This window comes from Actinia tenebrosa, unplaced genomic scaffold (genome assembly GCF_029948245.1).
Source record: "Actinia tenebrosa isolate PJP-AT-01 unplaced genomic scaffold, QUT_ActTen_1.0 PGA_scaffold0__85_contigs__length_37466705, whole genome shotgun sequence".
Taxonomy (NCBI): Eukaryota; Metazoa; Cnidaria; class Anthozoa; order Actiniaria; family Actiniidae; genus Actinia; species Actinia tenebrosa.
The window spans coordinates 31133137-31204352 of record NW_028292569.1 but is presented as its reverse complement, the minus strand read 5'-3'; the positions used below and the strand labels follow the sequence as shown (position 1 = coordinate 31204352).

The 71216-nt window shown below is 41.4% G+C and overlaps 5 protein-coding genes and 1 pseudogene across 5 annotated transcripts; 2 read left to right on the top strand and 4 right to left on the bottom strand.

Annotated features, from left to right (window-relative positions):
- Positions 1 to 28057: 28057 nt before the first annotated feature.
- Positions 28058 to 28873, bottom strand: LOC116291546 (uncharacterized). The gene has a single exon (XM_031698723.2). The coding sequence runs from the start codon at positions 28871 to 28873 to the stop codon at positions 28058 to 28060; it is 816 nt and encodes a 271-aa protein (XP_031554583.2).
- Positions 28874 to 34684: 5811 nt separating this feature from the next.
- On the bottom strand, positions 34685 to 36985 carry LOC148914071 (uncharacterized; annotated as a pseudogene).
- Positions 36986 to 41696: 4711 nt separating this feature from the next.
- On the bottom strand, positions 41697 to 53522 carry LOC116287788 (sphingosine-1-phosphate lyase 1). Its single transcript, XM_089040652.1, has 23 exons — positions 53369 to 53522; positions 53217 to 53291; positions 51983 to 52076; positions 51829 to 51896; positions 51349 to 51432; positions 51003 to 51026; positions 50731 to 50770; positions 50374 to 50453; positions 50113 to 50167; positions 49823 to 49896; positions 49356 to 49444; positions 49224 to 49260; positions 48963 to 49034; positions 48817 to 48852; positions 48625 to 48687; positions 48317 to 48396; positions 47567 to 47633; positions 47130 to 47195; positions 45117 to 45234; positions 44491 to 44545; positions 44046 to 44192; positions 43592 to 43712; positions 41697 to 43161 (listed from the first exon to the last, which is right to left on the bottom strand). Exons 1-23 carry the CDS (start codon positions 53450 to 53452, stop codon positions 43045 to 43047), a joined length of 1746 nt encoding a protein of 581 aa, XP_088896778.1. The 5' UTR covers positions 53453 to 53522; the 3' UTR covers positions 41697 to 43044.
- Positions 53523 to 53961: 439 nt separating this feature from the next.
- On the top strand, positions 53962 to 57663 carry LOC116287780 (uncharacterized). Its single transcript, XM_031694477.1, has 2 exons — positions 53962 to 54278; positions 56300 to 57663. Exons 1-2 carry the CDS (start codon positions 54040 to 54042, stop codon positions 57099 to 57101), a joined length of 1041 nt encoding a protein of 346 aa, XP_031550337.1. The 5' UTR covers positions 53962 to 54039; the 3' UTR covers positions 57102 to 57663.
- On the bottom strand, positions 57162 to 60766 carry LOC116287774 (putative GTP-binding protein 6). Its single transcript, XM_031694466.2, has 7 exons — positions 60444 to 60766; positions 59915 to 60286; positions 59575 to 59807; positions 59062 to 59270; positions 58640 to 58785; positions 58097 to 58273; positions 57162 to 57406 (listed from the first exon to the last, which is right to left on the bottom strand). Exons 1-7 carry the CDS (start codon positions 60716 to 60718, stop codon positions 57274 to 57276), a joined length of 1545 nt encoding a protein of 514 aa, XP_031550326.1. The 5' UTR covers positions 60719 to 60766; the 3' UTR covers positions 57162 to 57273.
- Positions 60767 to 61217: 451 nt separating this feature from the next.
- Positions 61218 to 69892, top strand: LOC116287742 (uncharacterized protein KIAA2013 homolog). The gene is made up of 15 exons (XM_031694428.2): positions 61218 to 61364; positions 62158 to 62279; positions 62864 to 62992; positions 63216 to 63341; positions 63750 to 63808; positions 63909 to 64001; positions 64676 to 64749; positions 65135 to 65272; positions 65364 to 65472; positions 66214 to 66285; positions 66450 to 66649; positions 67123 to 67235; positions 67649 to 67922; positions 68342 to 68466; positions 68961 to 69892. Exons 1-15 carry the CDS (start codon positions 61291 to 61293, stop codon positions 69119 to 69121), a joined length of 1869 nt encoding a protein of 622 aa, XP_031550288.2. The 5' UTR covers positions 61218 to 61290; the 3' UTR covers positions 69122 to 69892.
- The last annotated feature ends 1324 nt before the right edge of the window (positions 69893 to 71216 follow it).

Below are 71216 nucleotides of genomic sequence, written 5' to 3'. Positions count from 1 at the left end.
CTGCTGGGAAAGCAACCAAACGCTGATATTGTCGTGTCTGCCGCTGAAAGCGAGCTTCACTAATTCGGAGGTGCGTCTTTTTACGTCGTCCCCGCAGGCGATGTCATCCAGTATGAGGAGTGTCTGCGTATCTTTAGGGAATTGCTTGTGCCAGAACTTCAAATGGCTGGATAACTCGTTAGGGTCTAAAATATCTACGAAGAAGTCGTCATCTTTCACTCCTATACCCGCCCAGGTGCGGTTATTCACGTAGGTGGGACAAAGCAGCACTATGTAGTCAAAGCGGTATCTAAAGGGTCCTAATAGCTGCTCTACCACGAACTGGGTCTTTCCGCAGCCGGTGGGTCCTACTATCAGAGCATTGCAGGGAATATGATTCGGATCCATTATATATACAATGGACCCAGTGGACGCAGTAAGAAGGATTACCGCCGACGCAAAGGATAAAAGAGACACCATAGAAATGCAAAGGGAAGAGATAGACCGGTTAAAAGAGCGCGTACAGGAATTGTACGATGAAATGTGTGGTCTGAAGCGTGCAGAACGGTTTGGCGCGCTTTTGACAATGGCGGGCTGGGCTAAGGAGTCCATTAAGGACTTCATTCGATATCCCCCATAGATATATGGACTGCATTACGTGCGAACTACCTGCTGACTGCATCATCGTTACCCCTCCAACGCCTCGTAAGAAACACAGCTGCCGTCACTGTAATAAGGTATTCTCTGAAGAAGACTTCGTTGGACATTGGTGTCCCGCGGATACTAAAGCACAAAGAACTTTAGACGACGTTCGAGAAGAGTAAGAGGTCGCAAAGAAGATCTTACTAAGCCCCAGCAAGAGGAATTAGCATAGGTCTTTCTTTTTTATCGTTATTTTGTTAAATGCTGCAAAGAGGTCTCAAGTAAGGGCCTATCTTTTATTGTTATTTTGTTAAATCGTCACGATCGAAGAATGGTTAACATGATTATCTTTTTGCTGGTTTCAACAATGAGAAAGAATGATACCTCATCTTTTAATGGGGGCTTAACGAGGTGATGATAGAAGATAGATCCTTACTTGAGACCTCTTTGCAGCATTTAACAAAATAACAATAAAAAATAAGGTGTATATAATGGAGTGCATGCGATGTAATAAATCTCTCAGCAGTAAGCAGCGACTGCAATACCATCTTTCCAAGAAAGTCTGTCAGAAGACCGTAAGTACCCTTTGCGGTGACTGCGGTAAGGAACTGTCCACTGTACAGGCCCTACGATATCACCGCGAGAACAGAGTCTGCCTTAAAGACCGTTGTCTCCGTTGCGATGAACCTCACTTCGAGGAGAACTGGCATAAATACCGCTGTCGTCGTTACCACCTCGAAGATGTCGTCTGTGAAACCCACGGAGACTTAGCCGAACGTTGTTGTCCCCACGAAACCTCCCGGGTGCTCACGCGACGTAAGAAGGAAATAGACCAGACCTTCGTATGCTTTGACGACGTCGAGGGCGTGAGATGGGAAGACAGGGAACACTGGGACGGCATTTGCAACCGATGTGGCTGTATACGTAGCGGTCAACATATTTGGTGTTGCCTGTACGACGGACCCAAGCCCTTAGACCATTACCTTGCTGTAAGAAAAGCATGGGAAAATGAATAATATATGATGTTACCTTACATCGCAGCGTTCGCAGGAGGAGCCTTAATTTACCATACTAATTACATGACAGAAAAAATGAGGTCCGACATAGCAGACCAATACTTAACCGCCCATGAGGATGACTAATCACATAATGGATTAGCGTCGGTGCGGCGTTCGATGTCAAACTTCCATCGACCATTCACTTTACCATAGCTGCGTATGTGCGTGTACTCTTCACCTTGGATTACATACCGCACGCAGTCAGGTGCCCATAAAGTGCACTCTTCATTGTCATGCATCAAGATTAACCTCAATCGGTTGATATCTTCAAACATGACATAATTTTTTATTTTGTAAGTTTGACCAACGGTCAGATTACGCCAGTGTGTCTGTTCAATGATCATTATACCTATGAAATATTCTTTGGTGAGTCCTTAACGCCTCCTGCGTCTTAAAAGCCTTAACACACCAAGGACAAGGTACACGAATGCCTTCCGCGTAATGGTCGATCTCCCTACATATAAGGTCGTAATCGTTGCACACCATGGTTAGATAACCATTTGCCTCGTATTGTGTGAGTAACGCCTCTTGTTTTGAGGATAATACGCCGTTACCCTTAGGCGTCTTCAACTCCAGGCATAACCCATTATACTTTTTATGTGCATTAAGGACTAAGATGTCGGGTTGCCCCGCCTGATACCCTTTTTGCCAACATACTATCCTTTTGCTGGCTGAGTCCTGTAGTTCTCCAAGACCTGGTGCGAGCAGTAGGATAGGGTGGAATCGACGTATGTAGTTTACGACCTTCTTATGCAGGTCAAATTCATTTTCTATTTTGAATACCAACTTGTTAGGACCGTCAAAGCGCCGCTCTATTTCATACTTACCTGTTTTCCTGAGGGTAGGGAGAACGTCACCTAACACCCATTTTCTGAACTCCTTAGCTACGGACTTTTCAGATCCGAATATTAACTCGTAAAGACCCATTTCAGTGATGTAAACGGAATGTGGTTGCGCATTAAGGGTGTCAGTCAGATTTACACCCTTTATAGACCTCAAAGTTACCTTGTTTTCCTCTGAGACGTGATCAGACGCCGCTTTTCTGGAATTTACGTAGCCCAAGGCATCAGCCACGGACTTTGCTTTGAAATAAAGTTTATCGCCTTGCACTATGCATTGCAGTTTGGTGTTGTTGTTTTCGAATACGCGAAGCATTATATACGTAAGGGATATTTTATCCTTTCTTGGATGAGGGAGCGCAGCGCGCGAATCAATACGCAACGCTCTTTAGCTGATTCATTTCTACGCTCAACTGGGCGTCAGACACCACGAAGATGTATGCGTTGATCTTGTCTGAGTCGCCTGCGCTAGCGTTTAAGTCACGCTTGATTTCCAGGGTAATGCCGTCCTGGGTATTTACCAGACGCAATCCCTGCCCATGTAAATCCTCGTCGTTGGTGGTTCGCATGTCAATCCACAGTGCATACTTATTGGTAAAGAACTCACCGGGTGCAACTTGATCCCCAAACTTTCTTTTTATTTCCCTGTAGATGTCTGAGGGCTTCATTCCCTGCGAATACACCTTATTTGGAACTCCATTGATGCTAATCCCGACGTTGGTGATGCCGGGGTTATGAAAGGCTTCAGAGTCGCGCTTACCGGCTTCATAAGGCTTAATAAATACCAACATCAGCCCCGTAAGACTACGACGTGGTAAATTAATGCTCTGAGTAATTACCGCGTCTGTCTTATCCAGGAAACTAAAGGTTTTGTACATTACCGCGTGGTCGTACAAGAAAGCCTTTCCAGCACTGTATTCCATGCCAGCGCTACGTGCTAGATCTTCGGAGTGTATGGTTTCATACTGCAATTCCAGGTTGGTAATGGCGTATGGATGAATACTTCCCGACAACGCAGTGCTTAACCCGCCAATGATGTTAGCCATGTTGGCTAAGGTCACTTCAAACTGCAACTCACTCAACTGTCTAGGATAATAAACCCCGTGGCTGGTAATAGCCTCAAAGTCCAATGGTATTACGTATTTAGTACCATAGGCTGTCTTGATGGCCTTTGCATCTGCCACGTCAGTTGCGTCGCCAGAATCGGTAGGTTGTGTCTTGGTGGGAGTCCTAACCTTACGTAATATTGCGCTACCGATACCCTGCTCTATTTTTTGTGCCCTTTCGAATGCAGTCAGCCACAGATCTTTGTAGGTGGTGTACAGGTCATAGTTGTTTAAGTCTAAGAGGGATTCCCCGGCGAACTTTACGCGCATCTTAGAAACAATGTTGCGACCAAGGTTGTTAACGATAATCCTTTCATCTGTGGGGCTTGACTGCACCGCTAGGTCGAACCTTAAAACCAGGGTGCCAGGAACCAATACTAGGTTATCCGTTAGGCGGGGCACGCCTACATACAGCGTCTCACCTGGCTTAGCGCTAGAAGGCGTGAATGTAACCCGGTGAAAGGTGCGTTCTGCTTTCAGTCCGCCAACCTGCTTAGGTAATATGTTGGGGTTTAACTTTGAGCTTATCATATATAATGGAAGTAGAAGGAACGGATTTTGACCCCACCACCGAAGAAGGTCAAGTCGACATTAACGACGATGAATACGAGTCTTTACTACCTAAAACCAACGACCCCACGGAATTCCGAGGTAACATGGTGCGTCGGTTTGGAAAAAGAGCCCGCGCCGGCTGGATGGCTTTCCTAGACAAATACCGCACTAAGAACCCAGGCAAACCCATACCAGAATACATAAAGCTCGATAACATCGACTTTGGTAGTAACACGATGATGAAGCCTCCTAGGAGCAAAACCGCGGAAACCAGCTTTGGTCCGGACGGCAACATCCCCGAAGCCCCCGGCGCTGCATGGCTTAGTAGGGTTCAGGAACAAATGGACGAATCCATGGAAGAAACCCCGGACGATTTTGATAGGATCAAGGAAGAATTCCCAAACTGGGATCCAAACAAAGTCCAAGTAATGTTTGACGCGGATAACGAATGGGGCAGGGAAGTCGTAGTAGCAAGGTTAAATAGGTCTAATGCTCATCCATATGTCATCAGGGACATAAATGGTAAATACTACGCAGATAAAAATATTCCTCCAACCCTTAGAAAGGCATTAGGAGAACCCAACTTACCCGAAAGAATGAGAGAAAATAGTGAGAATATTGACGAAGCCGTCGAAAGAGTTAAGACCATAATGCAGTGGCAACGAAAAGGTCCTGAGGCGATAAGGGAAGTAGAAGAGCTAAAGCAAGCGATGGAGGAAAGGGAAGCAGATTACATGCGGCAAAACCGACTACTCCTTGATGCTCAAAAGAGAGAACTCGACGACAAGAATCAACGCATATTAGAACTTAGAGAACAAAGAGACATTTCTCTTCGCGATAGGAACCAAGCCCAAAAGACCTTCGAGCTCGCCCTGCAAGACCTGGATATAAGCAAGGAAGAAGCCAAGGACTTACGTGCCACCATAGAGGGTTCTTTGGTGGAGCGGCGGCAGTTAGCTGCTGAAATCAACACTAAGGAAGAACAAATCCGGCAAAGAGATCAGGCCATCGAAGACCTGGAGGGGCAAATAGAGCGGCAGCGAGAAGTAGTTGCGGACCAGACTCGTCCAGAAGAGGAAAGGGAAGCAGCTCAAAGAAAACTAGAAGCCCTTCGGGAAAGAGTCGCGGAATTACAGACGCAAAAGGAAAACCTGGAAAGGGAGTTGGGGCTTACTACCAAGGAAAAGGTAAAAAGAGCCCTTTTGAAGTATGGCGTTCCGCTGGCGTTTGCGGTCGCTATTAGCACCGTAGTAGGAGTTATCCTATCCGCGCTTAAGGCTACAGGCGCGGGCGTAAAGAAATTAGGCAATGGGCTGGCGGACTTGGGAAAAAAGATGGCAGCTGGCATTCCTGGGCTGCTGGGTTCGGTTGTTTCCTTGGCACTTAGGGCCGGCGGAGAACTGTTGAAGTTCGTGGGGAATAACATTTGGATCTTGGTTGTCGCTATTGGGGTGGTCCTCCTGAAGAAGATGAAGGGCTAATCTTATCCTCATGTATTACTGGCGGCTTATCGTCGTCGGGTGTCCGAGGCGTCCTCGACTGGGGGTAAGTAAAGATAGTATTCACGCCGCCTTGATAATGCGGAACTAGTGGTATGGCGGTCATAGTGCTAATGGTCTTATGACTCCAAACTTCATTAAGTGCGGGAAGGCCTATGCTATTCATTCGAACCCCAGACCTAGTGCCCTGGCGCGTATCGCTAGGGTAAATTTGTAGCTTTGCGTATTGACAATTGGCTATCATGTGAAAAGTTGCGGGCGATTGGTCTTCCGGGGTTGTCGTTTCCGGCTCAAAGGAATAGTGGGTTGAAAGCCTGCTATCTACTTTTTTCCTATAAGGTAGTAATGGTTGGTCATTTTCATCAACGACTCTAATTCCAACGTTACAGCTATTCCACGTGTTAATGCTAATAGTACAAACGATCAACCCCAACCCCCCAACCTCCACCCACAAATCCGTGTCCCACCATTTTCGGGCTATATAGCTTGGCCCATCTGCCGTATGATAAGAAAACTTATCGTTTCTTACGTGCGGGTTGTTCATATATTTCAGTAAACATAGTTTGCTTCTAAAGGCTAAGCACCGTAAGGGTGCTAATGGTCATGTGATTATAAACCACGTCTGATTGACCCTCTACGCTATTTACGCAAACGCTTCCAGTATCGTCTACGCGTATTTGCAGCTTTACTTTTCCATGACAATTGGCTGCCATGTGAAAAGTCCAAGTCGACAAATTCTCGGTGCTATTCGTTGGTGGCTCTACGGAGAAATGCGCAGGCTCCCTGTTGTTTGTCTTCGCGCGCATAGGCTGCATTATGCCGTTGTCATCCAGGAACCTAAAGCCGACGTTGGCGTGACTACTCGCACCAATGCAAATGCTACAAAGGATTAACTTCTTTCCTGAGTAGTTCAAATTCACGGACATGCCCGTGACATCAACCCAAGATGCCTGGGTGTATTTTTTCTCGCCTGTGTAAGTCGTATAAACACAATCTACTCCAGCTACGTAGGGGTTGTTCATCGCCATATATAATAACTCAGACCAACGCCTGCGGCGGCTAAGCCGGCTTTTAGTAAGTCATGGTCATATTCCTCAGGTATCGCAGGCAAAACCTTCTTCTTTACGTTCTTTGGTGCGGGCTTTTCTACGTGCTCCTTCTTAGGCTTCTCCACGAAATGGGGGGTGCTTCTAAGAGTGTCAGAGTTCACGTCGTTCGCCCCAAACTTCATGTCCTTGGTAGCTCGCTGCAGCTTATTGTTGTAACCCACGACGGAATTGGCGTTGATAACCAAATTACTTGGCATCAACCAACAACCAGGCGACAAAGCGTAATCCAGTCGCACTTTAGACTGCTGCACTGCAAGTTGATATCTCTGCACCGACTTAGAGATCTCATTCTCAATAACAGCGCTTTCGAAGAGGACAAGGAATACTTGTTGCGTTTCCTGTGACGCACCGGAGGCATCTACGATGGGGCTGCGAGTGCTAACCTGTGCTCCTAGAATGCAGTAAACGAAGGCTTCAATGCTGCGGTTAATCCTTGCTAGGTTTTTCAGTCCAATGCCCTTTGCGGCAAAGAAAGGCGCCCAAGGATATTTCTCTTTGCTTTCTATGAAGTAAATCAAGTCACCTTTTGACGCTTTACCCCCTAAGTCGGAGAATTCCCATCTGCTAGGATACCCCATACCCGGAGTTTCTATGCTGGCGCCAACATACGAAGCATAGGTGTAAGTCTCTCCTAAACCATGGGCGGCACCCTCTTTGTTGCGAAAATCAGGGTTGGTAAGCTTAAACTCATTCCTTAATCGCTCCCATGCGACTTTGTCATATTTGTTATCCTTCGGCTTAAAGATAGTGTCACTAGGAAGCGGTGCTCCTAACTCAAACAATATCCTACGAATAGTAAAAGCAACATGAAATCGCAGGAAAGGAATATGGAACATGTCCGCGGCTATACCGCATCCTTTAGTAGCAGCCCAGACAGCAAAGTTTAACTGCTGCGACCAATACCGCATGTTGGGACCTGATAACCATTCTCTGGATTCTTTCCCTGAGGTATGTTTCATGGCAGTTTCTCTAAAGATGTCTCTGACTTTTATTTTGAAAGTCGTAGAACCCACGGGGATTTCTAAGGAGGTAACCATCTTAGCAAAGTCATTTGCGTCGCCTTTGTTATCGTAAAATGGGTAATCCTCCGTTGCCGGTAATAAATTCTCTGGAAAATTAGGCTGCCTTTCTTTATGCTCGGGTTTTGGGTTCTTTGGCTCCAAGTCCGCATTGCTGTACATTCTGGAGCCTTTATAGTAAATCCCATCGGGTCTTCTTTCGAACTTACTAGGGTCTGCATGCGGAAACATCTTCCTAAATGCTCTCCAGTTGGCATAATCCCTGTTGTCGTGATGTGGCTGCTCCTCAATATCATTCCCAAAAGCGTCGTACATTAGTATATATAATGGATGTTATACCATCAGCGCCTCCACTTTATCCTGAACTTCCTAAGGAACCTAACGAATTAAACGCTGAAAACTTTCGTCTGAATAAAGCGAACTTAATCCTGGCTTACTTGGAAGGGCAAACAAAACACTATGAAAAAGTTAGAAAAAAGTACGTTAGAGCCCGGAGTACGCTACATAAGATTGCGATAACTTCAGGATCCATATCCGTTGTGTTAACGGGCTCCGGCGGTGCTACTTCGCTTACTGGGCCGGGAATAATCGTTGGAGTTCCTTTGGCCGGCGTTGGGGCAGCCTGTGGTATTATCTCGGCTGTTGCTACGGGCATTATGAAACAGTTGTCAAGCAAAATATCCAAGCATGACACGACAATAGCTCTGTCAAGGGCTAAAGTAAATACTATTACCGATCTTGTCTCAAAGGCTTTGCGTGACAGAAAGATAGACGACGTAGAATTCTCGCTTATCTTAGCCGAAGAGGAAAAGTACGAGAAATTAAAGTCGGACATAAGGAATAAAAAAACAGTCGTAAAAGATCTTTCCGAGGAATCTCGCAAAAAGATCTACCAGGAGGCAAAAGAAGAGCTTCAAAGAAAGCTTGCTCAGTAAACATCTGCTTTGAAAAGAGCAAAACAGGATTCTATTTACATATCGAACGCCGGCTGTCTGGGTCATATGCGTAATCAAATGTCTGAAGCTATCATTGACGTCGGCACATTCCTGAGCGCCTTAACAACCAGCGATTTTAAAAGTGAATATCGAGTCTACTTTCAAACTTGCTGGTTGTTAAGGCGAAGGGGCATGATCGGAATGTTGTCTATTGTTTTACACGTGAACAACTCATTGTTCTTCCTAGGCACGCCACTTCCGCCACGTGAAAGTAAAAAACCCACGGTCAAAGCTGTTATCATTATTATGTCGATCGCCTTGGAATCCATCCTAACAGGGGGTGGTTGGGGTCTATTTCATTGAATATTTCGTAGATTACGTCAGGGTAATAAGGAATATCCTTATCCAGCCGACAAAACATCCACTCGGCTTTTGTCATATCAGAAACCTCGGGAATAGACTTACCGGTAATTTCAGATAAAAGATAGGGAATAGCTTTGTAATATTTCCCTAGCTTTAATTTTTTCAACGTTTTCCGTAGACTTTGTGGGGTTGGCTCTTCTAAATGGTCTATGATTTTCTTCTTTACTTCGTTGTCTAAATATACCGGTCGATAACCTTGGATATGACTCATCCAGTCCCTAAAGTATTTTATTCTCTTATAAGGTGTTTTCTTACGAACTCCATTGGCGTAATACTGCTCTCTGGTAGCATTTGGTACGGCATTGCGAATGTTCTTACCACACTCGTAACACTGTGCTGACGTGTCGTCTTCTATTTGCATTTTCTTACCACAACAAATATACTTATTTGGCTTAGTAGGTACAAACTTGGGTTTCAAGCACTTTACACAGAAATCATAAACAAACTCTTTACAATCTTCGCACTCCATATATAGACTAACATATTTGCGCTGTTGCCCCCAACCACACTTGGAGTGGGTTGTTTCCGTAGGTGGATTTTTGACACGGGTCTTGCCCGTGTTGAGATTGCGCTGGAACCCCCATTCCCTATACTACTTTTGTTTGCCCTTCCAAGTAAGCCAGGATTAAGTTTGCTTTGTTAAGTCTGAAGTTTTCGGCATCCTTAGGAAGTTCAGGATAAAGTGGAGGTGCTGATGGTATAACATCCATTATATATACTAATGTACGACGCTTTTGGGAATGATATTGAGGAGCAGCCACATCATGACAACAGGGATTACTGGAACTGGAGAGCGTTTAGGAAGATGTTTCCACGCGCAGACGCCAGTAAGTTTGAAAGAAGACCCGATGGGATTTACTTCAACGGCTCCAGAACGTACAGCAATGAGGATTTGAAACCAAAGGAGGTACCACATTATGTGACAAAGAAGGCACCCGAGCATAAAGAAAGGCTACCTAATTTTCCAAAGAATCTATTAATAACCAACCAGGACTATCCATTTTACGATGCTGAAGGTGGCGTAAACAACTTTGATAAGATAGTGACGCATCTAAAGATTCCAGTGGGTAAGCAAACCTTTGACGTAGTAATAAGGGATATCTTTAAGGATTTTAACCTTACGCACACTTCAGGAAAAGAAGCCCACGAATGGTTAAAGGGGCCTAACTTTAAGTACTGGCCGCAGCAGTTAAACTTTGCCGTCTGGGCGGCTACAAAGGGCTGCGGTGTTGCCGCGGAAATGTTCGACATTGCCTTTCTAAGGTTCCACGTTGCCTTTACTATGCGGCGCATATTGAAGGAGCTTAATGTACCATTACCGGGGGAAAAGCCATTCAATAGAATGAATAACCACTACGATTCCGCTGCCCTAGAAAGACTAATGAATGAGTTTAAGCCGCAGCAAAGAGACTTTCGTTATCGGGAGGGCGCCACGCATGGCTTGGGCATTATTTATGCTTGGCATGTTGACGGCGTGCGTCCGGCAGACATGTATCATCAAAAATACCCCGGGGTCCTAAAGTTTTACGACTTGGGTGGTCGCAAGAATGACGTTACGCTGATTGATAGGATTGAGACGATTTACCCCAGTCCTTGGGATCCATTCGTATTATTAAAAGGAAAAGGCCTAAGAAACCTAGCCAGGATCAACCGCAGCATTGAAGCATTCGTCTACTGCACCCTGGGAGCGCAGGTAAATACCCGAAGCCCCATTGTTGGTTCCCAAGGTGCTTCGCGGGAAACGCAAAAAGAATTCCTAACCCTGTTTGAGTCCGCAATAATAGAAAATGACATATCCAAGTCGGTGCAGAGATATCAATTAGCGGTGCAGCAATCTAAAGTGCGGCTGGATTACGCTTTGTCGCCTGGTTGTTGGTTGATGCCAAGTAATTTGGTTATCAACGCCAATTCCGTTGTGGGTTATAACAACAAACTTCAACGAGCAACCAAAGACATGAAGTTTGGGGCGAATGACGTAAACTCTGACACTTTCAAGGGCATTCCTCACTTCGTAGAGGAGCCAAAAAAGTCACACGAAACGAAGCTACCCGTAGTTAAGAAACCATCAAAGAAGGCCCTGCCTACGATACCCAAGGAATATGACCATAACTTATTAAAAGCCGGCTTAGCCACCGCAAGCATTGGTCTGAGCTATTATATATGGCGATGAACAACCCCTACGTAGCTGGAGTGGATTGTGTCTATACTACTTACACAGGCGAGAAAAAATACGCCCAAGCATCTTGGGTGGACGTCACGGGGATGTCCGTGGATTTGAACTACTCAGGAAAGAAGCTGATAATATGCAGTATTTGCATTGGTACGGACAGCCACGCCAACGTGGGCTTCAGGTTCCTAGATGACGACGGTATACTGCAGCCTATGCGTACGAAAACGAATACCAGGGAGCCTGCGCATTTCTCCGTAGAGCCCAACCCCGGCAGCGCCGAGAATCTATCGGTTTGGACTTTTCACATGGTTGCTGATTGCCATGGGAAGGTAAAGCTGCAGATACGCGTAGACGATACGGGGAAGGTTTGCGTAAATAGCATAGAAAATCAAAGAGATACAGCTTATAACCATGCAACCATTAGCACTCTTACAATGCTTAGTCTTTAGGAGCAAACTATGTTTGCTGCCCTTCTAACGAAGGGGACTTGTTCCCTGTAATATATGAATCCGCACGCGAAGGAAGATTGGTTTCTTTATTATTTGGAGGAGAAGGACTACGTAAACGACGAATGGCATGACACGGGATTGTGGGTGGAGGTTGGGGGATTAGGATTGATCATGTGCACTATTAGCATTACTGCGGGGTGGTCATGCAATGCCGGGTTTAGGCTTGTTGATGAGGCCAACCATCCGCTGTCGCCTTACAGGATGAAAAATAATGTCAGGCATTCAGTCCATTTTTCGTGTGAACCATATCCGAGAAGCGCAGAAGATATAACTCCAGTGTCTTTCCATATGATAGCTAGCTGCCAATATGCGAAGCTGCAAATTCGTCCCAGTGATGGAGGTGCGATAGTAGAAAAACGAGGCATGGTGCGAATAAATGCTGCCGGTACATCATATCGATCTACTCCGGATGCCACTTGGAATCATAAGACCATTAGCACCATGAGTGTGTTGCCGCTAGTTTCGTATTATCAAGGCGGAGCGAATACTATCTTTACTTATCCTCAGTCGAGGATGCCTCGGGCGCCTGACGACGATAAGCCTCGAGTAATACACAAGGACAAGGAATCATCTGATCTTCTTTAAGAGGACCGCCCCGATAGCTACTACCAAGATCCAAATGTTATTCCCCACGAACTTCAACAGTTCACCGCCGGCCCTAAGTGCCAGGCCAAGAACACTACCAAGCAGCCCAGGCAAGCCGGCTGCCATCTTTTTTCCCAGGTCCGTTAGTCCATTGCCTAACTTCTTTACGCCTGCGCCCGTAGCCTTAAGCGCGGACAAGATTACCCCTGCTACGCTTGAAATAGCGACCGCAAACGCCAGCGGAATACCATACTTCACCAGAGCTCTTTTTACCTTTTCCTTGGTGGTGAGCCCTAACTCCTTTTCCAGGTTTTCCTTTTGTGCCTGTAATTCCGCAAGGCGTACCTCGAGGGTTTCTACTTCCTTTTGAGCTGCCTCCCTTTCCTCTTCGGGACGAGCCTGGTCGTTGATTACCTCCTGCTGTTGTTCTATTTGCCCCTCCAAGTCTTCGATGGCCTGATCTCTTTGCCGGATTTGCTCTTCTTTAGTATTGATTTCGGCAACCAACTGCCGCCGTTCCTCCAAAGAGCCGGCTATGGTAATATGCAAGTTTTTGGCTTCTTCCTTGCTCATATCCAGGTCTTGCAGGGCGAGATTGAAGGCCTTTTGGGCTTGGTCCCTATCGCGCAGGGCATTGTCTCTTTGTTCTCTCAGCTCTATCATTCTTTGATTCTTGTCGTCAAGTTCTCTCTTTTGAGCATCAAGGAGTAGTTGGTTTTGTCTCATGTATTCTGCTTCCCTTTCTTCCAACGTTTCTCGTAGTTCCTCGGCGCGTTTTTCTAACGCAATTTTTTCATTCAAGGTTTCCAAATTTTCTAAGTCACTCCTGGTAGCCTCTTTGAAGCCTTTTAATCTTGCCACGTCAGCCCTGACTAAGCCAGTATCATCGAAGAGATGTTGTGGTTTGGTCCAACGGTTATCGTTGGGATATCTCATGTTTTTAACGCTTATGAGGACTCTGTTTCCGCGTTCTGTGAGCCTTATGTCCTCGGCCTCGAGATGGGGATAACGCTGCCTTAGCTCTTGCGTTGCCCACTCTACGGTTTCCCGAGTGGCTGCTTCGTCTATGTTTCGAAGTTCCAAGTACTCAGGAACGGGGCCGCGGTTCTTTGATTGCCACATGCGATTCAAGGCTGCCTTGAAGCTTCTCCACCTACTGCCATACTTGCTTGCCAAGGCCATGTCGTACATTAGGGGCTTTGCCTCCGCGTTCTTAGTCCATTCATCAAATTCTTCATCGTTAATATCGACTTGACCTTCTTCGGTAAGGGGGTCAAAATCCGTTCCTTCTACTTCCATTATATATGATAAGCTCAAAGTTAAACCCCAATGTATTACCTAAGCAGGTTGGCGGGCTGAAAGCAGAACGCACCTTTCACCGGGTCACATTCACACCCAGCAGCGCAAAGCCAGGAGAAACCTTATACGTGGGCGTGCCCCGCCTAACGGATAACCTAGTCTTAGTACCCGGCACCTTGGCGTTAAGGTTTGACTTAGCAATACAACCAGGTACGAAAATAGAAACTTACGTCGTTAATAACGCAGGCCGCAACTTGGTCTCTAAGATGAGGATCAAGTTTGCCGGGGAATCCCTTTTGGACTTAAATAGGTACGACTTATACACCACCTATAAGGACCTATGGTTAACGGCCTTTGACCGCGCACAAAGAATAGAGCAGGGAATTGGCAGCGTTATCTTACGTAAGGTTCGCAGCGACACTAAGACACAACCTACGGATTCTGGTGACGCAACGGCAGTAGCAGACGCCACGAGGATAAAGACCGCCTATGGCATTAAGTATGTTATTCCGCTGGACTTCGAGGTGATTACGAACCATGGCGCGTATTATCCCAGACAGCTATCCGAGTTACAGTTTGAAGTAACCCTAGCGGATACCACGAACATCTTACAGATGGATGCGTCCGGAACGGCACTTTCTGCGAGCATTCATCCCTATTCTGTTACCAACTTAGAGCTGCAGTACGAAACGGTATACAGCGAAGAGCTGGCCCGTAGCGCTGGCATGGAATACAGCTCCGGCAAGGCATTCCTTTACGACCACGTAGTGATGTACAAGACGTTCAGCTTCCTGGATAAGACGGACGAGGTTATCAACCAGAGCATTAACCTTCCCCGAAGAAGTCTCACGGGGTTGATGCTGGTGTTTGCCAAGCCCTATGAGGCCGGCAAGCGCGACTCCGAAGCCTTTTACAACCCCAACATCACTAACGTGGGGATAAATGTCAACGGCGTTCCCAACAAAGTTTACTCCCAGGGGATAAAGCCCGCAGACGTGTACAGAGAGGCAATACGCAAGTTTTGCGACCAAATTAGCCCTGAGGAATTCTTTAAGGATAAGTATGCGTTATGGATTGACATGCGCACGACGAACGATGAAGACCTACATGGTCAGCAGGGTCTGCGGCTGGTCAACACCCAGGATGGCATAACATTGGAGATCAAGAGCACAAAGAATGCCTCCGCGAGCGACGGCGATAAAATAAACGCGTACGTCTTTGTCGTGTCTGACGCGCAACTGAGCGTAGAAATGAATCAGCTAAAGAGCGTTGCATATTGATTCATCCTAAAAAAGTTAAAATATTTCTCAGATATACCATGTTACGCGTCTTCGAAAACAAAAACACCAAACTGCAATGTATAGTGCAAGGCGAAACTTTGTACTTTAAGGCGAAGGAAGTGGCTGCTGCGTTGGACTATGAGAACACCAAAAAGGCTATCAAAGACCACGTCTCTGAAAAGCACAAAAAAAGGTTGAGTGAGTTAAGGGTAACGAATCGTTATGCTTCTACTATTCACCCGCATTCTGTGTACGTAACCGAACCTGGGCTGTATCAATTGATATTCAGTTCGAAGATGCCAAAGGCAGAGGCATTCCAGGATTGGGTTTTTGAGGAAGTCCTACCCGCGCTAAGGAAGACTGGTAAGTACGAATTAGACAAGCGCTTTAACAGTCCTAACAAGTTGGTATTCAAAATAGAAAACGAATTCGACCTGCATAAAAAGGTGGTGGATTACATTCGCAAGTATTACCCTCAAATGCTCGTAACGCCCGGCCTAGGCGAACTGCAGGACAGCGACGGCAAGCGCATAAAGTGCTGGCAGAAAGGATATCAACGCGGTCAACCTGATCTGCTCATCCTTAATGCTCACAGGCGATACCGTGGATTCTGCATCGAGCTGAAGACTCCGAAAGGCAACGGGGTATTGTCTGAGGATCAGCGCCGCCTCTTAGACGGCTACGAGGAAAATGGATTTAAGGTGCTGATAAGCAACGACTACGACGACATCTGCAGGAGCATCACGGAGTATGCGCGAGGAATTCGCCTGCCTTGTAGGTGGTGCTGCAAGCGCTTTAGGAACACAGACACTTTAAAGACGCACTTAAAGATATTTCATAGAATATATGGCGTTTAATGCTGTGAGGCAGATACACTGGAGAGACTTAAAGGAGGGTGTTACCTACGAAATAAAAAATTATGTAGCCTTTGACGATATTGACAGGCTACGGTTGTTATTGGCGCACGAGGGTGTCACGTACAGCCTGTGGGCGCCGGATCGCGTTCGTTACGTCATCGAAGGACAGGAGTTTACGCATCTGAGGTCGTATGGTAAGAAGGATGGCCGCTGGGCCTTTGACGTTGCAAAGTGCATCCTTCCTTCGGTCCTATGCGGGTAAGTGCGTCGTTTAAGTGGGGTTCGTCGACAATGAGGGTCGGCGACTCTTTTTTAACGCAGTCAGCAGGGGGTTCGCACGTAATACAGTCCATATATTGAAAGGGTAATTAGTAATCCTCCTAGGAATGCTGCTGCGTAGGCTATCATATATTTTAAGGATGACATACTAGGCTTATTAATCAGTTATTATATAATGGAGTGCGAAGAATGCAGTAGGAATTTCAGTAGCAAGCAGATGCTTAATTACCACGTCTCCCATAAGGTATGCAAAAAAGTGAAGCCCAGCCTCGTCTGCAAACACTGCCGCAGGAAATTCAGCAGTAAGCAGATGCTGGGTTACCATACTTCTCACATGGTGTGTCAGAAACACCTCATCTCGGAAACCGCCTTAGAATGTTAAATGGTGGTTAAGACTTTGTTAAGGACCCCGTCAAACTCCTCCAAAAGATGCCTCAGAATGTTAAGCTGAGGTTAAGTTTTCGTTAAGGGAGGTTGGAAACTTTTTCAAAACATGCCTCAAAATGTTAAGCTGAGGTTAAGTTTTTGTTAAGAGACAGTTGAATACGTGTTCCTCCTCTCTTACGCATCCACATCTCTCACACTGCTGCCTCCAGTATTCCCTGTTAGTCCATGGGACACCTTCTAACGCGTCAAAGCGGGGCAGCGTTCTGCTTATCTTTCTAAAATAGTCTATTCGATTCCTTATGTAATCGTCCTTATGTTCACAACGACTCATAAGATCGCCGCACTGGTAACAATCCACCCCTTCCAGATCGTACCTCTTTGAAAGGTATCGGTAACTCTTCTCATGTCTCTGCTTATGTGTCTGAAGACGTTGGCGGCTACTAAGGATCTTAGCACAGTAACTACACTGCGTAGTTCTACGGCAAACCCCTTTCGTGACATGCTGCTGCAGCTTCTGAAGAGTGCTGAACTCCCTATTGCAGTCATTGCAGGCCTTACTGATCGGCTTCTTTGTGCAAACTCCATGCCAAACATGGTATTGCAGTCTTTACTTGGTACTAAATACTTTCTCACATTTCAAGCAGTCCATATATACTTAACAATAATTTAACCTCCATTTAACATTCTGAGGGGGTTCCTAGGAGGGTTTCCGACCTTCCTTAACAAAATGACAACCATATCTTAACATTAGATTGGGTAGCGCATAAAGTCAGCCACGCTTTCTTTGGCCCAGCTCGCCATGGTTACTAACGCCCCGAAGCGTTCCGCGCGCTTAAGGATGTGCATTTGATCCGTTAATTCTTTGATGCGCTCATTTAAGACGTCTATCTCCTTCTTTTGGGCCTCTACCATCTTATGCAACTCTGTCTTCTCCTCTAAGGTGCTCACTAATGTCTTGATGGCCTCCACGGGTATGTCAACGTCCTCCACATATATCAGGGAACAAGTTCCCTTCGAAAGAAGGGATATAAATGAACCCAGATCACATGCCTTGTAACGCTCTAATAGTAGGACCCACCGGCTGCGGAAAGACCCAATTCGTAGTAGAGCAGCTATTAGGACCCTTTAGATACCGTTTCGACTACATAGTGCTACTTTGCCCCACCTACGTGAATAACCGCACCTGGACGGGCATAGGAGTGAAAGATGATGACTTCTTCGTAGATATCTTAGACCCTAACGAGTTATCTGGGCATCTTAAGTTCTGGCACGAACGATTCTCGTCTCGCGAGGCTCGACGAGCGAGTACGCAAACCCTCCTTATACTGGACGACATGGCCTGCGGGGATGACGTAAAAAGACGCACCTCCGAATTAGTGAAGCTCGCTTTCAGTGGCAGGCATGACAATATTAGCGTTTGGTTGCTCTCGCAGCAGCTTACCAGTGTCTCTAAGCCTTTTAGGGAAAACATAGGATCTCTCGTAGTATTTTATACCCCGAGCAAGTCTGATCTGGAAACCATTTTAAGCGACTATGGCGGTGAAATATCCAAGGAACAGTTGCACGAATACATGCGGCATCTAAAGACGCGCCAACATTCCAAGATGATCTTCTCGTTGAGGTTTCCGTATTCTATTAACATATATGGAGATTGAGCAGTTGATAGATGAAGTTCCCACACAGTTAGACGAAAGTAACCTCAAGGAACAACTTAACATCCTTGTGTCTTCTGGGAAGTGCAAAGAAATGATAGGCAAGGAACTTACCCATGAGCAAGTTAACAAGTTGTCGGAAGAGGAAGTCAAGAAGTTCCATAAGAGGTACGAGGCCGCCCTTGCAAGTAAGACCACGGATGCCGTAGCAGACTCCGCTATCCGACTTGCCACCAAACTCCTCGGACTTGCGCTGCCCATAGACGACGTGGAGCAACTGCGGAAGGACATAAGCGAGGACTATGTCATCGCCCAAGAACTTAAGATAACCTGTGGGTGGTTGTCTTTGAAGTGCGGTAAGTTAATGGCAGTCGCCTCTGCGGCTTTGCACGTAGCTCAGCATATCGACTTGAAGGAGGTACTAGGTTCCTTCGGAACATCTTGGAAGGACTTCAAGAAGGACAAAGAAGTCGAAAAGGTCTTCCAGGCGGCACTTGCCGAGGTACCTAATCAAGTCGCCTCAAGTCCTTCTTAAGTACTTACTTAAGTCATCCTCAAGTACCTAGTTAAGTCATCCCTAAGTACTTGGTCAGGTCGCGCCCAGGTTATTTCCAAGTCGTCCTTAAGTCATTCCCAAGTACTTGTCAAGTCCTTCAAGTCCTTAGTATAAATGAGTGAACCAGAGTCGAAGGTAGAGCAGCCCCAAGAGGAGCAAAAGATTACCAAGGCTAAATCTCCAGGCAGAGTCGCTGCCGGAAAGAAGCTCGCAGAGATGAACAGGAAGAACAAAGCCAAAAAAGAGGAAAAGGTGGAGGAAAGAGAAGAGGAATCCTTTATTAATCCGGGCTACGTTATCGGTGTGTTGGGAGTTGCTATAGCAGCAGGCAGCCTCTACTTACCATGGCGGGCAACGAAGCCAAAAGTACCGCAGGAGCCTAGAAGCAAGATACCCGTGACGGAATAACCTTCTCGCTTTGTGTAATATTCTTCCCCGGGCATTGTTATCCATGAGATGGTAATAAGGAATGGGGATAGCTCTGGCCTTCCCCACGCCAACATCCTTTCCGTACCAATGACTCAGGCAATGAACTGTACTCATTCTGTACCCGGAATATCCTCCAACAGTTTATTATTAGGCAAACTTTGTAGAACTCATAACATCACTCTTTCCCAATCCTTACTCACATATCATTTCCCAACACCTGATATATCTTTAGAGTGGTTTTGTATGAGTGGCAAAGGATTAATTAACAGTAACAGTTACTATATATACAATTAGGGTACTGGGTACTAGGTAACCGCCAAAATTTGAAGTGTTTAATTACAGAACTCATGGTTCTGGACACGGTACGGTCATTGTCCAACCCATGCGAAAACACTCTACTCCCCCAACACTACGTTAAAGCAAAATCTTAGCCTCACTAATCACCACCGAACCAAAGCATTCATTGCCTTTTAGGACCCTCAAAAGCCTGAGAGAAGCCTTCTAATGAATTTGCGCGTCTATACGTTTCGCCGGTATCAATAGGCAAATTCGCTAGTCTTGCTGCCGCTCCCGCTGGATTGATCACCTGTTTTAATTTTATGTAATGCAAAGCGGTCTTGCTACTCTTCCACCCGACGTGGTCCATGATTTCATGAAGGCTTATACCCTCTAAGGCCAAAGAAACCGCTGCACCACTGCGAAAACTATGCAAGGTGAGCTGTTTCCCCGAGAGCCGGCCAGTCAACAGTGAGGTGTAAAACTTAAGGCGCGCTTGGGCCGCGGTAGGCTCCAAACAATATGGACTGACCATATTTTCCTTAGTTATCGACCGAAAAAGGAAACCCGGAGCTAGATTTACCCGTAAGAGGCTGGAAATGTCAAAGTAGACCTCTAACCTCGTACCGGGCAAAGAAACTTGTTCGATCCTCTTTTAAAAGCAAACACATTTGAATCACCTGATCTCAATGATTTAGTCCAAACATGGTTTAGAAGGAAGCCTGAGTTATCCGGAAAACGGAGCACATCCGAAACCTTTAACTGAAGTAGATCCGCTGCCCTATCACCCGCAAAAAATAGCGACTTAAATAAAGCTTGATCTCTAGCATACATAAATAATTGAATTGCCGACAGAGTAGAACTATTATTAAGTACATGTTCTATGTATTCTGAAATTACTGCCAAGTCATTTACTAGGATAGGCTCTGCCTGACGTCGCGTGACCCTGGCTTTGAGTTGTTCCTCCCTCACATCGGCTACATAGGCCTTAACCGAGCGACAAGCAGCGGGGTTTCCTACCCCAAGGAGGGAGTGCCACTCCGAACCCCTGCCATTCTCAGAAAATATTGCACGGAGTTTCCTATCAACCAATCAATCGTTCCATAGGCAAGACGCGTTGGGCAAGAACAGGTCACGCCACGACAGACTAAAGCCGGACACTCTGACTTATGTACTTTTGTCCTTCCAGCACGATCTTTCCATATGAGGAACTCTATCACATCATCAGGTATAGCAGAAGCCAAAGTCTTTTGCGATGCCCGGCTACCCAAAAACTGGCTAAATTCGCACTCCAACGCTGATTTTTGCTTGGTATATCTTGACGAGTCCCGCTGGTTCTTAAGTTCCTGACGTCGTGCCACTATCAGCTCTTCATCAATCGTTAATTTTTCCCCGAGCCGTCGCACCGAGGTGTTTAGGGATGGCCTCTGATAACCATACTGTTGGCAAAACCTGAAGCTTTCATCATTAGGGTAGTTACACCGTGGACACGCCACTGCAGGAGTAAACAACTTGGGCACCCTTGGCAATTCCTAAGCACGTCAATGAAATACGACAATCAGAAGCGCGTTATCCGCAACACCCACATTGTAGCTGGACATGGTATGGGGCTGTAACCAGACTTAGACGGAGCTAGCAGGACATGACTATCTCCCTTTTCTCCTAGACACAATCTCCCTGAACAGCGCGCCATTAGCTCCGGCCACCAATACGGGTGAGGAGTGAGTGCTGGGACGATTATAGAAAAAGGCCTCTTAAAGTTAGTCAACAATCGAAGTACAGGGCCTATCAGGTTAAAAGGAGGAAAGACATACGGATTCATCATGTTTGGTGCAGCATGCAGGTCTTGGGCAAATAGGTTTACACCCCTCGACATAGGGCTTGGGGCTGGGGAAAAATGGGGTAGAAGAATGTTGTTCTTGCCTCTCACTACATTAGAATCTAATGCCATTAGATCAAAGGAGTGGCCCGTCTTACCCCCAAACTCATCATCCACTTGCGCAAACGACTCTAGGGACAACTTTGTGTCGCTCCGCGACAACCTTCGGGAGGGGGCATCCGCTTTGTTAGAACAAGACTGGATAAACTGCAAGTTGAGATGAATATTTCGTGAAGAAACTTCCCAAAACAGCTGCTTCGTGACTCTGACTAATTCGAGAGAGGTTTTACCCCCTTGAGACTTCCACGCTCCAATCATAACCTGACTATCAACAAGAGCGTCCACCCTAGAATTACAAATGTCATCGGGGAAAGCTCTTATAGCGTACACCAGTGCCTTCATCTCCTTGGCAGAAATGTTGAGCGTCTTGTCATTGACGTCCCAATAATCTCCAAAAGAGATGTCTCCGCACCCACGGTGAATGACACAACCCCAGCCATATCCGGAGGCATCCGTGGACAGAGAGAAGGTATGGTGTTTTTCGTCCCTCCAAGGAATGAATTCATCCCAGTTGTCAAGAAAGCGCCAATAAGACACTTCCTCTCTCTGAATCTCGTTCAAGATGACTGCATCCTCACCCGCACGCTCGGGCCGAGCTTTACTGATCTCTCTGATAAACAGCTTTGCTGCTGGAACTGCCAATGACAAGGAAATGCATTTGCCTTGGAAACGCTGAAGCGTTTTTAGTGGTATGGGCTGTTTACCAGTGAGAATGAGTTCCCTTAACGCGGCAAAAGACTCCTTCTTGCGTTGTGGTATCAGGAATGACTGCTTCTCAGAGTCGACAATAAGGCCCAGGTATTCTAATGAAGTTGTAGGAACGAGAACAGACTTCTTTATACCAATTGTATAGCCCAATGCTATCAGCACGGACAGCACCACATAGAGGGCAGCCTCTGCTGCTTCGTAACGAAAAACTTTCTCACGCTCTTGTGGCAACTTAGCCCACCGACCGGTCGCAGTAATGAGCTCACCATTCAACCGATCATCTATGTACAACGAGCAAGGGACCCCTTGCGATCTCAAAAACCCTGTTGCTGCCAGACCGATGGTGTGATATATGTAGGGGGAGATTTTCCATCCAAAGGGTAGCGTTGTGCATACAAACCATAAGCCCCCAAATGAGAAGCCTAAATACGTTTGGGAGTTATCTGTGACCATCACGTGGTCATAGCCGGACTTGTTGTCACACTTTGTAATAAACGACGACTTGTAAACATACCGGGGAACATCCGCTAGACGATCTAATGAGAAGGGAGCATCTTTCATCCAGAGGTTCAGGAACCTCGCGTCCAGACAAAGCCGAGGTTTCGATGGCTCAACTATCAATGGCATCACCAGGTGCGGTGGGTCATCCGAACCCACCTCTCCCCATACTCTAAATGCACCAGATGTGAGACGCCCAAGTATCTCAGAGGAGATGAACTCTGAAAAGTCTTTACAGGATGGGTGATTCGCAAACATCTTGCGCGGGGGTAATTCTGTCTTGTACCTCGACCCTTTGAAGGATCCCTAAAATGGCTGAGAAAATTTGAGAATGTCCACCTTGTTTTTTATCCCCTCCTCAATTCGCTCCTTTTGTGGATGTTCTTGGAGCAGTTCCGCCCAAGCTTGAACATTTTGATGAACACCCCCGACTGAGAAATTTTTGGGGTCCCTAAGTTGGAGAGTATATAGATCCGGGACCACACCCGTTGAAATTACTTCTCTCCAGTAAACTGGAGTCTTTTCTCGCCCCTCCTGACCGGGAACGCCGTCGATATCCACCCACGATCGATTCACTTGGAATTGTCTTGGCTCGATTGCTTTTGCCATTCTACGGAATTCCCACCACTTGTCAACATCAACTGAAGGCTCGAACTTCCTCTTATGTCCCGTTGTCTGGGGAAAAACCGGTTCAAACCAGGATTCAAACACAGACAAGTGGATAAAGCCAAGACACATCGAAATAAGACAAGATATTTATTGACGCGATAGGATACCGACGGGTTCCCGATCAGGAGAGAGCAACTTCAACACGCCTGTACAGGTCGTCTGGTGGTTGGCCGTAGTGGACAACCAGCAGGAGTTGTTCCCCCCGATATGGAAGACCTAAAACAGTAAGTATCCACCTCTCTAAAGACAAGACGTATGCCCGACATGCACGTCATAATAATTTTTTTTTTTTTTTTCTTTCGCATATCACACATCGGATTCCCTTTATTATTGATTGCATCCGGAGTATTTATAAGATGTCGGCCTGTTAAGTAGTATCTCCACTACAATTCCTACACGTCTTGGACGAGTTAAGCTTTCAAAAATAAAGCCAAGAGAAACCCCAAAATCACACAATAAACAATATGAACTATAAATTGATTCAATCTTAAATCTGTTTAAGAATAATCCCAAATTAAAACAAATTAATTGTTAACGTTTTAATCATGCAAACCAAATCATATCAATCAGCTAGTCTATGGTCTAGAGTCAATCCCCACAAATACAAAATAAACCAATCATCTCATTTATTTCAAGTTCTAGACTCAGTTAGTCACCACACATTTGTTTATACAATTCCCTGATCTGTCCATCTATTTTCTCTTGATGCATTGGCCCTTGGTGCCCTCCTGGCCTGGTTGCGTCGCTCTGGGCAAGCCCCCTGGTAATGACCATACCTATGGCACCAATAACACTGGACATTCGCACGGCCAGACCGTCCTGGAGTATTTCTAACATAAGGGCCCGGGCGGGACGTCCCAGGGTTCGAGGCCTTTGACGCTTTGTCCACCTTTGCAATCATCTCCATAACCTTCTCTTGATCTTTATCTCCCAAGAGTACATCAAGATATTTTTTGAATTGGTCCAGGGGCACGGTCGCCTTCTCCCTCATGGTTTTAAGGCAAGCCTCAAAGAAACCCTTCCTGGTATGCTTTGTCTCTCTGGCCACTAGTTTCAAGTCGAGGAGGAGGTCCAGTGCCTTGTCTTTCGTGAAGACGGACGATTTCACAAAATGTCGAATTTCCTCTACTAAGGAGTCCACTGTTGCCTTCTGTGAATCTTCCAACACTTTTATTCTTCTCAACACTTGATCAAGTCCCAGCTCAACCTTCAAATGAAAATTAATACTGAACGCTAAGCGGTGTGTCAACATAATGTTCAAACATGAACCAAGCATGTACATGTTTAAAACAATGCGACGATTGTTTGCTCATTAGTCCATTAAAGAACCACATTATTAACCCCCAGCATTCATCTATTATTACAACCATAGGCATTTCGTTACGTTTTAACTAAGCCATATTTTTTGCTAACAATATTCCCTCTTGCCACACAAACATTAAAGCCCAACATGCAATATTTCTAGCCACACTGTCAATGTTCGAGTCTCACAGACAATATTTCACGCCTCACGGGCAGCATTCGAAACCACATGGCGATCTACAAATGTCACGGGTAAACAATTTCAAGCCTCACAGGCACTATTTCCACTATCGCGCGTACACAATCTTTTAAGGGTCACAGAAAGTATTATTAAAGTTCCACAGGCAATATCTCAAGCCTCACAGGCAATATTTCAAACCTCACAGGCCAGGCAATATTATTCAAGCCTCACAGGCAATATATTAGTCAAGCCTCACAGGCAATATATTAGTCAAGCCTCACAGACAATATATTAGTCAAGCCTCACAGACAATATTTCGAGCCTCACAGGCAATAGTTGTCAAGCCCCACAGGCAATATTTTGAGCCTCACAGGTAATATTTCAAGCCTCACAGGCAATATTTGAAGCTTCACCAGCCAGGCAATATTATTTAAGCCTCACAGACATTACACATCCTTAACTGAAATACACCAGTTCATAAAGTTTATAGTGAATATGAAAACAAAATACAACAACAGCCGGAAAGATTAAACTTGGCACCAACGGCGATACCAGAATGCAAATTACGCGACTAGAAAACTTCGAACTAATATACGAAGCACACTAACTTAAAACTTCAGACCCAACGCTACGAACGACTAGGAACATAAACAACGCACTAGCGAAAGGAATATTACCTGAGGCGCTGCTTCCTGGACGTCAGGAGCAGCGGCATCTTGAGCGGGGTTTTGTGCTCCATCCTGCACAGCAGCATTCCGGTCCGCACCTTCGGGAGGATTTTGAGCAGCATTTTGAGCCGCATTTTGAAGCGGCGGCACATCTTCTACCGGGTTTAACACTCGAACCACTTCTTCTTGAGGTGGAACAACCGGAGCTTCGTTCAGCCATATCACAGGAAGACGGGTTTGAAATACCAAATACTATAACAAAGACGATGTTTGACCGGCTGCCTCGAGTAGAGTGACACTATAGGACCACGTGAAGGGCTTTTATTATCTCATTTGCATAATCCCCGGGGACTCAAATTAGCAATGCAAATTGAGTTTGCATAGTAATATAATGTCAACCGCGTTATTGAAAACTGTTGAAGAAGCAGCTATTATTACTTCCATTGTTGCGGGTATTGGTTGGGTAGGTAAGAAAGTGCTCAAAGAAGACTTTACTGAAGACCCAAGCAAAAGCTTCGCTAACTTTGCTAAGATGACCGCTGCCGTTGGCGGGGCTATCATGGTAAAGAATTACCTACAGAAGGAAAAGTACCTGCCCAATATATAAATGGCTAATTTAATCGCAGGTGGAGTCATTGCAGCTTTAGCATTCACTGGAGCTAATTATGGCGGTCAATATTTGGATAGATTAGTTAGAGGTGATCGCAGCGGAGATTTGGCTGCTGAGAGGAAAAGGCATGATTTGGCGCTGGAGAAATATCAGCGGGACGTGGCAGCTTGGAATGAAAAAAGACAAGCTTACAGGGATTGGTTGGACAAGAACTACCAAGACAAAATGCAGGCAGACAAGAACTTTGAAAACACAGACTACGCCTTTAAGCTCTATGCGCAAGCACACCCCGACTTTAGAATGAGAAAGCCCCAGTTTAAGAATTACTACCAGCCTTCTAAGAAACAAAAAGACAATGAGCTGGTATTTGTAGGAGTCGCAGGGCTGGCCGGAGGCGTAGCTTTGGCGTACTTAGTCTAATTCAGCAAGCAGAGGAAACTGTGTTTCCTGAAATATATGATCGTCTTTTTGAAAAGCGATAAAAATAACTTCACCACTTATTTGAATCCCCCCATCAAAGCCCATAAGGTTAGGCTGGTTAGTTGTTCTTTGTACAATTCTTGGTATAATTTAGTCAATGCCTTGGTCACCGTGCATAAGGCACCTGGCAAATATCAAGGTGAAATGCTACCCGATGGACATTACACGCCAGTCACCCTTGCTAAGGAGCTAAGGAGCTCGCCAAGCGCGGTTATACTCTCACCGCGGGATTGCCGCACGAAATGACCCTGAAACATAATATGCCAAACTATTCAGTAACGTTTGGAAAGTTTGACCCATTGGGGTCGTTATTATGTGCCTCGGGCAAGACAATTACCAACACGGCCATACCCGTGAAATGGAAAGTCGCATCCTCTTACGAAGTCTATTGCGACTTGGTTCATAGTTACAGCAATGGAAAAAAGTCTTCTCTTATGTCCAAGTTTCTGCCCAAAGGTCATCCATTTGACCTGGTAGAATACACTCCCATTTCTTTGTGCTATGATTTGTCTAATTTGGTAGAAAGCATAAACATCACCATTAAGGTGGACGGAAAGACGGTGGATTTTAACGGACGTAAGATCAATCTTGTTTTGGAATTCATATAATGGGCCGCGTAGAGGACAAACTTAAAAGGATTTACTATGAGCCTGAAGGCTATTGGAAAGGAGCGTCGGCCATCAAGAAACTCGCGACCGCGGCCAGGGTATCAGAAGAAACGGCTAAGAATTGGTTAAAAAAACAAACCCTCTGGCAGGTTTATCTTCCCGTGCCCAAGTACATTCCCAGGCCCAGCTTCACCGTAAATGCCCCCAATGAAGTTCATCAGGCGGATTTGCTTTTCTTACCGCACTACAAGGTGAGAAGAAAGACCTATAGATACGCTTTGACCGTAGTTGATATCGCAAGCAGATACAAGGACGCCGAACCCATAACCAGCAAGGATTCTGGGGAAGTCGCAGAAGCCCTAGGTAGGACTTATAAGCGCGTCTTGAAATGGCCTAAGCTGCTGCAAGTGGATGCGGGGACGGAGTTCATGGGCGTGCTTACCAAGACCCTGAAAGACCACGACACTAAGATTAGGAGAGCCGAAGCCTGAGTACCACAGGGGTCAAAGCATCGTTGAAAGATTCAATAAGACCTTGGCCGAGCGCCTCTTTGGATACCAGTATTGGAAAGAGCTGGAAGATCCCTCCAAACGCAACAGGGAATGGACTCAGAGGCTCCCCCAGGTCGTCGCGGCTTTAAATAACGAGGCGGCCAGGGCTACGGGAATGAAACCCAAGGATGCCATAAAAAAGAAACACGTGGAACACAAGTCCTACGTCAGAAGTTCGAGGGCGGTCTTCCCCCAGGAAAAGAGATTAGGCGATGTCACGGTTCGATATCTCTACGAGCCGGGCGAATTAGAAGGAGGATCCAAAAGAGCTACGGATCCTAATTGGTCTTTGGAAACTTACCAGATCCGAAGTGCGCTAGCTAAGAAGGGTCAACCCATCTTGTATTATCTTCATGATGGTCCCACGCGTGGGTTCGTCAAAGAAGAATTGCTTATCGTGTGATTACCAAACGCGTACGTGTAAATTCCGTCGTCGCACATCCAGCAGCTTGCCGTCGAATGCTGACAACGACACCTTTTCCTGGGTAACGCTGTGTATTTGGTGGCCATACGATCGTAAGGAGTTCATGTTGTGGCGCTGCGTCTTTTGGGTATTCAAGACGTCTAAGTAAGATTGGTGCGTAAGTTGTTTCTTAACTACGTACGTTTTTACGCCTTTTGCCTTCTTATCTGCGCCGTCACTCTTTAAGACGCTGTACATCTTTGGCTTTAACCCAACGTACTCTACAATTGGTCTGCCAAGCACCTCATCCTTCATCTTTCCTATGACTTTCTTGTTCTTAGCTGAGTAAAGTGGGTGGTCTTTTGGGTAGCCGGACGTGTCGTATTCGTCAATGTCTTCAAGGCAGTCCGCGTAAACGTCGGGGGTTCCAATCTCCATTATTAGTGAGTCTGTGTCGGTGTACAATAAACGACACTTGTCACCGTACTTTGGTTTTAATTTGTCGTAGTACATGAGCAACTTAGACAGCTCTAACACTGTGAAGCCGGTGTAAACGGGCTTATTTAAGAAGAGATTGGCTTTCTTCATGTGAATTACATAGAAGTTAAGCATGTCTACGTAGCGTACAAAGCCTGGCTGGGATACATAAGACTCAGCCTCTTCGCGCGTATTTACAATCTTTATCAACACCCGCTTGCGGATGTTCTCCATTGTCTTACCAAACACTGAGTTGTTCATAAGCTTAAACAGGTTCTTCTCAAAGTCGTTCTTGGCTGCTGTGCGTTTTTGCGTGTTAAAGTCTATGTAAGGCTGCATCCAAGGCTCTTGACGGAACTTTAACCGTAAGAGCAAATCTCGTGAAGGCCTTTACGCTGCGTATTGCCTGATTCTTGGTATTCGTCTGTAATTATTGCCTCGAAATCTGCGTAAATGACGTAGGGAACTTTGCTTTGTCGCTTGAAATCCTCGTAGAATAAGTCTTTATTTGCTGGCATTTGAATACGCTGTGCAACTTCCTCTACGCCACGGCAGATTTCATCGTGCTTCTTTAAGGCTTTTAAGTCGGGAAAGGGAAGCAGGCAGGATTCGCAGAAGAACTTCTTGCAATTATGCTTAGTATGTCTGTAAAATAATCGACTTAGGTTCTTAACCCAGGAATAGTGACCGCCGTGGTAAAATAGGTGAATGCGCTCTCCGGTGTGCTTTGACAACATTAGTGGAACAATGGTCTCTTCCCGGTCTCCATAAACGTTTATTGCTAGGTCGTTGCGCTCCTCAAAGTCTGGTACACAACTTAACTGCATTGGAAAGGAAACGTCAGTCCAATCTAGGTCGTCTGTTGGGTAATTGCTCGTGCGCGCTGTGTTTTTCTCAACTGGGTATAAGGCAGACCTAATTGCCCACTGGAAGCATTTATTGTCGTCATTCTTAACACTTACAATTGCTTTCTTTCGCTCTATCCAGGCTGGTAAAGGTACGTAAGACCCACCTCGAATTGGTACGTACCGCGCCATGCTTATTTTCATCTCCACTATTTCGGTTACTGCCCATCCCGATCCTTCTCTGGTGTAGTTTGAGAGTGTCTCTAACATACCCTCGAGGACGGTCGACAAAATCGGTGCTAGGTTAGTAGACTGTAGTACTACTAATGACTTGGAGCGTAGCCAGACCGTAGTTTCGACGTCATCGCCCTTAATTAGGTCTAGTTCTACCACAATGCTTGCCTTCATCGCACCCAATTCCTTAACTCCCTTCGCTAAGATCTTCCTCCTTCTCTCTCTGGTCTTAGACCAAAACTGTCTGAGGTCAACTTCTCCTGCGCCGGGTATGGAAACGGTGTTGAAATTAGATCATGACTCCATATATAATAGGAAATATCTTATACCTTATATGAGGTCATCGTAGTCGTATGTGCAACTTTGACAATGCCAATACAGTCTCCTTTCCACACAAACATTCGTAAGACTTTTTGCATTCTTTCTTTTGCATTGACAAGTGCTTGGTTAGGTCAGCCTTCCTTTTGAATTCCCTCTCACATCGTTCGCACTTCATAATATATGTTAGCATATTTAATGGCATTCGTTGGTGGCTGTATTCACGGTCTCAAATGGGTCGTGGATGGCGGGAAGATCCCGTAATCTCTTGGTGGAATAACCCCGGGCCACGTTGCTCTCAAAACCCGAATGAAACCGGGGCGTATGCTTTTAAGGCGGGTCATTTCGGGGTGGCGTGTGAGTTGGGACCCCCAACCCCTATACTACTCACAACTGCCAATTTCTTGTACGTAGTCCTCCATGTCACTTGGAATACCATAATGAATCACCCTGTCAATGTTTGGTATATTGACTCCCATGCCCAAGGCACTGGTTGCAATGACCACCCTCATAGCACTATCAGGTTTTACAAATAAATTAAAAACCCTTTCCTGAATGGCTCTTGGTGTCTTGCTGTGGTACATAGCAAAAAATGGCTTGCCATTTGCAGTTTCAATAACATTTTCATCTAAGATGGCATAAATTTCTCTGCAAGCAGTAAGGGAGCGACAATACATAAATGTTTTCTTCGTTTCTTGTTTCACTTCATTCAACTCTTAAATTAACCAGGAAAATGTTTCTTCTAATTCGACATTTATGACATTTTGATACCATTAGTTTTATGTTTGTTTTCTTTGGGCTTAGCTGTATAATTTGTGGCTTTCTCATCATCAGGGATTTAATAATCTTATTTCTCATCTTTGAACCAGCTGTTGCTGTTAGGCAAAGTATTGGGGCCTTAGTAAACCCTCTAATGTAACCAATTTTGCCATATGCTTCTCTGAACGGCATGTCGTCATTTTTGTTTGTCCCCCTGCATAAAACAATACGAAATTTAAAATGATCTTGTATTAATGCACTAGTCAAAGTAAACCCCCACCCCAACCCAGACAGGAAGGGGGCAATGTGGGGCATAGAATTACATATGACAAGCAATAATGCTCCAGGAGGTGGGGATAAAGTGAAGATTTGGTAGATGTGGGGTAATGGTGGGGGTTTGGGGTTCGCATGGGATTCCTGTGGTATCCTGTGGCGTATGTACGTGAGAGATTTTCAGCTTCACAAAAATATAGTTTCTGAAGACTTTCTAAAAACTAAATGATGTTAAAGTAGACTTTGGTCTTTCAGTTTATAAAAATGAGGATTATTTATTTGTGGTGATTTTTTTACGTTTGCCATGTGGTATGTTTGCTATTTTCCTGTAATTAAAATTAGTACAAGAGAAGCAACGCTGAGGTCAACTCATCGCTACTTTGCTTGGCAGTCTGGCCAAAATGCGCAGTTTACACTAATTTCTTGCCATCTAAGTCAAGATTTCGAAAAAAAAAAACAATTATTGAGGTAGATCCTGACCGAGTTTGAGACCTATTGGAGGAAAATAAGTGCTTGAAAAATTGCCCTCAAAAAGCTATTTTTCTTGATTTTAGCTAGAGTGACCACAGTAAATCCGTGAAACTTTAGTAATACTAAATAGCCCAATTTCATGCAAATTCCATTGTTTTCTATTCTTTAGCTAGCACTATTTTGTACTATTTAGTAATTAGTGTTTCACGGATTTACTGTGGTCACTCTACCATGATCTGCATGAAACAGATATTGCGCAGTATATAAGCTTACATAAGCTCAGTGTATTTTCAGTGCAATGAATAGCATATCCGAAAAACTTGACGGAGAACTATAAGAAAAATAGCATATGTGGGGGATTTGACATTCATTCTCACTCCACTATGTGGAGATTCACCAACATTTGTACAGCCCATTTTTCAAATGCCCCACTTATCCCCACCCTGCCCCGGGTTGGGGGAGTGAGGGTTTACTTTGACTAGTGCATAACTATACTTCTGAAACTGAGACTGAAAACTCTGTATACACTGGAAAAGTCAACCCCATTCCCAGGTTGAAATAGGAAAAAGACAAAAATTAGCTTCAGTTCTTACCATGTTACAACACAATGTGATTCATCCACAACGATCCCCAGTAGTTTGTCTCCCAGATTTCTTATATACCGCTTAGTTGTAAGCTCTTAAAGCTTCTCAGGACTAAGAAATAAGACGTCAGAGTCTTTAAATCCTTCCTCTATCTTGCACGCTGATAATCCAAATCGTTCACATGATCTGATCTGGTCAGAGATCAAGGAGTTTAATGGAGATACAACAACAATCACAGCCTCTTTAGGAAATTGTTGTCCTTTTGACAGTTCGAAAGCCGTTAACAACGAGAGCTGGTAAATTAACGACTTCCCATATCCTGTTGGTAGACACACGAATGTATCTCTTTTTGAAAGAAACGAGGTGATGGCAGCTTTTTGGACAGGTGTTGGAGTCGGACAAGTACTGAACAGATTTGCTGTTGCTAAGTGGTAAGTTTATATAACTTTATAAAATAATTGGGATACTACGCGCGCTATGATTGGTCGAAAAGCATGTTTGATGAGAGTATCAAAACACGCTACGCGTCGTGGTTTCCTACGCTCCTCTCGTGTTCTCTCAACATCCCGCGTGTTTTGATCATAGTATCATAGTATCCCCGCATGAAAGAAGGGAGAGAAAGAGAAGAGAGACTCTGCTAGCAGGGAGTTTCAAAAGCTATGCAGGGACCGAAAAAACGGCTCATGATGGCAACTTTGACCGAGCGTAAAAATCCGAAAACTGATTTACCCGAGCTAATTTTTTGTACAACTGAAGAAAAACTCCTCTCTTTTACTCCTCTTCTTGGATATAAAACGATTCCAATGCCACTTGTTTTGAAGCTACTTTTGAGAGTGTTGAAAGTATGTCCTGTAAAAAAATCTACTAAAATTTTTTATTCAAGTTACACGCGAAAAAATCACTCTACTAACTAAACAGATAGAACACTTGAAGTTTTTTATATTTCAAAGGTTTAATCTTGTATAGTTTTAGGACAGGAGGTCTGTAATTCTGCTCATTTTCAGACCCCTCTAATTAGCATATTGACGCCCTGAAAGAAATGTTTTAATTTCTTGTAGGGGTTTGTATTACATCATAGCCTGCCTCACTTCAAAATATGAGACAAATCGAATTTTTCACACTTACCACGAAATGTTTGAGTTTTACTGATATCCACTCTTAAATGCGATGAAAATCTTCGGATGGGCTTCACGAATTTGCAACGTCCCCTGTGATTGGTTAGGTTTAGGGGCGGGGTTGGGGAAAGGTCATTGTTTTCTATTGTTCTACACATGTGTGCCCTCCAATAGGATCACATCTTGCAAATTCGTGAAGGACAACCCAAAATCTTACCGTCTTTGTCTCATCCATTATGCCGACTACCTAAACTCACACGAGGAGCTCACTCTGTCCCAGTCCCCAAAATGGAAAAGTGCAGTCCCAGGTCAGTCCCTGGGTTGCAGCCGAAGCGGTGAATTGAAGCGCTTTCCCCGACCACCAGGGAACCAAATACATGTGAAAATGCGTTGAAATCCCCTCTTTGCCCACGGGTATGCCTCAGGGTGGTGGGGGGGGGGGGGGGGGGGGGGGGGGGTGCGGGGGATGTCAAATGACTGGTGCATAAGCCTCACTGATTCAGTGAGATTAATTGTAAATGCTATAAACGAACATAGAAACATAAAAAGGTTTGTTCGAATTTTAATTTAAGACTAAAGAAATTGTGGAAAGGACAATCAACAAGCTTCAATGGCATCTCAAACGCTTTTAATAACAGTCAACTTTACGCAATGATAGTTTAAATTCAATAAATTAATAAACGACAGAAGAAGAACTTGAAAAAAAAATTAAGAACAAAAAAATGCCATTCTAAGGAAATTCGTAGAAAAGTTGGCATATTTGAGTAAGCAAATGAATGTTTTATGAGTAAAATACTGACATAACTTCTTCCATCGGGTTCATTTACCGCGGGCAAGTTTGGGCAATTTCATAGTGTCGGGTCGTGGCAAGCTAGGTAAAATTAAAACCCTCAACATATATCGTGAGTGAAACGTCCACGACTTACTATGGTATACTCATAACGTAATCATCTCCACTTTGATTTCACAATATTGAACAGAGTTATTGGAAGCCAATTAAAAGTCGGTTACGAATACTTTACGCCAATCATATAACTGAATCTTTGTTTGATCGGGGTCGTACCTCGTAATAAATTGCCCAAAACTAAATCTAAAATGCCTTATAAATGTTTTATAATACTTTACTATGCTAAATAAGATATATTTCTGTTACTGGATTTCCTCCCTCCATTTTTAACTCGTGGATACGCGAAGCGTAGAAACGAGTTATTGTGAGGGGTCTGAATATGCAAATGTGTCACTCGCTCACTCGCTCACTCGCTCACTAAGATGTTAGCAGATCGATAATTAAACGTTTACCGATCGACTTACGTCATCTGTTTACGAATGTTACACGACACTAACAAGCACAAAGTTCTCATACACTATATTAATGTACGATCAAACAATCATAGGAAATAACAACAAATACAAAACATCAGTTTGGGCCATAATGAGCAGTTTAATTCATACTGTATATGGGTCACACAATATGACTGCCCAAAACTAAGTGTTGCCCAAATCAAGATATTAATTAGTGGGTGAAAAGGGGTTAGCATATTGATAGGAGGTAGTGTTAGTGCAATGCGTTTAGCAACACGTAAAAATATACTTAGAGGCGAGCGAGTCCAACGCTTATAACAGTCAGATGACCACCGTTCCATGAGTTTAATCTCATAATCATGAAGTCCAGCAACTGATGCTGAAGTTGCTCCTCCAATGCCAAAACTGTGGCCACTGTACTCAAGGGGCTCTAGTCCAGCTAGGCGAAGCAGTGGAGAAGTAAAGTCCATCAGAGTACGGCGTGAAATAGGCTCACTATTAGGGGGCTGAAATAAAGGAACGACCTCTGAGCAATTTGCTTTTTTCCGCTGAATATGTAGATTGGCTTTCATCGCACACACGGCACATATTTTGTGTTTAGAATGACCCGTATATAGAACGATTCCTTGCCCTTGTTGGTCAGTTTTAGATCGTGAGAGTAACAGTAGAGTGTTATCTGAACCGGGAAATGCTTGTAAATTGTGTTCGTCGCAAAATCGTAAGTACTGTCGCTGTCGCTGTCCTGTATTGTACGTACTGTGAGTGTTGGCTGCCAGGCCTTTGTGAAAGTAGTGGTAACTAGCTTTCATTTGAAGATGGCCAAGTTCAATGGTACCACTGGAGTTGGTAATGGACGAGCATGAGGAACCAGCTCTCAAAAGCGCGTGACCCGTAAACGGGACAGAGAGTCAGATGCAGAATTTTGTATGCCATGAATATGAACAGATTAAGGGTTTGAGTATGTGGACGACCGCTTGATTATCACAGTGAAATACGATCTTGCATGGTAAGATCGTAGACCACACAGTGACTAAAGCTCTTTAAATGAATGGAACGCCGGTTCGGGATGTCAACTCACAAAGCCAGTGGTCATTAAATAAAGCACCAAATGATGATGAACAAGCGTCGATGCACAAATGCAAACAAGAGTTAGAAATCCATTGTTCGTCGTAGAAAAAAGTACGTCCATTCCATTCCCGTAGAAAATATATCCACCAGCGAAGATCTTTATAGAATTCAGTGTAAAGTCTGAGATGATGTCCAGGGGGTCGAGCTTTCTTTAATAGAGCAATCATTCGCCGTAAAAATGAGCGACCAGGACGACACACAGAACAAATGAAATTGAGCTTTCCGATTAAGGATTGCAATTGACGTTTCGTACAGGACCGACGAGAGTTGTATGCTAACAGTAAATCAATTGTCTCTTGTAGACGTGTTTCAGTAATACGTGCTTCCTGTGCCAATTCAATTCCCGGCAATTCGAGCTGTGTACAAGGTTGAGTCGTTTTCTTATGATTGGTAGTAAATCCGAGTTCTTCACAAGTGGCCACAGGCAGCCCAAACAAGGTTCCTGTGTATGGTTTATAAGGGAATGTATGGGAGTTAAGATAAATTTACGAAAATAAAATGTTTTACTCAGCAATTTGCCTCAAAACCTGCTGCAGTTGTTGCTTTTACTTTGCTCAGTCTTCTGGCGAAGTTTCAGCGCGATTTGAGGCCGTTTAGTGGGTTTTTTCAAAATCCGCTCTTCTCTACCTAAATAATTATAAACCATCATAAATTAATAATATATTATAATTATATTCCCTTATAAACCATACACAGGAACCTTGCTTGGGCTGCCTGTGAAGTGGCTAACATAGAGTCTAAGTTATATTCACAGTTGCTATCCGGGCTCGGGGGGCCACAAGTCCAAAAATCGTCTAAGTAATGCCATACAGGAGCAACACCGCGCTGCCGCCATAACCAGTCGTAACTGATCCGTCGACCTTGATAGGCCATGATGAGCCGAGCAACTCCCAGTCGTCGGGATGGACTAAAATATGTCCATATAGATCCAGTTTGCTCATAAGAGCGTCTTTACCGAACTTCTTTAGCTGAGTAATTGCGTTGTCCAATGTGTCGTAGGTACATGTGACATGTTCCTTTGGAATTGCGTCATTGATACTTTGGCCCGGCGGCCAAGACAAATCATGAATGATACGCCAGAGTACTGGCACGGAGCGCTTTTTTTGGAATAGCGCCCATCGGCGACCCGACAAAATTAGTAAACGGTGGGCTGAGAAATGGCCCTAGTTTTTTGCGTAGATTGATGTCGCGTTCGAGTTCTTTTGCTATAGCGGAGACATTTGTTGTTGCAGAGTGATGGTTATTCGATACGTGAGGAGAGCGGTTACTGGTGAAACCAATGTGCACTCCATAATCAATTCCATTGAGTAAATCATTAACAAATTGTTTATCATGATAATCGTTCAAATGAGATTTCAAGATCAGAGAATCAAATGGCGATTTAATTGTTGCTGGCAGAAAGCGTGCAATCGGCCATAGCATGGTCCCCCCTACAAGCTTTGCAAACGTGGGCTCGCTTGCAGTTGGGTTGGAACCCTGCTGACATGCTCGTCATTGGTACAAATTACATCCCTCTTTGTTATTGCAAAACCATTTTGAGTACTTTCAATTCGTAGTCTGGCCCGCGCTAGTTTTCGTCGTCTTGTTTTCTTCAACCGATGATTTCGGACGAAAAAGACAATCGCGGTAAAGATGGTGGCTTGACTGACATCGCTGACAGGTTGAGCTTTCCTTTCGTACGCTTGAAGAATCGAGTAGCGTTGAATAGAGAGTGGCGTCAACAACGTCGAGTCGTCCTGTCGTTAGTGATTGGCGAAACTGTACATCGAAATCATAAACAGCCTTCCAACGAAACTTACGGTTGGCCTTTTGAATGATTGATCGGTAGCGTGCGAGCTCGTTGTAACGCGTTGGATTTCCGCTCATTACAATCCCTTCGTAGATAGTCCACGCTTCGAGCCAATGATAAAATGATTCGAGTGTTCCTTGTTCGCGCTTCTTATCGGCATCGTATGTATAAGTGGGGTCGTTCTCCGTTAGTACTTTGAATGACAAGTCGACATAAGCATTAGTATTACCTGTGTGGCTCGTGGGTCTTGCAGCAACATTGCTTGCAATGCTGGGGATCCCGCCCCCTACGCCATTAAAACTGGATTTTATCTCCTCCTACTCATGTTGGAGCGTTCACACTTGGACAGATAAGTGGCGAATGGCTTCGAGAAGCTGACCGTAATCGTTTAACGTTGTCTCCCTCTTATTTGAAGTGGTGGTCGTCTGATCCAAGTCGTCATCAGAGTCGTCGGGAAGTAAACCTTCGCAATTCTTATCAGGAGGGCCAAATGAGTGAAAAGCGGTTGATAGTTTAAAACCAGGGCAGGTACTAGTACGTGTCTTACGTTTTGAGGCTTTGGAAGACATTGTAGAGAACTATACGCGAGTAAACGGAGAAGATAATAAGCGATGTGAACGATCGGACGCAAACAACGAGAAAGGACCACGAGGCCTATGAAACCGGATACTCACGTATTCTACCATTCTACATTAACTTATATAAATAATTAATATATATTAATATGAGGAAACGAAATGCTAATGTTCCATGTGGGATACTTTCTAGCACTTGTGGACGCCGTGGAGACCCACTGTGCATGCACACACTGGCACAGTTCTATCTTCGGATTATTCATATTAAAAGCATCAAGGAAAGATGTAGCCTCCTTTGCAGCCGTTCTTAGGGTCGTCAACGTTGCGTGACGACCCTAAGAACGGCTGCAAAGGAGGCTAGGAAAGATGCTAGGAGGCTAGGAAAGTTGAAGTAAAATTATACAATTAACGCCTGAAATAAAATTTCAATGAGTTAGACCTTTTTTTCTGATGTATTAAAGTAAACAAAAACGCTTATTAGGTACAACGTCAACATTTCGATTTTTTCAGAAGACTCGTAGATCGAGCCGGTTATCGAAAAAGCTATTTTAATTAGAACTCAAGAAGAGAGTCTGATTTCAAGCTCTTTTTCACAGCTTTATTTGGGAAAACTAATATTACAATGTATTGAATAGAAAAAAAACTAATAGTTACCCAGAAAGGAAAGTCACGAACGGGAAACGTTACCCATGCAAGGTGACCACCTCATGAATTGTTGAAATAATTAAACATAAAAATATATGCAAAAAATATAACATTGTACGTAAAAAATGAAAATAAGAATGGAAAAATAACTTCATTAAGATAAAACTAGTATACTTTATGAGGTTAACCTCTATGACAGGGACATTCTCGAGAAGCAGACCAGGTACAAGACCTGTCAATATCAAAAACAGAATCAAGTAAAGAAAAGTAACGTACTGAAATGTGGTTTTTGAAATGTGGTTTTTGAAATGTGGTTTTTGAAATGTGGTTTTTGAAATGTGGTTTTTGAAATGTGGTTTTTGAAATGTGGTTTTTGAAAGTAGCTGTCTCCATAGAGACAGCTCAAAGTCACGGCGGTATTCAGCAAGAAAATAATCATGTAGATGTACGTGGATCGTAGAAACAATAGCAAAAGATGAAAAAAAGAACAATTCCAATGGTGTTTGAAGGAAGTTCAGGCCAGTTTTGTCATTTAAGTAAGCCGTTCTGAATAACAGTCAAACAAGCTCAAGCGTTGACCCCTAGATTCGATTAATGAAATCATTAGTCAATTATTCCTTTTATACGTACGAACCGGAATAATGCAATATTGCAATATTCAAATGAAAATTCAGTTCATTATTCAACTCGTGATGAAGAAGGTAAATCATCTAAATTACAGATACCTTCGAGCAAAAGTTGCTCTCTTATTTAATAAGCATACACACGCACTAGGTTTTGTAATTTCCATCCCTCAATTACTTGGAGGATATTATCAGTAAATTTGTAGGGAACGCCTTGAGCGAAATGGAGACACAGTAATGTTAAAGTATTTTCTGGACTCCCCAAATAGAAAATTTCAGTGGTCACGAATTTTTTTATTGGACAATCCGCTATTGCTGAGATGAACAATTTCCTGTCGAATAATATCAGGTAAAGGCTTTCCCGGCACATAAACACGGCCAAGACTATTTCTGGCCGCCATGTTTTCTTAGTCTTCCGGCTGTGTTAGCACTGATTAACAAATCAAAATATCGTATATTGAATTTAAAGTTGATTGGAATTTTCATATCTTCGTTTTCGACGTTGTAAATTTCAACTGAATAATGAAATCCAAATTCGAAAATTCAAATCATTAATCGACTCTAGGGGTCAACGCGTGAGCTTGTTGACTGAAAAAGTAGATTCATCGCCACGCATTACAAGATTACAAACAGCCGAAGCAATGCTCAGATTGTATGTTGAAAAGTGCGAAGGTCTAACGAGAATTCGCTCCAATAAATAATCATTAATTTACAGACTTGCATGAAAATAAATAGCATTCCTAAACGAATTTCTATAAAATATTTGCTTAGTTCACAGTGTAAATAAGTAGTTTTATTTGAAAACTTTAAGCGACAAATGTAGGACGAGCCGGAGATAAGGTATTCTTCGAGTTACGATTTTCGAGTTACACATTTTTCGAGTTACGCGCTCGGACACAACCATGTTTTGTGGGCCACGCCCACTTTGACATCTGTGCGTAACTCGACGACAAACAGCGTTGAAATCAAACTCGAGTTACGTAACTCGAACGCAACAGATTTTGATGCGTCGCGAACGTAACATGACGCGAAAATTAAGTGCCTCGCAATATGTCAATAATCAAGGAAGAATACGTTTATTACCACTGAAACGTTTGCCAAATCATATTATTAACTATCTAGGGCAATGTCTCGGTCCTACTACTGCTTTCTGTGTTCATGTCTTGAAAGGATGGGAGAAAGCGGGAATAAAGGGTGTAGTAACTTGAATATCGTGGTCAATCAGTGACTCAATAATTCATGTACAAGCGTGAATTTCTTGTGGACATTGAGAACTTCTTTGTTGTTAATGTTGTCATATAGACCCGCCGCTGCATCTTTTTTAGTTTTGACGATATTGTAGATGAAGTCGTTCTATTTGATTCAAGGATAAGTTAAATAAAATAGTGCCTTACCAATCTTCGAAAAGGGCAATAAGTATGCACGAGTTCGCCAAAGGGCGTTTGATTTCCGCTCCCCGTCCGCTCCTGAGGAAAAGAACTGCCCTTGTAATTACAACTGCAAATAGTAATAGACTTTCAAGTGGCTCGGATGACCAGTTTAAAAGTAATTTTCTTTTTACTTTACAAGAAATCCGTTCAATTTTGAAATTTAGTATTTCAATACTGTTCGCGATGGCATGGATTAAGACATTTTCAAAAATATGATTGACAAAATTATTATTATATTTGAAATTTCACAATTTTGTTTGAATTTGATCAAATAACCCACCACCATTTAATCTATAAATTGATCATAAAATTAACAAATGGGCTATTCTCTCAAAGGTAATCAAATCCAACTAGTCGGTCAAAGATATAGATGCAAACAAGTTTTAAATTCTAGTTAATTAAATGTTTGGTTTTCAAAGTCGGCACTTTTTCTAGTAATAGGCTATAATTCATGAATGAAAAGGTAAATTATACACCGTGAAAATAATTCATAGCGTAGTAGTAGCTCATCCAATAAGAATGCAGCATTAATGATAGACCACTAATAAGCCTGAATTGAAATGACGTTTTATCCACCGTCTCTAGACCATAATCCTTTTCACATTGCTTTTGTTCTTAAATTATGAATATTGTTCCTGTATTCTCTAAGGAATCAAAAATTTTGATATGAAAGAATTAATATGAAGAAAATTATTATGGTATAGAGTGGGGGGTAAAACGTCATCTCGCTTCAGGCTTATTGGATTTGACTAAGTCTGCGTTTCATAATGTATGTCAGGGGGGGGGGGGGGGAGGGGGGTGAAATCTTTAAATGACAAAAAATCTTAAGACCCCCCGTTGAAGTCCCCCCTCAAAAATAACTATCCCCCCCCCGGGCAATCTCTCGTAGCTTCTTCTAAAAATGTTGCACGTTTTCAAATCCCCCATTTTACTGGTAAAGGTTTTTCAGATCCCACCAAAATTTCACCTGCCCCCCTCTAATCCTTACATTATGAATGCAGCCTATTAGCCTTATAAGATATCAAAGTGTAGACCATATATCCGTTAAATAGCACAAAAACTAAATACCACTAAACACATCTATTTCTTTTGTTTCCAGGTTAAATGAAATCGCTCTGAATCACTACACAAACAAAATGATATAATTAATGACTTGGTATTATATTAAACTATAAATCATGAAAGAAACGTAAGTTGAAACAACGGCAGAGAAAGAAATCATTAGTATCAAAACTATGAACAAATTAGAAGCACAGAATGCCTAACGATGCTTATCAGTTTGGTAAAAACTTGAATTACTTTATCACACCATATTCGTTCGTATACACTTTTATCTGCAAAGCATTGCGGTTCATAATAGGTTCCAAACTTCCTCTGCAGATGGGCTACGATAAAACTTGTTTTGTCATTTTCCAAAATTCTTAAGGTCCTTTTCTTAGTCACTTAAAAAAATGTCACCTTAACGAATGAAGTTGACCAATTGGAATGAGAATAACGACAGCTACATGTATGTTAAAAAGTATTATACAAACAGCTTGCCATTCCTGGGTCGAGGGGAAAACTGGGTCGAGTAAGCATTGCAGTGCATTTTGGGGCTGTTTAGGGCATAAAATGGACGTCATCTAAAACACTCCTGCAATGCACTTCTTCTCCAACCTGACCGTTTTTTCCTTACCCCCAGGATGGCTAATAAACAATGGTTTACGAGTTAATAGCCCATGAGGCTGACCTTATTGTTTTAGGCCCCGTTCACACGTATCCGGAAATTTTTGTATCCGCAAATTATTTTTTGCGGATACGAAAATGTTTGCGTCCACACGCAGCGTATTTGAATCGTTTTCACCGTCCACACGTATCCGTTTTCGTAAAATTTCCGGATACGGACACAAAAATTTTCGGATACGTGTGGACGCAACCTGTATCCGCAAAAAAAATTTCCGGATACGTGTGGACGGGGCCTTAGTATAAACCTACTAAATGGTCAAATAAATGGGTATAAACAATTTTTGAGATAAGATCGAAATGATTTAGTTTTTGAGCTGCTTCAGTTTAAGACTGGCAATTTTCTCTACTAGTGGTCTAACACTGATAGATTACTAGCAGCTCAGCCAATCAGAGTGCAGGATTTGTGATAGACCAAAAGTAGGTTTATACTAAGAGCACATATCAAAACTCTCTCAAACTCAAGTCATTCTAGTTTTTAAATTTCATGAGTTAGTTAGAAAATGCATTCCTTTCATTTTATCAGAATTTCCTTCAAGATCCAAAAGTCGTAACCAAATACACGTACACTTTGATAGAATTATTGTCGCATAGAATAACCGTTGTTTGAATATCTTCATATAATTAAGATGACCAGCCACCATAAGATATCTGGTCGAGGCAGCCACAGTTCCTGGTCATTCTATTTGGTACTATTCTATATGGGTTTCAGTCCTGGGTTCTTGGTGTTGTACATACAGTCCAGGAAGCCACATGCTAACTCTGACACCATAGAACGATCTGGAATGTTCTGGGCCATACCATATATGGCACCCTAAATATACACAAATAAGGCCATGATTAGAGATTTCGATCTTACTCTCCCCTCACTTTAAGATGAATTTCTGATGGCTTTTTTTTCTATGCTTCAATCTTATCCTGCCTCCCCCTCCCCCTTCCTTTCCTCCCTGTCCCCCTTCCCTGTCCCCTTCCCCTCCTCCCTTCTATCGTCTCTAATTCCATTTTCCCAGTATCCATCCATAACCCTTCCCTCCCAAAATCAATTCCCAACGATACTAATATACTCCACTTTCAAGTTCTCTATTCCTCATTGTGGGCCTTGATTTTGCATAAAATATTTGGCACTGAGAGCAAAACATGTGGAATTCTAAAGCAATTGACCTTTCCCAAATTCTTTGAGTGACCAACTTCGTGCTCCACAGACACTTGTTTTTTACTGAAATTCACTTTTATCTACTCCTTACCATTCCAGAGGTCTTTGCATTCGGATCATTAATCAGTTTAGCAGTACATTCCCTGCAATCCTTCAAGAACTTATCCACTACTCCTGGCTGGGTGCTTAGTAGGGTAACGCAGAAATGAATCCTGGAAAACAAAAACATAAGATAACAGCTCGAATTTATTTAAAGGCACAAATTATACACGGAGATATTAACTTCGCAAGTTGTCTGGCAACAGCATTGCAAAGCAAATTGCAAGAGGGATTTCATGGTGCAACGAAGATGCAATCGTTGCTAAAAGAAGAAACGCATTCAAGCAACTTGTCTTGCAACATTGTTTCAAATTGCAATGTAGTTTATATGCTGCAATGCTTCGTGCAACTTGCTAATCAGTAATTTAAATTAGCAATGCATAGGCTACTGATAACTTGAAACCTCAAAGAAAAAATTAAATGGTAAATAATAACAGAATACTTACGCTGCAGGCTTTTGGAGGGAGTTTAGGCACCATCCTCGTTCAGTGAGTTGAGTACCAAGAGCATAGATATTGAAATCATTAGATCCAAATGCTACAACACTAACTTTAGGATCACCAAAGACAAACAATCCCTTTATCTTGCTAAGACTAGAAAAATAAAATATCAAACAACACACAAATGATTTGAATCAATTGTCTTTTAAAAAGGTCAGGAATTGTGCCACTTTTTTTCAATCCAGGTCCTGGCACCCAAAACACTGCTCACATTTGGATCTCTTGTGTTCTGGGTGCCAATCAATATTTAGGAAGCCCTTATCAACACAAGTGAAGTGAATTCTGGGACGCATTAAGAATTGTGATAATGCATTTTTGTCCTATTTTGCATCTCATTTTCCCTGGCTTGCTTTGTAACTTGGGGATAAATTTCTTTACGTTATTCATTTACCCTTTCTGTATTTGTTCTCTAGTCTGGATGACCTTCTTTGTGCACTCTACATATCCTAGGAAACAGAATGAAAGGGATGGCATTAGTGGGAAAAGCAGAATAAGAAAAAAGAGAAAAACTGAGAAGAGAACTGTTGAAGAGTGGGAAGCACGGGTGGCGTGCGCTGCTGATGCACCGCCTCGCACCAATGCAGCCTGCGTTCGAGTCCTGCCGATCTCGATGTCGTATGTGAGTAGAGTTGTTTGTTGGTTCTCTCCTGTACTTCAAGGGCTTTTCTCCGGGTTCTCCGATTTTTCCTCCCTCCTGAAAAATCAACTACTAAATTCTAATTTGATCTTTGGGCCTTCACTTAGCTTGGAGCCTAGCTGTTGTGATTGTCCCGCGCTGTGATACGGCAGCGAAAAGCTTTGTAGATTTTTTAGATTTTTTTAAGTAGTTATGTTCCTGTGCTCTGATTGGTCAAGCAATGTGATTGGAAGGCACACGCCTTCACACTTCTTGACTGGTTCACAATGGAAACCATTGATGATTCAAGTTCACTTGTTCAGAGTGTAACCCACTTAGCTATCGAGACACACATTATTCCTATAAAGACAGGTCAGTGAGGTTTCCTTCATTGCTCTTACCCGTTTCTCCCAGGTACATCATGGCGGCCCATGTAGCTGCAATAATTCCACCAGGACGACTGCCAGGGATAGAAGGACAGGCATAGATACCACCAGGCCAGTCAGGAGCAACGAAGAACTAAAGACAAAACCACACTTTTTGAAAACTACACATTTGGTGATTTAATTTAATTTAATTTACATCTTTTATGACGCATTTCGCTACGCCTCAATGCGTTTACAATGTGTATCACAAATAAACTATAATTAAGACGTAATAATTATAATATATATATATATATAGATAACTAGACTAAAATGTTATAATAATGATAATCTAAAACAAATTAATTAATATATAGCTAATATAAAAGTGTGGTTAACACAAATATAGGGTTAAAATTAATATAGCATAATAAGATAGCATAATCTGTATTTCGTAAGGACGCAATAGATCAGTCAAAAGCTTCTTTGAAAAGATATGTTTTAACTAAAGATTTAAACTGTTTAACAGTCTCAGCATTTTTTATTATTTCTGGTAGGTTATTCCAGAGCTTAGGCGCAGCAGTAGAGAATGCTCTATCGCCATAAGTAGATGTAAATGATTTAGGAACTATCAATAGCTTCTTAGAAGCAGAGCGTAAAGCGCGCTTAGGTGTATAAGATTCTAATAAACTGTTTAAATATGTTGGTGCATAACCGTTAATAATCTTAAAAGTAATTAGTAAGACCTTAAAAGTTATTCTTTGCTTAATAGGCAGCCAATGCAATTGGCGTAAAACTGGAGTTATATGTTCTCTGCGCTTAGTTTTAGTTATTAGTCTGGCAGCTGAATTGTGCAAGCGCTGCAACTTATTTAATTGCTTTGTAGGTAAACCATGCAAGACGCTATTGCAATAGTCTAATTTAGAGGTCACAAAAGCATGTACTAGGCATTCTGTGCTCGTTTGATTAAGATACTTCCTAATTCTACCAATATTTCTAATTGCTAATGAGGCTGTGCGGCATAGATTATTCACATGACTAGACATAGTAAGATGTCTCTTGCTATATTTATTGAACCCTCATCGTAATTACCTTAATTCACATGAATTTTACTTTAGCTATACATAGGCAGCCCAAAAATATAAGCCTTTGGTTTCTCTTTTGAGCTGCCTACCATCCTTGAGAAAGATATTTTACACTAAATTCATGTCCATTGTATCATAAATGTATTGTAATTATCTTTTATATTCCTCTTTATACGAAATTTTCTCAATATGTAATCTCTTGGATGGAATAATAATTAAAAATGATGATGATGATGATGATGATGATGATGATGATGATTGAACCCTCAGGGAAGGTGCCAAGAAGTGTGGAGCGAATAACATGCAAACCATTACTGGAAGGCAGTGGAGCAAGAGGCGCATCACTTACAGAGTAAGATATTATTTAATACTTTGTCTTCACATCATGAAGATTTATCATCCAACATGATAATTCATTTATTAATCATAGGCCGTTTCCTCTAATGCATTCCATAAAAATAGTTTAAACACAAAGAAGATAATAACAAAGCTGCTTCACGCCCATATACAGTGAAGTAGTTCAAAACGCTAGGAGATGCATCAGCTAAAACTTCATACAGCTGTAAGTGTGGTTTAGCCCCCCAAAATCTTTAAAACCTAAAAGAACTCTCCGCTCATCCAAGGAACTGCTTCTTGTTACTTGTCCGTACAATCTTAAATCTTATGGTTATCGTTGTTTTTCTGTGTCTGCTCCTGTTCTATGGAATTCACTACCGTCTCCTCTTAGAAACACTTCATGTCTAAAAACTTTTAAGAAAGACCTTAAGACTCATTTGTTTAAACTAGCTTTTGAATTATAATTTATATATATTTTACAGCGCTTAGAGCCGACTTGTATAGGCGCTATATAAATCATATTATATTATATTAAATCTCCTTCCTTGGTCAAATGCCCAAAAAGTGAAGGGCTAAACCTCCACTTTGTTGGAGCTTATGTTTCATAAATAATGATTATCTAAATTACCTGGAAGTGCCTCAGATGTTTGTTACTGTACAACACTACTGAAGATCCTTTGGGCGAGTATCCATACTGAAACAAGAAGACATGGTATTAAACTTTAGCACTCATCAAACAAATTTCATTATTTTGAACCTTTCATGACTTTTGTCTCAATCAGTTTTTCCAGTAGTCAGTCCATCCCAATCACTGTACCCACTCCCCACCTCTGGATTGGATGCCAGTCCATCACAGTTCATCCCCCCCCCCCCCCCCCCCTCTCCCCCCAACCTCTGGATGTGATGCCAGTCCATTGATCACAGATCCTCCCACCTCTGGATGAGATGCCAGTCCATCACAGATCCCCTCCCCCCCCCCCCCCCCCACCTCTGGTTGAGATGCCAGTCAATCACATATCCCCCCCATAGTTGCTTACAAGGAATATAGATGTTACAGAACAGTACCTTGTGAGTATCAGCAGATATACTAGTAACTCCATCCACACTAAAATCAAAAGGTGGCAGATGATACCTAATAGAACACCAAAAAAAGGTTAATAGGATTAGTTTAATAATAGTAGGTGCAGATTAGGGAAGGCAAAAGTGACCAACGTCCCCTTTCTGAATGTTGTAAAGATTGTTCCCTTTGCTCTACCTGTTATGTCATGTGATTTAGGCAGGACTACCTTGTTAACCTTACTGGTTCCACCGATGAATAGATAACCCCAAAATTAGTGTCAATAGGGTGTTGGTAGGGTCTAAGAGTAGAGTCAATCATTGGTAGAGTGTATGGAGTGTGTCAGTAGGGTGATGGCAGAGTATTAGTAATGGGTGGCAATAGGATGGGGTTGGTAGGGTCTAGTTATAGGTAGGGTACCATTGGTAGAGTCTATGTAGTGTGTCAATAGGGTGATGGTAGAGTATTAGTTGGTTGGCAATAGGATGGGGTTGGTAGGGTCTAGTTATAGGTAGGGTACCATTGGTAAAGTGTATGTAGTGTGTCAGTAGGGTGATGGTAGAGTATTAGTCGGTTGGCAATAGGATGGCGTTGGTAGGGTCTAGTTATTGGTAGGGTACCATTGGTAGAGTGTATGTAGTGAGTCAGTAGAGTGATGGTAAGGTATTAGTAAATTGTCAATAGGGTGGGGTGTCAGTAGGGTTTTGGTACATAGGTGTTGGTAGGGTAGCTTGTTGGTAAATGTAACATAGACTTACCCAGCTTTTGCCATAAATGGAACTAAGAACCCACCAAGACAGCAGTCGACATGCATACCAAGGTTATATCTCTTTGCAAGCTATAACAGAAACAACGATTTTATAAACTGTCTTACATAATGCATATTTTAGGTGGACACAGTGTTTTTGGACATCGCTGCCATTATGTTAGTGTCAATTATTTTTAACAATAGTTTTTTGTCACTTTGCTTTGCTGTTATCCAATAGAATTCTGGTTGGCAATTTACCAGTAAATAACAATCAAGCCAAACGAATTATGTCAATATTTTGTTCATTGTACTACTTACTTTGGCCATTTCTTCTATTGGGTCCAAAATACCATGTGGAAATTGAGGAGCTGAGCCAGCAATCTGATTAAATTAATACATGAAATCAGTAAGGAAAATCAGTAAGGAAAATAAGAGGTACATGATGGCTTTCTAGCACTTGACACCATGAAAAAAAATCAAATGGAGTGAGAGAAATCATCTAATGCTTACAGCAATGGTGTTGCGATTTATTGCTCTTTTAACTGCCTGAATAGAAAAAAGATCAAAACAACAAGAAAAATGGTTAACAAAAATCCTAGTATTAAATTGGTAAGGCTGCAAACAGTACTTGCTATCATATTAACAAGCAAACTTACCCTAAGGTCACACATCCATGTCTTTTCATTTACAGGTACATGGACAAGCTTGAAACCAAAATAATGAGCTGCCTAAAAAGAAAGAAGATGTCAATATTCTTGGAATTAATGACAGACTGCAGGACAAGTGCAAATTTTGGGCAGACACTGTCAGTTGACTGTCTGATATTTTTAATTCGAATCTAACTGAATGAGATGCTTATTATAATTACCTATAAATGTTAATTTGGGGGACTTCAAAAGTTAATTGATTAACTGTACCTTGTCGAAAGCAGCATGGATAGTTGCTGGTGCAATACTGCAACAAACATGACACATGATTAATCACAGCAAGGGAGTTACAAAGATTTGATAACAATTCAATGATTCAATTCAAAATCTCCAACTCTTTACATTTCAGGTTTTTGAATTCCTCGTTCATGTGCCCAATCTCTGTATGACTTGCAAGCTAACAGAATACTCTCTGTACCACCACCTGTCATCTAGGATTACAGAAGACAAAGCAAAAATAAGCTTCCACGGAAAAACAGTATGCATATGATCATATATAACCACTCTGAAATAAACAGTTATCATACATTGCTTTACTGGCCTGATACAAAAGATGTGTGGCCCATATTGATAATCATTATATAGTTAGGATAATATGCACTCACTGAGTGAAAACTCATGCTTATGCCACTTATTGTGCTTTATTACTGAACAGAGCATGGAAAAAGCTGTTTTGCTTATTAACCATATAATATGGGCCACTAAATATTTTCTTCTCACATAATTAAGGCACATATATAATGGCCCAGACTCAGGCATGCATCTGTTGCATCAGATGTTTAATATCAGCTAAATTTTAAACAACTTACAGTTCCACAAGCATCTTTTCCACCGTTAAACATTGCAATAGTCATTTGAACAACTTCAGCTTCCATCTTTCGCACTAAAAACATGGGCAATTATTTTAGACTTGATTTGAAACAATATTGCAGGACAGAAGAAAACTAACAAGACAAGGTCAAATTAGCAAAACCTTGAGTAATTTAACTGCCATACCCTATACCCATCCCACCCCCCAACCCCCCCCCCCCCCCCCCCACCAACCCATGCTCTGAACTCTGAAATAATATTCATGTAGGCAACGTGACATACGGCATACCGTCAGGAAAAACGTCAGGATGGAGAGGATTTGACCAGGCAAACTTGGCATAAACCTAAACGAGTTACAAGGAAAACAAGAATATTACAACAGGCAGGGGTTCATGATAAATAGCTAGGGTAAAGAACAAACTCTCTGTCTAACACATTAAAGGTTGTCAGGTTCAGTTTTGTTCAAGTTTAAGAGAGAATACCTCCATCCCCCCACTGCAACCCCTGCAAGATGTAGTCCCTAAAGATTCATTACAAAGTAATTACTTACTTTAGTCAAAACTTTAGTCAGTTCTTTGCCTCCGTTGTACACTGTACCAGACACATGACCAGCTTCCCAATCAATCTCCACTGCAATATATGGTATGATATCAGTATATCAATATCATGATGAGTAGATAATAGATCAATATTATATTAATATCATGATATATCAAATCTTATACAACACCTGTCCATAAATGCATGGTAAGTTATAGACCCCTTGCATGTGACATCAAAGCAGCTCAATCTGGAGGACAAAACAAAAGAATTCCAAACTCCTGAGAATTGGAACCTATTGTTTTGTCCCCCGAATTGAGCTGCATTCTGACGTGCTGCAAGGAGTCTATAGCTAATCGTCACTTACCCATTTTGCCATATTTATCTATTTCAGTCATGAGTTCTGCCTACAAAATAAAAGACAGCCATATGATAATCATGAGCAATATAGAGTACAAACAACATAACCGTGAAACTTTAGTAATACTAAATAGCACAATTTTCATGCATATTCCATTGTTTTCTAATTTTTTAGTGAAAAGACAGGCTTCCCTCTTCAAAATTAAATGAAAAGTTTATTAATAGAGCCTGTATGGAGCCAAACATTTGCACCAATATAACATTAAGGATAGGACTTACCTCTTTAAGACCTTTATATGGTAACTATAGAACAAAATAGACACTATTGTAAGTATAAAATATTTGAACAAATTACTGCAATGGATCTTAAATTCTGCATTAATTTTACAGTGCATTTTCTGAAATAATGGAAATTTAATTGATAATAAGGAACCAAGTGGAAGCAGTAAAACTAGATAGGAATCCTGAAGCAAAATGAATATTCCAAAATTTTAATTGACTCTAACGGAGCAAAGAAAATGATATTTTCTAAAGCAAAATTTTCTATGAAAACATGGCTTGTTTTCAGCTAAAGAGAGCATGTATTATAATTATTATATATATATCTTGGATATGTTTTATTTACCTTGGTTCTGTATACTTGCCCTTCATGTAATGGAAAGGCCATTTGTTCCATATCATCTAATGTTTTCTGCATTTCAGCATCAATCTAAACATAAGGTGATAGCTGTTATTACAATTGAGCCTGCAATGAGATATTCTTTTGTTTTGAGAATCATACAAGTGAGGCCATCGGGTCAATACAATGCCTTTTGTCTCATTTGCATGCATCCATGATATCTGCTATTATAATTTAATAATTTTGTAATACTAAATTATGGCCCATGGGTATAATTCACGGATCAAATTAAAATTTAGTAAGTTAGGTTTTGTTGAGGGAGGAAAATGATAATTGAACCCAGAAAAAAAAACCCTTGAACCATGACAAGGGAGAGACCTCATAAACTCAAGTCAGGGTAGTGAGTCCAAGGAATCAAACCCGAGACTTCAGAAACCTGTGGGAGGCAAGAGCCAGCCTAGATTACTAAGTAAACAGCTGAATCACCTTATCTCTGATGATTGGAAGACTTCTAATGATCCTAAACGTTTTCTTTTTCATTCTTGAATAAAAACCTAGATTAAAGAAATCTCACAGTTAAAAACAATTTCGTAAGTAGTTAAGACTGTTGAATATTTCTTGATAAAATGTTTGAACTTACTTTCATCTTGGAAGAAAATCCAGCTTATAAACCAACGTAAAATTTCAAATGCAAGAAAAGCACAGAAACATATAGACACTGTGTTTACCACAATCTGTAGAATTAGAAAATCGTACAGCATCATTCTTTTAAATTACTGAATTATATATATGCATTAACAAATATTAAGGTCTGTTGCGTGATGTACATATATTCATTACTGGTTTTAATTTCAATAGATACATACGCACTGTACCCTTTCAAAATGGTTAGTTTCAATGCGACATCCGAGGCTAACAAGAAAAGCACAAATGGGATTTCTTTTGTATATTCCTGATAGCCCAACAACCAACATAATTTTGAAAGGAGTCTAAAGATGTGCTATATGCATGGGGAGTCAGGATGGTGTGGTGGTAAAACGCTCGCTTCTCACCTCTGAGGTCTGGGGTTCGAATCCCAGCCACCCCATGTGAGCTGAGTTGGTTGGTTCTCTTTCTGACTCTGAGGGTTTTTCCGTTCCTCCAGTTTTTCCTCCCTCCTCTCAAATCAACCCTAACTAACTCAAACTGGTTCGAGCTGTGCTCCGGGGTCATACATGGACAGTATAGCGGATGCCAGAGGCGCCTTCACATGCTTTCAGTTCGACCCTGTTAAGCTGCACCACTGCTGAACATGCGGTGGTGATAACCGATGACAAGTTTTTTTTGTAAAGGTCACTTGTCACCAGCTGGGGCATGAAAGAGAGGCTTAGGGGGCTAGGAAGTGATATAATGTATTAAATATTAATGGCGGGAAATTTGGCGGTCATTATGATAAATTTACATATGAATTTACATATGAATGAACATATCATTCATAGATACTGTTTATGGAAGACTAGTAAGAGTTCGGTTAAGGGTGGGCAGAAACATTTTGATAAAATATACAAACGTTCCAACTTACAAATAGCTTCAAACCTTAGACGTCAATTTCTTTGTATAAATTTTTAAACATAAATTTAGAGATAAAACAAAAAAAATATTTCAAGCGTTTGCAAAGAAAGATTGTTCATAATATATTCTCGTTTAAGGTTCAACAAATACAAAAGGAATAAGGGTCAATTAGTAGTAGTGTTATGCAATCTTATTTCAAGGGCCAAATGCCAATATATAATATAGAAAAGCACAAAACTAAGGTCTTAACGTCAAAAATGTTATTCAAAAGCCAGGAATAAGCTCCGATCTTTGAGCAAGAAGACATTGCGAGAACAACTCACCTCCCAAGGCTCCATTCCTCGTGTCCATCGGTGAATATGACGCCTTGCTTCTGCAAGGTAAAAGACGAAAGTCCACTGGAAGAGAGAGAAAGAAAAATCTTACCAACAAATTCACTTACAATTTTACCTCCAGCTACGATTTTTCTACATACACAAATTTCATTCCAGTGTAAATATTCTGGTAGATGGGGCTCTACTTTTTTTAGGAACTTTTCCCAGAGATTTAACTCAATCATGTTGAACTTTTAAGCCGATCGGACGAAAAGAAGGAAGAGAAGTCGACTTTTCTGCGACTCGCTCTTTCTATCACTCAACTCACGTGATTATCATACAATGATTGCATAATTAATTTCTCATTAGGGAGGGGAGGGAGGGGCAAATGACGAAATTTCTTCTAAATTCAATTTTTAAATTTCTGAACTAGTATTAAAAGCCTAATTTCTTTAAATATATATATATATATATATTATCTACTTTTTGAGAAAGAGGTTTTCAGACAAAATGAAGGAGAAATATTTTTTCTTAAATTCAGTGACGGACTATGTCGTACCACATGTAACCCAAATAATAATTCAGACCAACAAAAGCCCAGTCATGATTAATTGCCAATTTCTTATTATTTCGTATCCTTTTTATTACAATTTTAGGAATTTATTTTGAAAACCAGCCCAGCTTACAGTTCACAACAGATGAAAACTCGTTGGGACCCATTCCCCCACGGTACGTCAGCTGTCGCACTGTTCACACAAAACACTCGGATTCTGTTTCAAACCGGTGAAGGAATTTTGATCCAAGGAAATCCACGACCGTTTCCACTGACGCTATGAACAATTCGCTACAGCTCTGGGACGGTAATCTTTCTTTCATAACGAGACCAGTTCCTCATGTATCAGCTCCAAACGAAGTTATCGTCAAGGTTTCATATTCAGGTGTATGTGATATAGACGTACGAATACTTGCAGGAGAACTACCAGTTAGTCATTGCGTCGTCCTTGGCCATGAGTTCGCTGGTGTGGTCAGTGAGGTTGGCACTGAAGTTAAGAATGTTTCTATCGGTGATCGGTGAGTTAAACTAGGTTAAAAAACACCAAAATTTTGGGGAAAATCGCTTCATGTCATTAAACGTTTCATTAACCGCGCGCGATTTTTTGTGCAAAATCTTCACTTCTGTGACCAAAAAAAATTCTTAGAACGAAAAAATTCGCGCGCTCAAGACTAATATTTACAATCATGCTTATTTTCCATATGGAATCGAAGACGAAGACTATAAAGAATTTAATTTTATTATGATGTTTGATCGTGAAAATCAAGCTTTAGTATCAAGCTTCAAAGATGCCATACCTTTTGCATAATTTATGCAGGAAATTCTCAAGTTAGGTCTCAATCTACGTGTCTTACTTCAAAGATAGTTGATAAAACACATATTAAAATCCTGCTACACAAATTCTGTATTTAAAATGCCCGAGAGTTTTGACATTTGAAAAAATATTTAAATATTTTGTATGGACAGGTGCGCGTAGCATTTGCGATCACTCGCTCATTACTCATTCATACATCTTCACAAAACATCGTATCCTTCTTTTCTCCTTATGCTAATTTTGATTCAAAAACACCACACTCAAATCATAGATAAGCGTCTAATTTACTTACCCTAAGTAAGTTTGGCAGTAAGTTTCAAAAAAATACTGATCCGAATATCCGATAAATAAGAAACTCATGTTTATTTTTCATGTTCATTAACATTTACTGAAATTAACTTTTTGCGTCAAACATCAAATTTTCAATAGCTGTTTGATTGCGTGATTGTTGTGAGTAGATTAAATGTAGCTTCTCTCGATCTTAGGGTGGAGTATGTCTATTTCTCAATCAAGGAGTTCGTGAGATATGAACCGCTCAATCTCAAGTAGATACACGCCCTTAATGTATTGGGGGATTCCCTGCATGTTCGACTTCGTTGCTAATTTAATTGGTATATAATGATTGATCAGGGTTTTTTTGTAATCGAAGCTCTTGCTTCCGATAAATTAACGCTATCACAAAAACGGGGAAGATACTATAACCTCTCGACGATTGGCTGGTAGATCATCAATGTATCTAGAATAAAATATTCTTTCTAATCATTGGAACAAATAGAAACAAGGGAGTAAGAAAATATTGCGATTACCCATACCATGGAAACGGTGTTCGGATCAAAAGAACGATTAAACACCAAATAAACTCAATTTTATTTGAATTAATTGAATGGTTATGGACTTATTTCACCATATGGTAATATGTTTTTTAAGATTTCAGCTTCAATTTCATTTCAGAAATGAATGTCTATTTATCGAAGCATTTAAAATGTCTTCAAAAGACTTGTTGTTCGTTGCTTCGTCCATGATGAGTGTAGCGGTTAGGAATCAATCCTCATCAACCTCAGTTTTGTGTACGATTGTTTTATGATACAACCAACTAGAAGGATAAAGAATTACATACTCGGATTGTGGTTGAATTGTGTGTGTTGAGGAAACTGACTACATCCCGGGCGTAGAGTGCATTTCACGGCCCCCTCACAGCTCAATTTACATACATTTACTGCATTTTTAATGTGCCCCTCTCCGCCCGCGATGTAGTCTTCCTCCGTATCTCGAATGTTTTACATTAAAAACTACCATTTTAAAGCCATTTTTCAATCCCTAAAAGTCAAAGTATGGAAACATCATTAAGAGTAGATTCTGTAAGACTGTGAAAAAGCTTAATTTACAGACTAATCCGGTCCTGGACTCTCTTTCTGTCCGCTCTAACAAGATGAAAAATTATAACATTACATTTACCAATACCATGAAATCGTGTCCTGATATAAAACCTTAAAAGTTTATAGATTATAACCTGAGTATCAAAGTCCAGAGCACGAATAACGTGCTGAAACAGAGATCGCATCGTACTTTAGCATTTTGGGTCTGGTTTTGCGCTAGGAGGAAACCTTAAATTAAAATCAAAGTAAAAGTGACGTGCTCTTTGGGAACAGCTCACTCCAAGTAAAACATACTGTCCCGCCCCTTGCGTCGTGTAGGGATATTTACACTCATTTCCATGCTTTTCAGAGTGGTAATTAATCCACACATGAGCTGCCACTTGTGTTGCCACTGTACAAGAGGACAACCAGAATTCTGCGAAAAAGAGCAAGATCAATTTCTAGGGATATGGCGGAATGGAGGTTGGTCACAGTACACTAGAGTGAGGGCGCAGAACGTACATGTACTGCCACCACAAGTATCGCTCCGCCATGCAATCTTATGCGAACCTATTTCTTGTATTCTCCATGGATTCAGTTTTCTCCATCCCTTGCCAACCAATTCCAAAATACTAGTATACGGTTCTGGGATCATGGGAACCCTGTGGTTGTGTATACTACATTTCCATGGCTACCGTAAGGTTGTCTTGAGTGAAACGTCAGAACACCGTCGTAACTTAGCAACGGGGTTAAACTTAGGGTTCAAAGTCATGCATCCAGATACAATAGAAGCTGAAGCTTACGATGGTCAACGGCTTGACAAAAACTGGGGATTTGACGCTCTAATCGACTGCACAACCTCTGCTAGTGATTTTCAAAAGTCTGTCAAATGGATGACAAATGGCGGGAAAATCCTTCTCTTCGGGTGCTATCCTCAAGACTCTGAAGTCAAACTGAACCCTTACGACATCTTGAACAAGGAACTCAAGATATACGGCTGTAAATCCAATCCTTTTACCTTCCCACAAGCCATACAGCTTGTCAGGGATATGGCAGAAATATACTTTAATTTTGACAAACTCGGAATTCATTTATTTCAGTTAACGAAGTACGAGACTGCCTTGTCTTCTCTTACCAAAGAACACGTAGAAAAAGTGGTTTTTGAAACATAAAAGCTTGAAATAAATTTTTTAAATACAATTGATAAAAGCGTTCCATCGAAAACGAGCACCATACACAAACTCAATTTATTTTTGATGGCTACACACCTATTTTACAAAATGCTAATATATTTTTCTTAAGCTTTAAGCTTTGACAAAATTTAACTTCAGTAATAAATGTCTATTATCGAGATAAAATGTCTCCAAATTTTTTCTCAAACTTTTTGTTTGTCGCTTCGTCCATGATGACTGTAGCGGTTAAGAAACCATCCTCATCAGCCTCAGTTTCGTGTACTACGGCTTCGTGATATAACCAACTGTAAGGATAAAGAATAACAGGATTAGCTTGCGATTGAATGGTGTGTTTTGAGAAAAAGACTACATTCCGGGCGTTGAGTGCATCTCACAGCCCCCTCACAGCCGTAATTACATACATTTACAGCATTTTAAAGGGGTCCCTCTCCGCCCAGGATATAGTCTTCTCTCGTATCTTGATGCTTCACAACGATAACCACTTGAAAGCCACTTTTCTTAGTTCCTAACATTTCAATTATTAAAAATCATAAAGAGTAAATTCTGTGTGACTGTTAAAATCTCAATGTACAGATGAATCCAGTCCTGTACTATCACTTTCTATCTGCTCCGACAGGTTGTAAAATTCTTTCCTCCGCGCGCGCGACTTTTCAGCTTGTCGGAGCGAACTGAAAGTGAGTCAGGTACTAGACTAGATAAAGACGTGCCGTGCCGTAATCTTAAAGGTCTACAGAAAACAATACCCTGGCATAACTTAGACAGTGAGTTGTGACGGAGACCGTAACGGTGCTGCGTTCTGTAATATTTTACAGTTATATAATAGCGCAAAATTCTTAAAGCGGTGAAAAACCAACGTGCCGTGCCGTGAGTGTGAGCGTGCGACGTCCGAGCATTTTCATAGGATGAGTAGTAATGTTGCGCGCTGTGATTGATTTAAAGGTTGAGGTCAATTCAGTACCGCAGGGATACCATACCTGAGCTGTGGTCCACCAGGTGGTATGACAACCTTTCTAACCATTCGTCCAGTTGTTTTGATAATCCCTTCTTCTATTCTTTTTCGCAGTTTATCTAAACCAGTGCCATTAACTGCAGATATATTTATCTCTTGCGCTCCGATGTGGGGAACCATTTCGTGTAGGGCTTCTTCTGAACTGAAAACAAGCAAAAAGCAGAGTTGATAAGACTTAGTATAGTATTCTGAATGCGTGCATCATTGTATTCACTCTGTGTTGAGGTACTGTAGTACATAACAATGTGCTGGTCAAAACAGACAATCACAGTGTTAGTGTTTGTTAGGTTTAGTGGGTGGATTTTGTTGTTGAATGCGTGGGTTGGCGGTTGTTATTTGCTTTTCAGTTTGTTTTGGAGGCCAACTTCTATTGTTGGAAGGTAGTTTCTATATAGCCTCGACTTCTCCTATAATATATAATATCTAACCAACGCCGCCTACTGCACCAAAGCCCTTCACTGACATGGTCTTGCATTATGATAGAACATAAAGCATGCCATCTTCTTACCAAAGATCGATTTTATTATTGACTTCGATGATGTGCTCCACCAGAGATGGACGGACCTTCAGCTGATCAGTGAGTATAGATTTGACATCGTCGTCTTGTGTGTCCTTATCTGGGTGACTTATGTCTCGCACGTGTACTACAACATCCTGTGACAGTACAAACAAAAATATTAGGGAGAAAAATTCTGTACCTAATTTTTTCAAGGTATTCAAATACCAGTCGATAGGATAACACCCAAGTATTGATTTTTCATGAGATGGGAGTCGTGTGCATGCAAAGCTAAATGTACTGGCAGAGTGTGAAGTCTGAAGTGTGTCATTTAACAAACAGTCGGCAATGACTTTCCCTGTCACAACATAAAAGAAAATATCTATTAATAATTATTTATGAAGAATGAATGAATTCTAAAAATTTCGCATTACCGAGACAACCACATCCTCCAATGTTGCAGAGAATGATTCAACCAATTCTGGGGGGAGGTCAGAGATAAATCCAACAGTGTCGACAAAGAGAGCATGCATTCCTGATGGCAGCTTTCCGGCATGTGCTGTGACATCAAGTGTTGCAAACAGCTTGTTATCTGGCTGCATCTTAGCATCTCCAGTCAGAGATTTTATCAAAGTAGTCTTTCCTGTAAAGAAATTGGTGTTTAAGGGAATTGGAGAATCGGTGAACTTTCCAAGATTAACCCACCATCCCTCTACCATCTACAGCTAAAGTCTTTTTTTTTTTTGACTGGAATTCAGGGCTCGAGAACCTAGAATCTAGCATTTGGAATGCCAAATCTGCAATCTGGAATTTTGAGTCTGGAATCTGGAATCCAAATCCTGGATTTACAAAGCAACCAAGAGTCTATTGTGGGAACTGGATTCCAGAATTCTCAACCACTGAAGATTTTCTAATTTTATGGCTAAGTCTTACATATACCCACATACCAGCATTAGTATACCCCACCACTGCTACAATAGGCACATGTCTTTTGTTTCTTTCTTGGTGAACATGATCCCTGTGTTTTCTCAAAGACTCTAATTTTTTCTTTAGCTTTGATTCTCTTTCAGACAGAATTCTTCTCTCCTTTTCCAGTTGTGTTTCCCCACCACCTCCAATGTAGTGTGTTCCTCCTCGTTGTTGGTCGTACTCAACTGACTCATCCCCAACGAGACGGGACCTACAAGGATGTAATCAGTGGTTACCCTCATCACTTATTTCACAGCACAAACAGGACAAAGAGACACAAATGCATAAATGTATATTCTGCTCTAAGAAATAACATACCTTAAGTAAGGTATTTCAGCAAGCTCTACTTGTATTTTAGCTTCTCCCGTCTTTGCTCTCTCCTTGAAAATTTGCAGCACAATACCAAACCTATCAAGAACTTTTACATCCCACAAGCTTTCTAGTTCTCTATACTGCCTAGTGGATAGCCGACCAACATCAAGGTACACAACATCCAAAATTCCCCCATTAGATTTCTTGATATCTTGAATGCGTTCTGTGAGTTCCTCTACTTTACCCTTTCCAAAGAACATGTTATTATCTATTTTTCGTAGAGGTTCTTTATATTTTGCCTTGACTCTCCAGTTACTTATTGAATGCACAAGTCCACATGCTTCGCCCAGACGATGATCAACTGTGGATTTTTGAAATCTGAAAAAAAAAATAGAAATATTGTCTATTACCCATGTGCGTAATGCAATTATTTAATAACAACTCTATGCTAATTAATGACCCTCCCCCCTCCCCCCTCCCCCTTCGCTTCCCTTGGGATAGACCAGCTTATACATAAGAATCATAATAATCCTACCTATGTCTACCCCACTTATAATCTGGTTCTATCACCATCACATCTTGATATTCCCTTTCTTTCTCTGTGATCCCGTGGTAGTGATGTTTTTGGCGCAAATGCTTCAAGACTTCGCTTGTCTCTGGTTGTTCGTCTTCGAAATCGTGTGTAAAGCCTGACGAGTCACTAAAAGTCCTGCACAGGAAAATACCACGAGATATACTTTGAGGACCTATTAATACAAATCTACGTCCTAAATCGTGGTATTGAATGAATCTGGTCAATAATAAGGACATTTTATACCACGAAGTCTAACGAAAAAAACACAGCTGAAGATGGTATTGTGTTCCAGGACTCTTTCACATGTTGACAACAAACCACAGGAATCCCAAGCAAAGTAAGTGCCTTTTGGCTTGAATTAATATTTATATGATATCTTTTTTAATAAATTTTCTTTTAAGATCTTTAAAAAATTTTCTAACACCATGTATTTATGTTACAATCATCTTCTATTAAATAATCTAATTTGCAGAGTATTTGATAATCATTCAAAACATTTTTTCAAAAATAAATAAACCTAATATTTTTTTAAGAAAAGTACAAACTAAAAAGAAATAGTCCAACTAATAAACTTATATTCTTGCCAGTATCGAAGAGTAAACATGGTAAAGTTAAAAAAATAAAATGAAACTTTATGGTTGACTGGGTACCCTGTGCTGGCTGTGTAGAGCTGCGCGCGTCTATATTTTGATGTAAAGCACCTGTACATAAATATTGTAGTTTCAGTATTCAAAATGGCGTCGTTTCGTGGTAATGTTTTAATATCTGTACATTTAATTGACGATCTTGAGTCTTGATCATCTTCTTTATGTGGGATAAAACCCGTATAGGAAGCCTCTTGGGATGGGTAAAGACGAGACTTGCGTCTTCACTTCTTCTGAGGTATTAAAAAAAACATTTTTGATTTTGTTTATGAAAAGCTTATAATAATATACTTCTGTACGAAGTCCTTATTCCAGTCTCAACAGGTTAAAAAAAAATTACATTGCTGGAGTAAATTGTGTGCTCTTACAACTTAAAGTCTCTTACGACTTAAAATGAACTGTTCATCGAAAAGCCAGTATTAGTTAAGCTCTGTAAAATTAGTTTTTTATATATTAGTTTTAGATATATAAGATACGTCATTTCGCTACCTGCAGAATTAAAATGAAAGTATATATTTAATTGACGCATTGGAGATACCTTCTATCATTTGTGCATGGTTATAATCTATAAATCTAGGTTATTTTACGTCCGTATGTTAAAACGTGAGTGTCTTAATTTCTGTTCTGTTCTGTAAGCTCGATTAATTAGTTCTTCTACATGTATTTTGTCGTATTCTATACTATTCTCTTCTTTTAAATACTATTCTATTCTATTCTTGCTTTCTATTTATTTAAGTAGAGTGCAAACAATATAACCATGAAACTTTAGTAATACTAAATAGCACAATTTCATGCAAATTCCATTTGTTTTTTTCATTTTTTTCCATTGTTATTTAATAATTAGTGTTTCACGGATTAATTGTTTGCACTCTAATAGTATATTATCTTTTTATTTTATTTTAATCTTTTCTATTTCATTCACTAATTCTTTGTTAACTTTCATTTATTGTTCATTCATTCATTTTATTTCATCCTAAAATTCTATTTTTTATGAACTTACGAATATTACTTATCTCTTTCATCCCACATAGGTCACGTAAAGCGACGTTAGTCATATTCGGCTTACTTTTGTTATTTTTAATATGGAGTGTATCAAGATTGTATCCGAGCCACAGAAGAGTAAAAGGATCCCAGAGAAACAACAAGTACTCAGGTAGAAGATTAGTTCATTTTTGGCACTTTTTATGTTTTTTTAAACGATTTGTATGAAAAGGATTAGTGCTTCCCTGCACTAATTAATTGATTAAATCTTATCTAATTAAAAGATATAGAAATATAGATAAGTTATAGTGCTTGGGAACAAGGTTATTCCGGGAGAAAGACCCTTGGAAATAAATTCAGAAAAGTTTATTTCCGACCTCGCTGGGAAACGAACCCACGACCTTTGGAATTGTACTACCGATGCTCTACCAGCTGAGCTAGAGGTCAGACTGAGAGCAGGCCGGGATGAAATATATGTTTGGTCGTGGTAATTATGATGCAAAGATGAGAATATGTGGACCGCGTAGCACTTATAAAATACAAGATATAGAAACATAGATAAGTTATAGTGCTTGGGAACAAGGTTATTCCAGGCGAAAGACCCTTGGAAATAAATTCGGAAAAATTAATTTCCCAGCAAGGTCGAATTATTTCATAAGTGCTACACGGTCCACATATTCTCATCTTATCTAATTAATTAATTAACTAATTTAATGATAAATTAATAATTTCTCTAATTATATTGGTTCTTTTCAGCTCTTCCATTTGATGGAGTTTGTCTTGGCAACTTCCTTGCCAAATGGGATAGTGAAGTTGAACAGGGCAATGCCATTATTACCCATAATCCACTGCAAAGCCATGAAAGTCCCTACATCCCATTTGTTGGTAAGTGTAAATAGTGTGGGCTGCCTGTGGTTAATGTATTCCACAGGAACCCCATCTATCAGGACCTGAGCCATAGTATGAATTTTATGCAGATGTAATTCTCTACACCATATTTGTCTTTCCTTCTTTCTTTTCTTAGTAGTACAAGATTACGTAAATACCTATCATAAAAACGAGGTGAAGATGTTTGAAACAAAATTATTTCTTTTTTGGTTTTGTCCAGGTAATGGTTACCTTGGTGTTGCAGCAAAAAAGGACTCTTATCTCCAAGTCAAAGACTTGACTTTAATGGAAGTGCCTTACGGACCTTTGTTAGAACCAGTAATGACTACTGCTTCCACACCAAAAGGTAAGATGGGCTAAAGATATCTGAAAAGCAGTTTTAAATCCATTTTCATTTAATGTCAGTCAGTCAGCCAGTCAGTCAGCCAGTGAGGTAACTGAGTCAGTTGTTCGGTCAATCAGTGCAGTCAGTCTGTAAGTCTAATTTGTCGGGCAGTCAGTCAGTCAGTCAGTCAGTCAGTCAGTCAGTCAGTCAGTCAGTCAGTCAGTCAGTCAGTCAGTCAGTCAGTCAGTCAGTCAGTCAGTCAGTCAGTCAGTCAGTTAGTCAGTCTATAAGCCTAGTCTGTCGGTCAATCAATCGGTCGGTCAATCTGTCAGTCAGTCAGTTAGCACTCATTCACTCACTCATGCTATCTTTCTCTTTTTTCTTTTTTTCCTTTCTTTCATTTTATTAAATTTGTTGTTTATTTTCCAGAGGCAACCATTATTCATCTTAAGAATGGAAAAGTCCATCATATACAAAGTTATTTATGGGTAAAGTTACAGTTGTTACATTCAAAATGATATCTATTGATAAAGTTTCTAATTTTGTATAGATTTAGATTATTAATTTCCTTCTCAAATTATGTTTTAGTCTCAAAGCTGTGTGTTAGTAGAAAATGTGGTATTTATTCATAGAAGTCATCCTTCTCTGCTGGTACAAGAAATTCATGTCACAAACCATGCTGTAAGTATCCAATGTACCTTATCTAAAGTTGACTTTGCACACATGGAACAAGCTAAATTCTCTAATCTAGAAAGCCATTGTATGTGGGACTATCCATAAAGGCCCCGTCCACACTATGCCAGATAAATTTGAATCCCCAACTTTCACACCGAAACCAAAAAAAAAGTTTTCCGTCCACACATGAAAACAGATAAAATGTTTCATGTCCGCACTAGTCCGATCAGAGGCGGCAAAAACGCTATATTGCACATCTGAGCATGTGCATTGAAACTGAAATTGAGCCTGCGGTAAATTTTTAGCCTTTCCGCCATGTTCCCGCCATGTTCCCATGACAATCATGACCTCATGGTATTCGAAAAATTTCAGATACGAAATGTTCTCCTTCCTCACTAATACGGCTAGCCGGCATTTTCAAATTGTTCCACTCTGGAGACCATATTTGAAAAAATTCGTTTTCGGTGAAGAATTGTTCCAGATTTGCCTGGACTAGTGTGGACCATCAGTAGGCCTAAACCGAATAAATAAAAAATTCAGATTCAAATTTATCCGGCATAGTGTGGACAGGGCCTAAGACTTATAAACTAAAGTTTGTTAACATTGGACTTGTGAGGCAAGGTTGATTACAAAAGTTCAAAAAAAATTTTTTTTTGAAAAAGAAGTTGTTTGTTTTTCAGGAAATTCCTGCTTCTGTTAGTTTGAACCAAAAAGGAGCAAAAGAGTGGAGGAAGGCATCCACAAAGAGTGACAGGTAGAAAAACAAGTTTTCAGTAGCCCACTTCTCAGATATGCTGCACTTGTCATGCACAAAGGATTCAATGTGGGGCTTCATTCATAATGCTAAGTGATTCATGACAGGAGAAAAGAATTAATTTAATTTAGTATGTAGCCTTGTACTGAAACCTTTGTGCTTGACGAGCAAAGCATAACTCAAAAGTGGACTGTTTGTGTTCTATCTTGCATTTTTAGAGGTACGATATAAAATGATAACCCAGAAATTTATCCTGAATTTACAATGGTGATTCTGAATGTGGTGATTGATGACAGTACCAGTAGCACTTGTGGTGGTGGTGATGAGTATAACAATCATTAATTGATGATAGTAATGATGATGTTGATCATTTTTAACCTTGCAGCATAAAGGGCAAGTCAGGACTAGTCAATTATGATATCCACCATGGCAACATTGCATATGTTGATGAAAACTTCCCCAGTGTCAATGTCACCATAGCAACAACCAAGAAACCAGAAACCCTTAACATTAAGAGCAGAAGGTATGTATTTTCTTATGTTATAGACTTATTATAAAATGTAATAATAATCCACAAGACAAAAACTAACAATTGATATACTTTCTTGGTTTAGTTCTGCAGATATTCGTCACGTTGCAGTTGTACACACTTCAATTCACTCAAATGAAAAAGTTCCAGCCAAGAATTTTGACAAGGATGAACTAGAAGGACTAGCTAAAAAGGTACAGTAGTATTAGCCAAGTAGCAGTAATAAAAAAGCCTGAGTTTATCACTGTCTTTTTGCCACCAAAATTACAGCAATGGCACAGGTCAATAGGTTTGAACTGGAAAAAAAAATATTTGAAGGTGCCTCTGGCAGTCACTTTATAGTCCATGTATGACCCTGGAGCACAGCTCTAACTAGTTAGGGCCGGTTTGCTGGTTTGAAATGATGGAGGAAATATTGGAAACCCAAATTAACCCTCAGAGTTCGAAAGAGAACCAAGAGCTAAGCTCAAATGGGGTGATTGGGAATTAAAACCTGCAGAGGTGAAAAGCTAGGTTTTTGCAATCCTGACTGTTACTAGTAAAATAAGTGAAAATGATGCTGACCATGATGTGCCTTGCTTATCTATGCTGATTCTTTACTGGATGGGATGTTTTAGGGTGGCATGGGTGGCGTAGTGGTTTACTGCTCGCCTCTCACCGCTGTGGTCCGGGTTCGAGCCCTGGCTCAGACTGGATCGTATGTGAGTTGAGTTTGTTTGTTGTGTTGTTCTCTCCCTTGCCACAAGGGTTTTCTCTGGGATCTCCGGTTTCCTCCCTAAAAAGAAACATGTGAGTTGAGTGTTGTATGTTGTAAATATAAAATGTAGTGGTAGTGGGTGTGGAGGGAACCTCACGGAAGAGCCCCGTATGGGGAGTGGTGGTTGTAAAATATAAGTTTTATATAAATAAATATATATATATATGTTTTCTTGCAGGACTTTGAAATGATTATGAAAGACTTTGACCCTAAAGAGATAAATAACAGTCACAAGTCTGTATGGAATAAGGTATGAACCCCCCCCCTCTTTCAATCAAATAAACCATACCTCCCTCCTCCTCTGTCAATCACCAAACAAATAGGTTCTATTTTAGGAGTCATGATGATAAATGATGTAGGAAATCTTTATTAGTTCTACCATAATACATATGTAATTTCTTTCTTTGCTGCCAGCTTTGGGAAACTGGAGTACATGTTGACCCACGGCATGATGCAGACACACCCCCAGGAATTGAAGTGAATGCAACAATGTACTACCTCTTGTCTACCTTCCCTACGCCTGACTATAATATTCACGGCAATTCACAAAACAGCGAAGAAATAGAATCACTGCTACATGCTCCTGAGCACTGCTTTGGGGGACCTCCTACGATGTAAGTGTGTTAGTTTAAGAGCAACTATCATTACGAAGGGTGGATAGTGCAATTGACGTTGTTATTCAATAAATTATCCACTGGATTAGATTTATTGGTTGGATAATGCATTCCAACCTTCGTACAATGGGGCCCAGAATATTTCATAACACCAGGTTCAAAAACCATTCCTGTTTCCATTGTTAAGAGGCAAGTCGTCATTGTTACTTTCCATACCTCTCAATGCCAGCGGTTTTGAATGGCTTTATTAGCCTGAATACCAAATAAATCCCCAAGAAGGGAGGGTGAGTAAAAAAAGAAAGAATGAGGATACAGCTGTGCTATTTTATAATCTGTAATCATAGATAGGTAAATAACTGTCATGCGTCACACATATGTCATTCAATGCCAATAATTACACATGCGTGTTATTAATTCCCAATAAAGAGTCCATTTTTCTAATCAAAAAATATATATAATATTTGCGTTTCTAGGCACTCTGCCTCACTTTGGCCCATACCCAGAACTGAGGCAGCCGTTGCTAGGATGATGTCATCATGGAAAAAAGTATTGACTCAGAATGGGTGTTCCTCTCTCATCAAGGCTGGTATGTGACAAACCTTAATTGTCTTAAAATAAGATTAGACCCAGAACATACAGAACAGAATATCATCACATGTCCAAAGCATGATCCACAGTGCCTGCAAACACTGCTTCTCTTTCTTCATCATAGCCATAGCTGTTGATGGCTTTTCATTTTCATTTGACCCAATCAACTCCACACATGTCACATTTTATCGTTTTTTCTTTTTGTATATATATTTTTTTCCCACTACCATCTCTCAAACCAGTAGTCTAAGCTAGACAATTTTTTGATAGGGAATGGCCAATAACCCCAACATCTGGAAGTTGTTGAAGTCATTGAAAAAAGAAAAGTGGGCACTGACAAAAGGGGACGGTAAAGTTGACGCCATTTTGTAACTTGGAGTATCAGCGTTAACATCAGTCTTTATATTCTAGGTGGAACAGGTATTGCTCAAGCAATGACGTTAAGCTTTGGTGGCCTTCAGTTCTCTGCAGGGTTATTTGAGTTTGCTGCGAACCCTGCTTCTCTTCACACGAGTGTAACATTTCGCCATATTCACCTCTACAAAGGAATTTTCATTAATGTATCTGTCATCATTAATGATCATACGGGACATGCTGAAAAGCTTTTTATCCAAGCCAAAGGAAATGAAAAGACCCCTCTTTATGCCTGTGAGGCTGGTTGTCAGTACGAACCTGTTGAACTGAGGTATGTTTAAATGATACTGTTGAACCCCTTCATTTAGCCGCCAGTTGGAATGTCTGTGACGTCATACCTGCCATGCTGGTTAACTTGAATAAAAGATTTGGTCTTGCTGTCTTTTGTCATATCAACCAACATGGCGGCCATGTCTTTTGTCCTTGTGCATGTGACATCATAGCCGCCATGTTGGATTACTTGAACAAAAGATTTGGTCATGGTTTTTCAAGATATACACGTGTGTTGCCCTACATGTAGGCAGCCATGTCTTGTCTTTTGACCTTTTATTCTTATGGGAAGGGATGCATGCCACCTATAGAGTCGAACGCTATTTTTGGTGGTAAGGGGAGTGATGGTCATAGAAACGTACATTATATTATTAAGCAATATTAATTATTGATTTAGTTATCTATTATCCATGTCTCCAGCTCGTCCTCGGTAGTTTTCCCAGTACGCATGACTAAACCTGTTACACCGATCCTCTACATCTCAAAGAAGAAAGGACAGTTGCAAAATATCAAGAAGAACGTCTTTATCAAGGATGCGCACCAAGGTAGTGTAGTCACTTAACAACTATTCAGTGGGCGTGAGTGCAATTTGCGCACGCGCGCTCTTTCGGTTTATTGTTTTGATAACTAAAAACGAAACGGGAAAGAGCGCGCAAATTGATGGCGCACGGGAGTAGGGTAAGGCGAAATTTAAACTGCATCCGGTTACTATAAATAGCCCAACTGGGAATTTGCATGGCGAGCGCGTTATTAAGAAGGTTCCCTCTCATTTATGCTCTCTTGGTGGGCGATATGAGTCTTTTTAAGAGCATAGATGTCATAATGAACATGGTGCATTGTGGTCTAGCTAGGGTACAAACATATTTTATTTGTCATACCTTGCATGGTGTTGTTTCTACCCAAGCTAAAAGTTGAGCTTATCTTTTTAATGGTATACGGTATTTCCTCGATCAATACCGTTAGAGAAAGAAATAGTTCAAAAGAGAAGACATGGAATATTTCCTGGGTATTGACATTGTTTGAACTTTTTTCTCTTCAGAATCTTTGAAGCATCACCACGTCTTCCACCATGTGGGACTTCCTGCCAAGTTCTGGGTCTCCATCGTGTTCCTCATCGTTGCATTTCATTTGTACCTCGTTAAACTCATTTATTCGGAATGTTTCAAAGAACCTATCAGATCTAAAGTCTATGTTAGCTAACGGTTATGGGATTCCTTTGGAAAACTTTTGTAATTATATTGAGCATGCGTAGCTCGTGGTTGATCTGTGGACAGTGGCTGCGCAACATTTGACCTTGGTTATATTTGACCTTGCACAAGAATGAGCCTGAAAAAAAGCATGGATGTAACTGGTTAGAGGAACCTTTTTATACAATGTAGTTTACCAGTGAACGTTTATGATTCCGATGAAATAGGGAAATGTTATAATCGATAGGAGACTTTCAATTGCAACTTATTTAAATGGTTTTCTTGGGGCTGTAAAATCGACTGTTCCAGAAGGGGATATACCTTTTTAGCTTGGTAGTAATGTTTTCCCATTACAGACACCGTGTCATTCCCTAGAGTACCATTCCTTTGTTTAACGGTTGCGCATAAGACACATGAATACGGATACGACTCAAACAAAGTATCTTATTCTCAAGAGAATGACACGTGATCTGAAATGAGAAAACGTGAAACCCAAGCCAAATAAGTTTATTCAAATATTTACACTAATCATAGCGCAGCAAAATCTAGTACCTGGGCTAAAGGACCTAAAATAACGGTTATGAAACTTTTCAAAATTGATAATGAATCGTAAAGATAACATTAGATCCAAAACTATTGCTTTAGGTAATAGCAAAATAGTGGGTATGACTAATACACCTATATATCATAGCAGTGTAACCAATCAATCGTAATTCAAAGCTAGAACTTGTTCATTTCTTATATTTTAATATGATTATAATTGAATAACTAGAAAGTTGTAATATTTTTGTTTTTTCATGTCGTTGCTGGACCAGCTAATAGGCTGCACAAAATAACTGGTAACGAGAAGAACGCGCGCAGAATCATGGGGCTGTTAGGGGATAACCTGAGTATCAGGCTCTCCATGGGGGGAGGGGGTGGGGAAGAGGGGAAAAGAGAGGCTCCCTCTTCCCTAGAGTGCCTGATAATCAGGTTTATTCATTTGTCGACTTTTTCGTTTTGCAGGTTTTAGTTTTTGAATCGAGTAACCTTTACTTTGATTGTTGGTCTGTTTGGGTCTGTTTTTCAAACAAGACACCCTATAGGCGTTTACTGAGTTGCCTGTATCATGCACAGAAGCCTGGTACAGCTGAAGAAGTTTGAAATGTTAGCCAGAAGTAATGGTACTAAAAGTATTGCCTTATTGTTGCAAATTTAAATCTAATACAAAATGGATTTTTTTAAAAAAGAAAAAAAAAATTTGTGGATAAGATGGGATTCGAACCCACCAAAAGAAATTCAAAAAAAAAAAACGATTCCACTGTGCCATACCCCCGAGACATCCGCAGAGCTGGGGCGTCGTATGGACTTCGGACCTGACGGCGATTAAATCCTTCTGCCCTTGGGTGCACGAATTACGCAAGAAAATGTTCTAGCCGAAGCATCAGGGGAGAGACCAGCCGGCCCCCAGACCATATCGGCTAATCCCTTGCATCTCTGCCACGCACGGAATCGGTTGAAATCATAATGTTAAAAAGTCTAGTCTATTCGTTGCATTGTTTGCACGGCTATTGTTATGCTGATTCACCTGGAACCGTGGTCGAGTGGTTAAATCGTTGTCGTTCAAGATACTGAGTCAAGCTCGCCCGAGGAGGGTTAGCACTTGGATGGGTGACCTAAACATTACACCTACTCACGTTTTTGCTCCTTTTTTCCGGTTTTCTTTTTTCATATTTAAAACAAAAGAGGCAGCAAGTCAAGAATTTCAAGACACTAAATGGCCGGCAGTTCCATAAATTTCTAAAAATCCAGCTCAATCCACAAGATAACACAAACCAAACTTAAAACTCGAACAATTTATATCGCCAAATTTAATATTTAAACATGGCATTTGTTCACTCCCGAGAAGATTTGAAGCCTTATTTTCATAGTAGTTTAAGTTAGAGCTATTAATCTTAAACTCTTTCCTGTATAGAATACTGCTTTGAGAAGCAATATTAAAAATATGAGTAGACAAACAAAAGAAAGATCTCTTCACGGCATCTTGAACTTTCTAGCTTATTTTATACACCCGAGTATTGATGCCTAATCCTGCACTGAACCCTCTTGAAGTTTAGCAACTAACGAAA

Bases quoted from the DNA above. Each gene is read 5' to 3' on its own strand.
- LOC116291546 (XM_031698723.2), bottom strand. From the start codon at position 28,873: ATGCAGCCTTACATAGACTTTAACACGCAAAAACGCACAGCAGCCAAG.
- LOC116287788 (XM_089040652.1), bottom strand. From the start codon at position 53,452: ATGATTGAGTTAAATCTCTGGGAAAAGTTCCTAAAAAAAGTAGAGCCC. The intron at 51,433-51,828 runs GTGATTCAGCTG...CCTTATGTTTAG, and splicing joins TTCCAATCATCAGAGATAAG to ATTGATGCTGAAATGCAGAA. The intron at 43,162-43,591 runs GTAAGGAGTAGA...GTGTATATTTAG, and splicing joins ATGCAAAGACCTCTGGAATG to GGTGCCATATATGGTATGGC.
- LOC116287780 (XM_031694477.1), top strand. From the start codon at position 54,040: ATGAACAATTCGCTACAGCTCTGGGACGGTAATCTTTCTTTCATAACG. The intron at 54,279-56,299 runs GTGAGTTAAACT...CATGCTTTTCAG, and splicing joins AATGTTTCTATCGGTGATCG to AGTGGTAATTAATCCACACA.
- LOC116287774 (XM_031694466.2), bottom strand. From the start codon at position 60,718: ATGTCCTTATTATTGACCAGATTCATTCAATACCACGATTTAGGACGT. The intron at 60,287-60,443 runs GTAGGATTATTA...TTTTTTTTTCAG, and splicing joins TATAAGTGGGGTAGACATAG to ATTTCAAAAATCCACAGTTG. The intron at 58,274-58,639 runs GTAAGAAGATGG...GCTTGTTTTCAG, and splicing joins AATAATAAAATCGATCTTTG to TTCAGAAGAAGCCCTACACG.
- LOC116287742 (XM_031694428.2), top strand. From the start codon at position 61,291: ATGTGGGATAAAACCCGTATAGGAAGCCTCTTGGGATGGGTAAAGACG. The intron at 62,993-63,215 runs GTAAGTGTAAAT...GGTTTTGTCCAG, and splicing joins TCCCTACATCCCATTTGTTG to GTAATGGTTACCTTGGTGTT. The intron at 66,286-66,449 runs GTATGAACCCCC...CTTTGCTGCCAG, and splicing joins ACAAGTCTGTATGGAATAAG to CTTTGGGAAACTGGAGTACA.